The following is a 55,057-nucleotide window of genomic DNA, read 5'->3' as shown; positions in this document are numbered from 1 at the left end:
CTTCACGGTTGTGATGGTGTTAACAATGGGTGGTGGTGGTGGTGGGTACGTAAAAGAAGATGATGATTTGGGGAAGATGAGGGCATTTTGGTCTTTTCAAATTTTAACAAATAGATCAGGGCAATTAGGTCTTTTCAAAATTTAAGAAAGATATAAGAAAGGGTAGTTTGGTAATTTTTTAATATTTAATACCTATTGTGGACTAAAATGGCATTAAGGGGGTAAAACAGGAGTGGTACGTGGAATATTGAGAGGTGGTACATGGACTTATCAAAAGCTTATGGGGTACGAGAAATATTGGGTGCATTACGGGGGTACATGTACTTTACCCTTAACATAAACTGACTCGAACTGAAACAAAAATTGCACTGAAACCGAAAAAACCTTATCGGTGTGTTTTTTGGATTCAATTATTTTCACACCGAAATTGGAAAAGAAAAAATCAAACTAAAACCGATCTGAACCGCCCGTTTGACAACCCTTGGCACAGAATTGTACATTTTCCTAAATAAGGGGCGAGAGAGTAATGATGGCACAGGACTTCAATCATCAAGTCAAATCACAAGTGAGGGAATAGATAAACTGGTCTTAGCTATGGATCTTCAAGGAAAGGATATTCTCCAACGAATTGGTTCAATTTTTGGTGCTTAGTTCTTCTATGAACAGAGATGATAAACTCAAAGTCTCAATATTCTGCAACACTCTCTGGCATATTTGGACTAGCTATTCGGATCTTATTTTCAGAAGTCTTTCTTTTGATTCTCGAACTATTATTCCCAGAGCAATTGCTGCCTCAAAGAATTACATTAAGGGTACCTGCTCTGGAAACACTCAAGCCACTTGATTAGTAAGATGGATTGCACCTCCCGGCCCTCCCTTGTCTTTCACGAAATTTAATGTGGATGATTCGAGTCATGGCAACCCCAGTCGAGCTGGTATTGGTGGCATTTGTAGGGTGGCAAACTCTAGCTTTATCTGTTATTTTTCAGGAGAAATTGACTGAAATTATGCTCTTGTGGCTGAAGCGCTTGTAGTTAGACATGCTCTTTTGTTGGCATCCATTATGAAAATCCCTAATTTCACTATTGAAAGTGATAACCTTATTATCATCGATATTCTCAATCTGAAGGTTTTTCATGTGCCGTGGAGGATTTCTTCTATCATCAGTGACTGTAGGGTTATGTCTTCTTTTTTTGCCAATCTTTCTTTCTCTCATTTTCTGCATCAGGCAAACTGTGCAGCTGATTGTCTGGCAAATGTTGGAGCTGCCTCGCAAACTTTATGTTTTACGTCTCTTTCTCCCCGTTCATGTATTTCTATTTTGTTGCTTGCTGATTTTGCTGGTACTTTGTTCCAACGTTACTAAACTTTTTTCATCAAAAAAAGGGGAAGAGATTTCTCTTATCGTGGTTGAAGAAATACTTAAAGTCCATGTATTTATTACTTTTTTTTGGTAAATGTCCATATATTTATTTTAAGGTTATGTTTGATTGGCAAGAAATGGGTAGAAAGATAAATATATATATATATATATATATATATATATATAATAAGACAAAAACTATTATGACATAATGGTTGATTTATGTGTCTATCTCTGTCTTCAAATTAAAAAAAAAAATTTAAAAAAATTTGAGTCTTCTCTTTTCTGCATATTGAGTAATAGCTCTCCGCTCCCTGAAATTGAAAGATTCTGTCAACCGTAACCATATTGGCGGACGGTGTTAGAAATGCAATGAATAATACAATATTACCCTCATCTCTTTCCTCATACCCATCGTTCTCTTTCTATGGTTCTCAAGAACAGGGATTTGAGATTTTTAAAAATCCTTCAATGGTGTTCAAATACCAATCCTCAATGATTCCAATGATACCCAAAAAGGGAAAGTAGAACAAAGAATCGTTCCAGAGATCGGAGGATATATCAATGTGTTGATACAAATCTTACCAAATCGGGGAAGAATATGTACAATCTGAATGAGATATATGGAAGAAAGGGGGAATGAAATGAACAGATCTCCTTGGAGTGGTGAAGGAACTCCAGATAGCTATCTTCCCTTAGAAGTGCACAGTCTTTGGGCTCCCTGCAACGAGACATACACTGGCTGAAGTCCGTCCAGAAGTCGTAGCACGTTCCCTTGTTTCGTGTGATCTCCCAACCTAAAGCCATCTCTCTCTCTCTCTCTCTCTCTCTCTCTCTCTCTCTCTCTCTCTCTTTGCAGCTATCTGTAGACACCACATTTTGACACCTTGGAAGTATGTCTTGGCAATGATGGTTAAAGACGTAACTCGTGTGGTGACTGAATGGCAAGAATTACCAAATTACCCCAACCCCACTTTTTGTAACCAAACTGTCCCAAATAGAGCCTAGACCCTTAACATAGCCGTATTTAACCATTTTAAGTTCACATGTGAAGTTTCACCCAAATCCAACACCTTTCATGAAAATGACCGTTTTGCCCCTGGCACGGTTCTCGGTATCTGGACCACCCGATTTAATCCGAAATACTTTGGATGGCCTCATTTGGTCATATTAAGTTTTCACGTAAAGTTTCGGCCAAATCGGGTAACTTTTGTGAAAATGACCGTTTTGTCCCTGGTATGGTTCTTGGTACCCGAGCCACCCGATGTGATCTGAAACCATTTGGATAACTTTATTTAGTCATATTGTGTTTACACGTAAAATTTCATGTAATTTTGGTATCATTTGGACCTTGATCGGTGTGAAACACCATTTATGTATTTTCCTCGATATTCGTGCCATTTTTAGGCAAAATCCAGCCATATCTGCCACACGGATGGAAAGTACGGGTTGAGACCTTCGCGGCAATATGTGGCGCGTCAAAACCGGCCACATGGATTGGGAGATATTAGCATTTGAACGTGGACCTTTAAAATGGAATCTTTAAATGGTTTATTAAAAAATAAATAAATAAAGGTGGGTCAAACTGAGTTGACCCGAACCGAGTCAACCCAGTCTGACCCGGCCCAGCTGGACTGTCGGCAGGGGACAAGCCCCCACCATTTAGGCTGAGCCACACATGGCCCCATGCCCACTTGCCTAAGCCAGGGTAAGGCTGCACCGGCCTAGGCTGCCCAGCAGGCCTGAGCACACGCAAGCCCAGCCAGCCCATCACTCACCTTATCCCCAGCCATTAAGGCCCCAGGGGTCTTTGAGACCTTTCCTCGAACACTATTTTTCCTATAAATAGGAGGTGTTTTAGAGAGGTTAGAGATAGAGGAAAATTATTAAAAAATTACCTTCACGTAGTCCTTGATCCCCTCTTTCCATCCATAGTTTTCTTATCCATAGTTTATGCTCCATTACTGATATAAAATTCCGTAAATACCCCTTCTTCACCACTCTTGCCATTCGGAGCAATCACACTTGGAGCGGCTTTTGGAGGTTTCCGGCGATACTTACGGTCAAAAAAAGGTTACTCAAGCTGATCCCAGGCACTTCCACGCTTCAAGGGTATTTTTCCATATTTATACTTATTTCTAAGTATTTGTTTTGATTTTCTTTACAACAAAGGTTGTTTTTCAGTTATAAAAATGTTAAAAATAATTCAAGAGTGATAAAAATATGAAATTTTCAGTGATGATGCTTGTCACTATGTTTGACATTCATTAATTTTCTCAAGATCCAAATCATTTTTTTTGTGATATTTTTACCCCTGTAAAGGATTTCGTATTATGTAAAATCTGAACATGTGGGTGGGTATTTGGACAAAAGTGTTATGACCATGTTAAAGATCATGTTTTGATTAGTGGGAATGGGCTCTGGTTTGATCCAATTCGGATCTGTGATGGGGATTTTGTATTTTTCTTTGTTTTCCCTTCTTTTTTAGCATTTCAGAAAATATTAAAAATAATTTAAATACATAAAAATTCACAAAAAAATTATGGAATGCATATTTCATCATGCTTGATTTTATGGAATCATTATCCACTGACATGCATGTTTGATAGTTTTTATACATTTCCCACCTCATTTAGGGGTATAAATGTCATTTTTCTAATTATAATGAAAAATTCTGGAAAAATAGGAAAACATGTTTTTATGCATGACATGCTGTTTTAGAATGGTTTAGGATGTTTTCATATGCATACGTGACCATCATGCTTGATAGATATGCATACAAAGTCATTTGCGCCCTCTAGGGGCATTTTGGTAATTTACCAAACGTGGGCCTAGGCTATCATTCTGGAAATATCATTTGGTGTGTTCAGTCATTTTAGGATGTTTAACATCACTTTTGATGCCTACAATGATTCTAAGTGTCTTTTGACACTTTTGCCATTTTACCCTTAGGGGCATTTTGGTCATTTTGTGACCAAACCTTGCTTAGGACCCCGGAAAGGCTCCTGTTACTTTTGCCGCATGTTTTAACATTTAATAAACATGTTTTAAGCATAAGTCAGCATTTTCATGAATTATCATGCATTTTCTACATGTTTGCCATAACAGGGGCATTTTGGTAATTTTTACCACCCCACATTTCCTTGCCATTTCATGTGCTCTTGATGATCCAAATGCATGATGTTAATGTTAATTAATCATGTTTTGCTTATTTACAACATTTAAATATGATTTCATGCCTTTGTACATATTTTGGCCCTTTAGTGGCATTTTTGTAATTTTGGCTATTTTGGCCTATAAGCTGTTTTGCTTATCAATATAATTGTCCTTCTCCATGATATAATTAGACTTGATTTTCTTTTTTACAGTCAACCATGTTTTAGACCATAGAGTTAGGCTTTCTAATTTAGGTAAAATCCATTAATTAGCTTAACTAGGATGCATAATGTACATAACCATCTAGCCTAGTGATAGTAATCAGGATTAAAACATTAATCTTAATTAGCCTAACTAGGTTCATAAATTTCAATTAAGATAATCAAAAATCTTCAAAAAAAAATAGTTTGATTAGGTACATAATATGTATAAAACAACAGTACACAACAGAGTTTGGTCTAGGAAGATCGGCCGTCGGCCAGGCGGTTGCTGGGTGCCTAACACCTTCCCAGCCCGTAACTTGACACTTACCCAGAGATCTGGGGCAGACCATCCATTGAGTCATTGGAGTTATTGGGTCCTAGACCCTAAATCTAGGTGGCGACTCCCATTTTCCCATTTTCCATTTTCTTTCTTTCCCCCCGGGTGCAAGCCAGCGACCCTCCGTCCGCTGCACCTACACTATCCAGTGATTTCCAACCTGTCATTTCAACCGATCAATCACACTTTCACTGTCAATGGTTCCATCCAAAGATTCAAACCCAGATTTATTTCTTTCAAGTGAGATCAGAAGTCTTTGGGTTCTGATCTCAAACACTCCCCGACATATGGGTTGTGTTCCAGCAAGGGTTGGGGGCAAATGGCGTTGTAGGTAGAAGAAGAAGAAGGGCATTAGGGAGGGTAATCTTGGGATATCACAAATATAAGGGTATTTTTGGGTTTAAATGAATATATTTAGGAAGATGTCATCACTTAACAACGATTTTTCACTAAATAGGGATGGGGCTTACCATTCGGGCTTAATCGAGGGGAGGGAGGAGTAATTTACCTTTTTTTGTTTGTTTTGACTAATTACTTATTATGGTAGACAAATGGACTAGGAATTTTTATCCTGTCCAATTCTCTGCACGGTACGGTTGTCCAATTCCTCTCATAGGGAGGCAGAAATGACGGCTTAACCTAACTCGAGCAGTGTATTTGGATAGGGGGTTAGATTGTCATTTTCGGCCCCTAGGAGAAAAACCGGACAGCTGTTCCGGACATGGACTATACCACTTTTTTTTCCATTTTTAACAGTGCATTGGCTTCCGGAGTAAAATAGCTGAAATCACCTGGGTTTAAAAGACTTCAAAAGTGTTGGTTGGGTTGGGTCAAACTTCGATTCGACCACTGAGACTCTGGTTGACCACAAGATGAGGGTCGAGTCAAGAATAAGTACATGACAAGGGAACTGGGGAGTAGCATATTAAATTAGGCAGCGAAGCAGCAGAGAATTCTCGTTTTTCCACTATAAAATGAAACAACGGATAAGGGTTTTAACTTTCAACAGTTCCTTCCTTAATCAGTTTGGACTGTTTGGATTTGCAATTTCAATTTGTCATTTAAAAATTGAATCTCAACAAACAACGTATTCTCTTCAGGTACCTCTTATATATATACACACGATCTAATAAAAAATCTAGTAAGGCAAATCTTAGTATGTTCTTCCTCTTTCGCTTCGTCCTTGATAAGGATAACTGCTGCTCGGAAGTCATCACGAGGTGAAACGACCACCTTGGAAGAAATCTGGAGAAAGGTGAAATTATTTAATTTCTTTCCCTTGCGATGTTCATCCCCCCAACCTTCCCCATCCTCCCCGCTCTCTCTGTGTGATACAATTAGCCTTGTGTCGTTCAACACACTCCCATACTTCTTTACGGTTCTTGTAATTATTTTCTGCGAAAGATTCGATATTAACTCGCTAAAACATTGTGGAATACACTTGGAAGCCTCGTTTTCGATGTCATTATTACTTTTTTTGATTTCTCCCCCCTCCCCCCTCCCCCCTCCCTTTCCTTTCTTGATATTCATCAATCTAGTTTATGTGCTCAGTTCTTATTGGATAAGTGCCATGGATGCAAACCTGGGCAAAGCACAATTCAAAAACTGGGGACGCACGAAGAAACGAACTCCAAGAGAGGAGGTGATTTTCATGCCTCCAGGGAGAAGGTCTAAAAGACAACGCACTAGTGGCACTGGTGCGATGGTGCTAGGGACTTGGGTCTCATCCTCAAAAGTTAGCTTTTGAAGATGAGACCCAAGTCCCTAGCAAGTGGTATCAGAGCTTGGTTGCTATTTGGAGTATTTGTCTTGGCATGGGTTGAACAGTGGAAACGAATACAAGTAGAATGGTTACTTTGAATGGTTCAAACTATCCTGTTTGAAAAGAAAAAATGGAGGATCTTCTTTATGTGAAAGATTATTATCTACCTGTGTTTCTTTAGTAAACACGAAACAAGAGATGAAGAGTGGAATATATTTCATTGAAGTGGGTGGATGATAATGTGTTGAAATATTAGTGGAGAGGCAATACTTAGTAGTCATGGACGTTATCTGATATCTCAAAAGGCGGGGAACATAAATTATTTTAGTCCACAAGTGGTATCGGGCTTGGTTCTTATTTGGAGTATTTGTCTTGGCATGGGTTGAGCATGGAAGCGAATACAAGTAGAATGGTTCTTTGAATGGTTCATATCCTGTTTGAAAGAAAAAATGGAGGATCTTCTTTATGTGAAAGATTATTATCTACCTGTGTTTGCTAGTAAGAAACCTGAAAACAAGACTGATGAAGAGTGGAATATATTTCATTGGCAAGTGTGTGAGTATATTATGAGACGGTGGGTGGATGATAATGTGTTGAACCATATTAGTGGAGAGACACATACACATAGTCTACATGGACAGCTCGAAGCAATCGTATACTCGAAAGACGGGGAACAATAAATTATTTTAGTCCCTAGTAGTGGTATCGAGCTTGGTTGCTATTTGGAGTATTTGTCTTGGCATGGGTTGAACAGTGGAAACGAATACAAGTAGAATGGTTACTTTGAATGGTTCAAACTATCCTGTTTGAAAAGAAAAAATGGAGGATCTTCTTTATGTGAAAGATTATTATCTACCTGTGTTTGCTAGTAAGAAACCTGAAAACAAGACTGATGAAGAGTGGAATATATTTCATTGGCAAGTGTGTGAGTATATTAGACAGTGGGTGGATGATAATGTGTTGAACCATATTAGTGGAGAGACACATACACATAGTCTATGGACCAAGCTCGAGCAACTGTATACTCGAAAGACGGGGAACAATAAATTATTTTTGATCAAACAGATGATGGCCCTGAGATACCAAAATGGAACTCCGATGACAGATCACTTGAACTCATTTCAAGGAATTATTAATCAGTTGTCCTCAATGGGTATCAAGTTTGATGAAGAAATACAGGGATTATGGCTTCTTGGCACCTTACCGGACTCATGGGAGACGTTTAGAACGTCATTGTCAAACTCAGCTCCAGATGGTACAATCTCGATGGATTTGGCTAAGAGTAGTGTCTTGAATGAAGAGATGAGAAGAAAGTCACAGGGTTCCTCTTCACAATCAGATGCTTTGCTCACCGAGAATACGGGGAGGAGTAAAAGTCGGGGTCCAAAGAATAGAGACAAAAATAGAGGTAAGTCCAACAGGTTTGCAAATGTTGAGTGTTATCACTGTGGCCTAAAGGGACATACCAAGAAGTTTTGTAGGAAGTTAAAGAGATAAAATAAAAAGGAAAAGAGTAAAGAAAAGAAGAAAGATGATGAAGGCAATGATGATCGAGTTGCCGCCACTTTCGAGGATTTTCTCATTGTCTACAATGGTGATGTTGTTAATCTTGCTTGTCATGAGACAAGTTAGGTGATTGACAGTGGTGATTCTATTCATGCTACATCTCGAAGAGACTATTTTACATCTTACACGCCTGGTGACTTTGGGCCTGTAAGGATGGGCAATGATGGTTTGGCTAAAGTTGTTGGCATTGGAGATGTTTGCTTGGAAACTAATATTGACACAAGGTTGGTTTTTAAGGATGTGAAGCATGTTCCTGACATTCGTTTGAATTTAATTTCTACGGGTAGACTTGATGATGAGGGTTTTTGCAATACTTTCAGTGATGGCCAATGGAAGCTCACCAAGGGTGTCATGGTTATGGCAAGAGGCAAAAAGTGTTTAGCATTGTACTTGTTGCAAGCAAAGCTTTCCAAGGGCATTGTAAATGCAATTGAAAATGAAAGTACAACTGAGTTGTGGCACAAGAGACTTGGTCACATGAGTGAGAAGGGAATGATGTTGTTGTCCAAGAAGAAACTCCTATCTGGAATGAAAGATGTACATTTGAAAAAGAGTGCTCTGCTTGGCAGGAAAGCAGAACAGAGTCTCCTTCAAAAGCTCACCTTCTTCAAGGAAATCAGATGTACTTGATTTGGTGCACTCTGATGTGTGTCGTCCTATGAAGACAAAGACACTTGGTGGTTCTCTTTATTTTGTAACCTTCATTGATGATCACTTTAGGAAGCTATGGGTTTACACCCTGAAGACAAAGGATCATGTACTAGATGTATTCAAGCAATTTCAAGGTCTAGTTGAGAGACAAACTAGAAAGAAGTTGAAATGCATCTGTATAGATAATGGGGGAGAGTACATAGGACCATTTGATGATTATTGCAGAGAACAGGGTATTCGACGTCAAAAGACCCCTCCAAAGACTCCTCAGTTGAATGGTCTAGCTGAGAGAATGAATAGGACATTGGTGGAGAGAGTGAGATGTTTACTCTCACAGGCAAGGCTGCCAGGATCTTTTTAAGGTGAGGCATTGAGTACAGTTGTACATTTGTTGAATTTGTCACCATGTGTTCCATTACAATTTGATATGCCAAATAGAGTTTGGACAGGTAAGGATGTTTCTTATGATCATCTGCGTGTCTTTGGATGCAAAGCATTTATGCACATTCACAAAGATGAGAGCTCTAAACTTGATGACAAGACACGACAATGTGTGTTTGTGGGGTATGGTCAGGATGAGTTTGGCTACAAGTTCTATGACCCGATTGGGAATAAAATTATTAGAAGTCGGGATGTTGTATTTATGGAAGATCAGACCATACAAAATATTGAGAAGGCAGTGCCTCAACATAGTGATGATTTGATTAATTTGGATCCAGTTCCTCCAACATCGGTGCCAGAACATGTTGAAGAGGAAATTCATAATGATCAGCAAGGTACAGGTGATGATGAGGTTCCCACACAGGTTAAGACAAATGATGATTCTCATGAGCAGTTGTCAGTACCAGAAATTCCACCACCTGTTCCTATCAAAAGGTCTATCAGAGATAGACAACCTTCCACACGTTATTCTACTGATGAATATGTATTACTAACTGATGGGGGAGAACCAGAGTGTTTTGAAGAAACAATGGATGATGACCACAAGAATGAGTGGGTTGAAGCCATGCAAGATGAGATGAAATTATTGCAGGAGAATCACACCTTTGAGTTGGTGAAGTTGGTGAAGTTGCCTAAGGGCAAAAGAGCTTTGAAGAATAGCTGGGTGATGAGCACATTTATGTGTGAAATCTTAGGGCATAAAGCATACATTTTACCACATTGGACAGAGTTACTCGGTGCTTTCTTGTGCTTTTCAGGTTTTAGGTGAATTCTTGTGAAAATGGAGGAGATGATGTTAAGAAAATGTTTTTAAGCTGTTTAGAGGTGTTAATGACTTGGATGCGTAGCCCATCGAGTCAGCTTCGCAACGGTTCAAACGGCACTTGATTCCAAGTTGAAACGAAGAAGTTACGGCCGTTTCCATAACGAAGCGCGAAAATGGTCTATAGGGGTTTATTTGTAATTATTGATAGTCGGCCGGGGACAAAGTGAAGCAAAAGTTCAGATTCTAGGGGCCTTAACGAAATAACCAAAAGTTATATTTCCTGTACCTGAAAGATTCCATTTAGAGGGCTCTGGACAGTCCAACTTCAACTTGAGATATCTTGGGCTCCCGAACTCCAAATTGGACGAAATTTGGGTCTATCTTGGGTGATTTTTCGCAAGGAACACAATGGGGAGGCGTATATAAGCACCCCATGCTTCACGTTTTCTGAAGGACAGAATGGATATTTTATTTATTCTTAAAGGAATCCTAGTCATCACCCTTACTCTCTCTCTCCTCCAACTTTTCAAGGGCACTTCTGAAATTCTACTTGGGATAGATTTATTTTGAAAGATATTTTCTCTTTTATGGAAGGTTGAAAAATCAAAGATGCTTTGATTTTATTGCTTTGAGAAGATATCTACAAAGAAAAGGAAGCACAAGTTAGAATTAGAAATTTATTTTTCTAAAAATAGCAGGTCTATGTAAACAATCTTCTATTCTTCTTCTTTCTATTTTTTTTGTATTTTTTCTTAGGATTCAAGGAGAAGAGAATATTCTATTTTCTTAGGGAATATTTCTCCTACATTTCCTTCTTCTCTCTTCTCCTCTCTTCCCCCTATAAATACCCCTTGCCCTTTGGGTTGTAAGAAGTTAGTTTTTTAGTTTAGTTTTTAGTTAGTTTCTAGTTCAATTTTAATTCAGTTTTTTGTGTAATTTTTAGTTCATTCACTTAGTAAAATTTCTTTTCTTCTTCTCCTTCTAAGTTGTGATTTTTGGCTTTTCTAAGTTCTAGTTTGCTTTTTTATTTTCATTTAATGGTTGTAATATGTTTAGTTTATGCTTTAATTTCAATTTAAGTCTTCAATTGGGTTATAATTTCTTAATTCTAGTTTAGGTTTTAAGCATTCTAGTCTAAGTTCTTAAGTTGATGACAAGACTTGAAGATTTAGAAGAGGAGGCCATGGTAAGTTTATGCAAGTATTCAAGCTTTTCAGTTACATTCATGCAAGCACATCCAGGTTTTACTATCTAAACTCTCAATCTCATTCTCCTTCTCCTCTATCTCTCTCTATCTTCTTCTTCTTCTCCCTCTATTTCTTTTATTTTTTTTTATATGGTTGTGGTATGTGGATGCACTTTTATTCTCTTATTTCTTTTTATGTGATTATGAAGTGTGGCTGCGTTTTTGTTATTCCTTCTAATTTACGTTAGTTTGATAAGTTAGATGCTCATGTGTTACGACGCCAACTTAATCCCTTAATTTTGTTAGATGCTTATGAGTTAGGATGCATTAATTTTCATTAGTTTTATTAGTTTAATTTAACATTTTAATTTGGTTCACTTTGCATTACTTTTAAGTTAGTTAAATAGAGTGGCGTATATCTCCTCGTGTTCGACCCGTAGCTACGATTGATCCGTACGCTTGCGGTATAATTATTTTAACTCAAACACTGGGTGTACAAAGTAAAGCAAGAAGAACACTCCTCACATCCACGATACAAAGCTAGATTGGTTGTCAAGGGATTCCATCAAAGGAAAGGCATTGATTTTGATGAGATATTCTCTCCAGTTGTTAAGATGTCATTTATCCGTGTGGCTCTTGGTCTAGCAGCTAGCCTTGACTTAGAGGTTGAGCAGATGGATGTGAAGACTGTTTTCCTTCATGATGATTTGGAGGAAGAGATTTACATAGAGCAACCAGAAGATTTCAAGGTCGAAGAAAAAGAGGATTATGTGTGCAGAATGAAGAAAAATCTTTATGGCTTGAAACAGGCACCAAGACAATGGTATAAGAAGTTTGAGTCAATCATGGGGGAGCAAGGCTACAAGAAAACTACTTCTGACCATTGTGTTTTTGTTCAAAAATTCTCTGATGATGACTTTATTATTCTTTTATTATATGTAGATGACATGTTGATTGTTGGCAGGAATACTTCAAGAATTGACAGTTTGAAGAAACAGTTGAGTAAGTCTTTTACCATGAAAGACTTGGGGCCAGCAAAACAGATTATTGGCATAAGAATCAGTCGGGATAGGAATGCTAAGAAGTTGTGGTTATCACAAGAGAAGTACATTAAAAAGGTGCTTCAAAGATTCAAGATGGAAAAAGCTAAAGTGGTTAGTTCTCCTCTTGCTATTCACTTTAGATTGAGCACCAAACAGAGTCCTACTGTTGAAGAAAAGAAAGACATGGAAAGAGTTCCATATGCCTCCGCAGTGGGAAGCTTGATGTATGCCATGATTTGCACAAGGCCAGACATAGCTCACGCAGTTGGCACAGTTAACCGTTTTCTCTCAAATCCTGGAAGAGAGCATTGGAATGCAGTCAAGTGGATTATGAGATATCTTTGTGGCACTTCAAATTTGAGACTTTGTTTTGGAAGTGAGAAACCTTTGTTGGTTGGTTACACAGATGCAGATATGGCTGGGGATGTTGATTCTCGTAAGTCTACTTCAGGCTACTTGGTCACTTTCTCAGGTGGTGTTGTAGCTTGGCAATCAAGATTACAGAAATGTGTTGCTCTCTCTACCACCGAAGCAGAGTTTATTGCAACAACAGAAGCTTGTAAAGAGTTGCTATGGATGAAGAAGTTTGTGCAGGAGCTTGGCTTCAAGCAAGAGCGGTATGTGTTGTTTTGTGATATTCAAAGTGTTATTCACCTTGGTAAGAATTCTACTTTTCATTCTAGATCAAAACATATTGATGTGAGATATCATTGGAAAAGAGATGCCTTGAATTCCAAGTTGCTAGAGATTGAGAAAATCCATACTGATCACAATGGCTCCGATATGTTGACGAAAGCTTTACCAAGGGAGAAGCTTGAGGTTTTTCATTTGATCGTCGACATGGCAAATCCTTCTACATAGTCAGGAGGGGGAGATTGTTGGGATATCCACGTATAAGGCAAAAAAAAAAAAATAGTCTCACATTGGATATGAAAGGGGATGTGGGTGGGTTAATAGGTACTTGGACACCTTCTCCTTAACAGTTAGCTTTTGAGGATGAGACCCAAGTCCCTAGGACAAGGCACCAGAAGAAGCAAATCTGCAGATAGGAAAGACGAGGAGGTAAGTTAATCCAAGAAACAACGGAACATGCGGAGCTATTGGATAGTGTTGTTGACCTTATTAACTACTATCACTGTTATATCTGCAAATGTTGTGACTATTTTCAATGTGTTACTTTAATAGGCAATAATGCAATGTTTCTCCATCTCTGTATCTTTGTTTCTCTGTGAATGTTTCTTGTAGTGAGCCATCTCAGCTGCGGATTTCTGAGATCCCCTGGCCTGGGAAGTGTGAGAAAGGGCCATCGTCCATTACTTTGATTTCTGCTTGAGGTTGGTGATTGATGCATGGACTTGTCTCATGTATATTATTCAGAGAGAGAGAGAGAGTTATTTCAAGCACCATTTTGAACTTTCTTCCTTAGTCTTATGGTTGTTCATTGTCTATGGCTTCGATTTTTTGAATACCTACTAACTTCTTGATAAAATGCAAAACACATTATTTCACTGCTATGCATGTGTGTATATTGATGAATATCCCCATTGAAGCATAAGCGCAAGATTTTTGCATCCCATTTCTACCTTCAATACAGATACTGATTTTAGCCCTTTCTGCCCTTTTTGGGTTAAATAAGTAGTGATTTTGACTTTCCTAGCACTGTGGCAGTTTATGAGGAGGTCATTTGGATGGTAAGAGTTTTGAGAGTATAATTGCTTACAATGTTAACTTTTCTTTTTCTTTTCTATTTAGTCTTATGCATGCTAATGAAACTACTTTAATAGGCATATGACAAGGATACCGTATTTTCCTATGTACTTATGTATGGTTACTGGGTTTTTTTTTTTTTTTTTTTTTTTTTTTTAAATAATAGAAACATTCTTGGACTTACACTTGGAAAATTCAATTCAGGTGTAATCCATTTTGGACTAGTACTTGTACACTATTTATTTGTGTTCTGCTAATGATTTTCATTTTAATCATCTCTGACAAATGAATACGACTGTGTTCCTGCAGCAGATACTGTTGAGCACTGTCAATGTGCCTAGACATTGATTGAACCTAGATATTAATTTCAAGTTTTTATTTAAAACTACATATTTAGTTGATATTAAAATTCTCTCTCTCTCTCGAGTCCTTCTCATCTCTGGTTCTCTTTGTCGTCTTCGACGAGGTTGGGGGCGACCTTTTATGGTAAGGTTGTATGTTCGTGTGACTGAGGTAGGAGAGAGAAAAAACATGGTAAAAGAAGAGTATTCGGGTTTTTAATTTTGAATTTTGACTTAACCATGGGTTTAGGGTTGATTGGGTTACATTGATCCGGGTTAGGTTTGTAGTTGGTATAACCAAAGTTAAGTGTCAATTAAAATAGAGAGAGTGATTTATAACCATTAGATTGAAGGTCACCACGTGTCGCATTCTGGAAAGCAAAATAACAAGAAATAATGAATCTAGAATGGAGAGGATTAAAATCCAGAAAATACCCATTTTTTTTCAAACTTTTTCATAACTTTTAATATCCTTGATGTGCATCACAAATTAAGCTGTCAGTTTTTCTTTTTTTTAGGGTTTTTGTAGAAACATTCTGTGACTTTTGGATATCTTCATTTGTGCTAAGTTTACTATGCAGACTTAAGAGCTTATCTATTGGCTCCTAACCAATAGTTTTATGATTTATCTAAACAGTTATACACAACGCAAAAGGGAACTTGCGGATCTACTGGACAGGATGGCAGTAAATGGCTGTCCCGTTCTTAAGTCAACCCTGAAGAAGGGGATTATCACCTCCAGTTGGCTGTCCGGCCCAATTCCCAGTTCCTCTAACAAAGGGGGGCTGAAATGACATCTCTACCTATGCCCAAACACTCTGCTCGGGTGGGATCCACCATCCCCCTATTAGAGGAACTGGGGAACTGGACCGGTCAGCAAACTGGAAGAGATAATTTTCCTGAAGAAGGCGGCACCAGAGTATACCGGATTCAGAGACATTTGATCAGCTACTGTTGGATAATGGTCAATTTTGATCATCATACGTACATCACATGGCGCGAGAATGAGGATACAAAGCCGAAGAAACCCTGGAGGAGAAGTCGAACACTTTGGCTGCAGGATTATCCGGACCAGGGATCCACCTCAGGGTTGAAGCCCAAGCTGGTTTGCACCTGCGGCTGCAGGTACCGAAGAAAGAAGTGGCGACCCTCAAAAGGTATAAGAGTATGGGTTATGCAATTATATTTAAAATATATATTAACATTATTATATAATTACATTAATGGTTGGTTTCATTTCCACAAAGTTAGGACAAGTATATCAGGGGTTACAAGGAACAAAAGAATACGGGTGGGTGCATGTTGTAATTTTGATAGATTATTAAAATGTTGTGGAATGTTGCACCCCTAGTCTCAGTCTCACGTCTCCCACGAAGGAACTCAGAAGTTGTAAAATTACAAAAAGCGACCGCACCGCAAGGGCCAAGGGGTCCTTCGAAGAATTTGGAATTCATGTTCGACAATAATAAGAGTAGGGAAATTTTCAGCGCCACCTCCTCAAATGGACCAATATTTTAATGTCAGTCCACTAAGAACCATTATATCACTTTGGGCCCAAAAAGTAACGAGGTTAGCATTTATTCTGTTAATTAGTGATATCAACAAGTTGGTTTTTTCTTAAAGATAAATTTGCCCTTATTTTTATATCTTTATTTTTTTTTATTCCTTTTTCTTCCTTCTTCTTCTTCTCCTTCTGCCGTCTTTTGCCAAGCCGCCGCCGCCACCACCCTCTCCAATCTCCTCCACCCCACCATGAATAACGAATTCCTAACGGTACCACCACATTCCCGCAGTTCAAAAAAATTCAAAAAAAAATCCCTCTCCTCAGTTCCATCTCCCCGAGTCTTTGGTTCGATGGCTTCCCCTGCAATCGCTAACCACAGTTAAACCAACACCTCGAGAAAACCATAGAAAGAAAAAGACAGAAACCAAACACAGCGAGAAGGATTGAGAGCAAGAGACACAGACACTTTGCTGCCTCTGAAACTTTTTTTTATTTAAAGTCAAACAAACAAATGGCTACTTCAATTTCCCCAAAAAATTGCAGGTAGATCGAACCCTATAAATTGCCAGTTCTTGACTAAACAAGGAATTGGATGCACAAGGAAAAATTGAAAAAAAATAATAAAAATGAAATCTACCATAATCTATCGATTATTCATCATCTAATCTCCAGTTCTCGAGTACAGCAAGGTAAAGGTCGATCTCAGGTAGCAGGGGAAAGGGAATGCATTTGCTCATGTAGCAGGGGAAGGGAGGAGTAGAGAGAATAGATAGAATGGAGAGTAGACTTCACTTTGGAGTATTTTTCTCAGGTACCCACTTAGTTTTCTTCGGGGTTTCTTCGAGGCCAACGTCGCCCTCTTTTGGGATCAAAATAGCAGCCCTATCATCTTCTCTGAGGAGCTGGAGCAACGAATCCAGAGCCTTCATCTTCTATTTGTCTTCTGGAACCTCCTCGGCGATCGTCTCTAAATTTGGGGAATTAGACGATTTCTGGGGAGAGATGAAGACAGGTGGTGCAACTTCCATCCATGGCTGCAAACATCTGCTCCTTCTCGCGATTGTTTGTTTTTTTTTGCTAGGGTAAAGATTGATTTAGATTGAGAATTTGATTCTCACTTCCTCCGGCCAATCAGATGTTTTCTGAAAATGTTGTGGGTTCCTTCTGGAGGAAATGAGAGATGAAATGTGTAGATGAGAGAAGTGGGCTTGACTACTGCTTTACTCCTGAGAGTGAGAGAGGTTGTTCTTGGTGAATGGCTTTTTATAGAGAGAAAAAAAGAGAATGGTTAGCAGGAGGAGCTTGCCGCCAGTGTATGAGGAAGGGTCATGGCAGAGGTTGGAGAGGGAGTTTTGGGCCAGTTTTGGAGGGGAGAGGGATGTAGCCGGAGCCGGCGAGGGAGTGGAGAGGGAGAAGTAGAGTTGGAGGGAGACGGATGCATGGTAGCCGGAGCCGGAGAAGACAGGGAGTGGAAGAGGGAGAAGGCTGGGGTTTTTTTTTATGTTTTTAGCATGAAGGGTAATTTAGTTATTTTACTTCCACTCAGTTACTTCTCAGTTATTTCCATTAGTTTTTGGATCCAAAATGATATATTAATCCTTAATGGGCTGATATTAAAATATTGGTCCATTTGAGGCGGTGGCACTGAAAATTTCCCATAAGAGTAATGGACGCCAACGGCGAAGTTTTCAGTTTTTATTTCTTCATGGACTCTATTCTCTTACGTTGCTGAGAAAAATCAATAAAATAGAGGGAAGGGAAGGAACATGTGTTGGTGTAACATTTAAAAAGTCAAAACGATTAGGGGTATTATCGTAAATTAAAGCTTCCACCATTCTAAGTTTTAACATCTGTCTTCTCACCCAACCCCCCAAATTAATGTCATTCGTCCTTTTTTTGCGATCCTCTGCACGCCTCTCTTTTCTCCCTTCTCTGATTTCGCCCTTTCTTTAGATTTCGTGTTTCAAATTTTTTTTTTTCATTTAAATTTCTCTCTCTCTCCTCCGAATCAATCTTCATCCTTTTCCGGCGAAGATAGTAGCTTTCTCTTCGAATTGGCGCCGGAGAATCGGAGGAGTCTGTCATCATCGTCGGTATTCGTAGTTTAGTCCTTCTCAGCGGCATACAGTCATGAATCAGGAATAGTAAGTTCCAGTAATCCGATTCCCGTCATCGCCCAACTATTTAATTCCGAAACCGCTAATGCTTAATAAAAATCTCGTCTTTGTTAACTTATTGTTCAGTTTGTGAGGGATTTGGTTTAATTTTGTGAGATCTGTGATGGTTTTTTTCCAGGGGAAGCTAGATTTATATTTTTTTTTGTCTTTTCTTGTAGATCTTCACTTTCCCCCGCCTTTAATAGTTTGTTGGTTTTTTGTAATTGAACTTTTTCTTATTTTGGGATAGCAGGAAGCGATCTGACAGTAAAACCAAAATCGTGGTACTGTGGTTTTAGATCCAATGTTTAATTTTTGTTGCTTCTGTTTGGAATTGTTATTAAGGTTATCTTTGAGTAATCGAATTTTATTCTGTGCATCATTTTCTGTAATTCTTTCTTTTCCGCCGCCTTGATTATATTTGAGTCCGAAGAATGGTTAGTGTGTACGCTTTCAGGTTTCCTGAGTTTCAATTACAATTGAAAAATGTGAGAAGATCCACGGTTACTAATTAGTGGATATTGTTACGTTACAAGATCATATTTTTGTTTTCTTCATATCTTATGGTTGTTTTGTGTTTATCAGTTTTACATTTACCAGCTAGATTAAGGATTCGGCCGGGGAAAAAATTGGATTTTTTGGAGTCGTGTGGTCAGAGTACAACTTGCATGATATATCACATATGTATAGATCGAAGTGCGTGCATGACGGTGCACATGTGTGCAGTCATTTCCAGATGGTTTCCTCGGCATGCTTATTTGGTTTTGGAAACTCCCTTCATATTTTATGCCTGAGCCAGCCAAGAGCTTGGGCTACTCTGTTTTGGCACTTAGGGAGTGAGGTTCCCTGCTCCTTTTCTTATTCAATGACTTGGTTATTGTATGCGTGTTCCTCTATATTCATAATGGTCAAACAAGATATTGGTACTGAGTGTCGGTTTTACCAAGATGTTGGATTGGAGCCTGTTAACTATGGCCATGTATGCTCTAGGGTCTTTAATGATTGCTACATTAAGTGACGAAGGTTGTAGTAACTTTCATCAAAATATGAACTTTCCAACTGCTTGAATCTATAACAACTTTACTTGCTGCCTCTCACATTGAGATCCATCTAACTGAATATTGTTGAAACCTTCATTAACTATCATACACTACAAAAGATTTTTTTTAGTCAACGACCATATTGGGGAATAACAGAAAGAGAGAAGCTTCAACATCAAAATTATCTAAGTCTTTTTAATTCACCAAGGTGAAAAGAGTTTTAGTTCATTAGGGATGTTTTCATGTCCTGCAAGTTTTTGTTATTGAAGAGAAGGAAATATTTTATCTTTTCTAACTCATTTTTGAAGAAGGTATCTTATATCATCTGTGTTTTCTCTCATGCAGTGATTATCTGTTCAAGCTGTTGCTTATTGGAGATTCTGGTGTTGGCAAGTCATGCCTCCTTTTGAGATTTGCTGTGAGTTCAAAAAATGACATTATAATTTATTTCTTCCTTCTTGTTATTATTTGTGTTTGGTAGTTTGGAAATTGTGTGGATTTATTTTCTAATACCACAAGTTGATTATAATCTACTTGAAGGATTAAGAGTTTTCATTCTGAATACTTTATTTATTAGGAAATCATGAAAGATTATTTGCATTTAATGTTATCAAATCAACTTTAATGAACATTGTCCCCTGGGGTGTGTTTGGTAAAGATTTGTATTTTCCCATCTCGAGTATAAATCATTAATATTGGTTAAATCCATGTACCTTCTTCTGGCAACACTGGAGTCAATTTTGTACAGAAAAATGCTATGTCCCTCTTGAAATACTTATTGATCAATTATGAAACATATGTAATTCACTCGAGTTCAAATATGTTGAGCGCAATGTAAATGCAATTTAGTTTTAGCTCAGATCTGAATTTTAATTTTTGTTTACAAATACCCCAGCAATCTAAAATCAACAAAATAAATTAAATATTAATTACAATTTCAGCATACAGTAGTACCATAGTCTGCCGGGTTTTGTAAATCGAAATCATATGCTGTCTTGAGCATTATGTTAATGCTTGATGCATTTCTGCGTATGTTATTGCTCTTGTTTTGGCTACTCAATTTAAAGTAGCACTGATATTTTTACATCAAAACTGAGTGCCTGAGCTTTCACTTAATATGATCATATCTTGTTCTATGCTTTGCTTTTGAATGTTGGAATGTTTCTAATATGCCAATTTAGATGTGTTTTTTCCATATGCTAATTTTACTTTAGTGACCCATGTTAAGTGCAAATTATTGAACTTAATTTCTGCATATATTTTGTTTCAGTTGTTTTTGTTAATGCTAGATCTATGCTTGAGACTGGTTGATTGTTTTATACTTTTCTTTACATTTTGATGTACAGGTGCAGGCATTGATAGTACACTAACATCTTTTCATCTCTTAACTGCAGGATGATTCATATCTAGAGAGTTACATCAGCACTATCGGAGTTGATTTTGTTAGTAACTGCGACCTAATCGTTTAACTCTTTTCTCTCACATGAACTGATGGTTCTAATGGTATTTTTTACCTTTTTGTAGAAAATACGTACTGTGGAGCAGGATGGGAAAACCATTAAACTTCAGATTGTGAGTTTTTCATTGCTGTTGTCCTCTTCTTTAACCCTTGACCTTTCTTGCACTATCATTATTTTAGTATGCATCAGATAATGGCAAACCCCTTGAAGGGATCCAAGTTTTGTAGTAGAACAAGCTTTGTAAGGCACTCATGCAGTGTGTGATGTATTCAACCAAAGGATTCCTACTGGTGGTTAAAATTATAACGCCTAATGAATCTCATGACTGTACAACCTTGACTCTTCCAACTCCCTCCCTCCCTCCCCACCCCACCCCCAGCCGTTTTTTTTTTTTTTTTTTTTGTCTCATCTTCCCACTTTCTGTTTCCCTTTCCTTTTGACTGTCCAAAGTTTTTGTGAGATTTCAAGTCATCCAGTTTGGGTTTGGAAAGGTGATAACCTTGTGCCTTTGCCATACAAGTATTATTCCTCTGGCAGTTTTTTTTCCTCCTTGCACTTGTATCGTCTTGGCATAATGGTGCACTTCACCAAGAATGTTGTTAGGTCCCTGGCTATTATCATCCTAATTCTCTGTTGCAAAGTATTATCAGTTTGTGCTGACTATTTAAGCAATCCTTTGGCTTTTCTGGGTCATGCAGTGGGACACTGCTGGGCAAGAACGTTTTAGGACAATTACTAGCAGCTACTACCGTGGTGCACATGGGATTATAGTAAGCCATTTCTTGTTCTTGTTTTTTGTATGCTGTGCTTTATGTTTCTCATCATTGAAGTCATCTCATATGGTTTATTTTTCTGGCAGGTGGTGTACGATGTGACAGACCAGGAGAGTTTCAACAATGTCAAGCAATGGTTGAATGAAATTGACCGCTACGCAAGTGAGAACGTCAATAAGCTTCTAGTTGGAAATAAGTCTGATCTCACTGCTAACAAAGTGGTGTCGTATGAGACGGCTAAGGTAAAACCAGTCATTCCTCCATTCTTTTTTCTGGGTGGCATGCTTCTCTTTCAAAAATATAATGATTGATCGACTCTCTGTCTCCTTTTCCTATTCTAAAGGCATTTGCTGATGAAATTGGGATCCCCTTCATGGAAACAAGTGCGAAAAATGCTACTAATGTGGAACAGGCTTTCATGGCTATGGCTGCTGAGATTAAGAATAGGTATATCCTTTCATCCTTGCAAATCAATTGTGATTGTGTTTTGAAGGTTATGGTATTAAGGAAATAAGGACAAGCTTAGTCATTGTTTGTTACCCATTGAACTGATTCTTTCATCCTCCACCCCCCCCCCCTTCCTTTCGGGAAGGTGGGTTTAAATAGGGATTTGATTACTTGACCCAAGAATTATGCTATTTTATTGTGCAATCCTTTTTAGATTATCCATTCACTTTACTGATAATCAGTTTACTGTTATTCATTTCTATTCCTTGCCTTGACTGCAGGATGGCAAGCCAACCTGCTATGAACAATGCCAGGCCTCCCACTGTGCAGTTCCAGGGACAACCTGTTTCCCAGAAGGGTGGCTGCTGCTCCTCTTAGAGAAGAAGCATTAGTTGGCACACGTAGGTCTGTCAGTTCCTCTTATGGAATGTAAAACTAGCGTTCTTCTCCCGTCCTCCTGGAATTGAAGACACCTCACCCTCCCAACTTTGTGACGTTTGCCTTTTTCAGTTGTTTCAGATTTGTTGCTTAAATTCCATTCTTTTCTAATATTTGATTTGTAAGGCCTGTACAAATCAGGATGTTAGTCAATGTTAGTATTTGATTGCTCTATTTCATCCCCCATTGCCATTTATTGTCGCAGTACTCTTGATATCACTAGATAAGCTTGTGAACATTTGTTCTCTGAAGTCAATTCCAAGCAACATTTCGAAAACCGAAGCTGTTTAATTTGTCTAAAAAATAGAGGGGTATCTGTTGCGTATGGTCCTTGGACAGAAGGACCATAACTTTTGGCTATTTATCTTGGATTGAATTAGCTCGAACCCTACTGCCCTCTCCCTACAAATCATCGTTAAAAGAGTAAAATGCAGTGGAAGCATGTTCTATTTTAAAAGCATGACTGACTAAGAAAGGTGAGACAGAAATTTTAGCCAGAAAAGGATAGATCTTGACCTCACGTTTTGTCTGGGTCGATGATCTGGTTGGTACAACATAAATATCGTGTTAAATTACTGATACAATGACGGATATGAGAGAAGGAAATCTTTTTGCAGATGCTGCACTTCTAAAGGTAAAACCAGTAGATGACAAGCCTGACCCTATATTTTTTTATAGGGATCTGTTATGAATGTGCAAGATCTTCCAAACTACTCAAGAGGCATGATCCATATTCAGGTTGCGTCGGATTGTAACGATATTATCCGACTCATAAATGATCTGCCGAGCTTCATTTCCTATGAAGTGGAATCTGTTATATAAGACAGACCAAGACATCAATCACCAAATACCACTCTTATCAATACATTCTTTTTACCCAAAAAAAAAAAGTGTCATGGTTTCAAGGATTAAGATTAGGATCAGATCAAATCAATTGTATCTCTCTCATCCTTGCATCATTTAGACATTTACTCATATGGTACTCTATACAATCAGTTGACCCTTTATTGAATTTATGCACCACACCACATAGAGAAACAATGGAGTGAGAAGGCCTGATTCAATTGGATGGGTACTTAATACCATAACCTTTTTTATTGGAATTTGATGGTATCACAATATTAATTTTTACCTTAATCACCAAAAGATAGCAGTGGAACAAACGAAATCAACCTACACCTTTAATATACATTGTAGCACACAAATTTCCATGAGAATTGTTGGTCAAGAGATGGATGATAGTAGACAGTAAATTATGCTATAGCAATTAAGTATTGTCACCTTCAAAAAACATATGAGGATGAAAAATCTTTATGGAGCGCCTAGGATGCATTTTTTTAATATAAAAAAATTTGTTACGTTTTTTTTTTTTGGGCAAAACTAAAATAAATGAACAATATTTTGCCCATTGGCTGAGCAGACAGATTATTTTATGACTACAATATATGCCAGCATATACAGACCTAAAAGATCAAAGGTCTCCCTCCTGTCAGTCTCACAAAAATCCCTCGCACCAGGAATAATTATCACCTTCAATTTGTGGGCACCTCCAATTTCTCCAATTCCTCTAATAGGGGGGGTGGACCCCATGGGTGGTCATTTCCAACCCCATGTGAGGAATTGGAAGGGACAACGAATTGGAAGACACAACAATTCCTCGCACCAGCCAGCATGTGTCTTGGGGCTTACAAGTGGGGAAGGAAAACCTTCAATAGGTATACCATTTGGGGTGTGGATATCCCACAACCCCAGCCTTGAGGAAAAGGTGCATCATTCTATCTAAAATGAAATGTACGTTTTGCACAATTTATACCCCTAAGGTTACATGAACCATTCGTATCAGTTTTAATGTTGAAGGAACTTCACTAGGGTTATCATGCTCATGGTAAGGTGTCATAATGTGTCTAAAGTAAATTTTGGATTGTGTATATGAGGGACTTGGAATTCCATCTGATTTCTAGTTGCATAGAATTCAGAATCCAATGTTTGGACAAATTAAAAAAAAAATCCAGAGACTTTAAGAATAACCAATTACATTGTCTAAGATGGGGAACATAAAGACCAGTCTCAATTCCTCCATGTTAAGTTTCTATCCAAATAGAGGACCAAGTACAGTGGTCCATTGGCTGCAAAATTATGGTAACACATGGACTTAGGCAAGTAAGAAAGTCTAGAAAGAACCAGGATACACGCTCCTATACTCTAAACAAGCAGCAAATTATTGCCAATCTTTGACCTTCGTAGGATATATATAAGTATATTGATAGCTCCTCCTGTCCTAATATTTCTCAAACATGTAGGCATTTAAAGAAATCAAGACGGGAAATTAAAGAAACAATAGTGAACAAATCCATGAAAAAAAAACCTAAACTTTACACTTTTAAGAACATTTAAATACGTTCAAGAGACCTATTGATACAGGAAAACCTCATATCATTCCTGCTCATATCCTGCCGCTGGCGTACTATTCAAGATCAAATGTAAATGGCGAAGAACCCAAAACAAGGGAAAACCAAAGATGTCTGGACGATGAATGGTAAAAATCTCACTTGACACCCAAGGTTGGGAACTGCCCAGGATCTTCAATGGAAGGGGCCGCAGCATTGTTCGTCATGCTGCCTCCACTGTAACCCCCCCTACCACGACCTCCACGGCCACCCCTCCGTCCTCCAGGACTATAGTACCTCTCACCTTCAGTAGGCTTTAGGAACTCATTGATGCTGACAGACTACATTCACACATTATTTAATGGCAGTCAGTCCAATATGAAAGATATTAACAGGCTCACAATAGCTTGGAATTAACAGGGGTCAACTGGCCAAAGACACATGTATCCAGTAGTCAGCAACAAGAGTTGATCAGAAGAGAAAAGAACTGTACTTGGGCACCGCCATATAAGATGTAACATGGGATGTGCAGCTAATGATCTAATTAACCAATTTAGACAGGGGATAAGAACCAATAAGCCAATGCCCAAGGGCATGCTAACCAATCCAAGGTCAACTTTGAAGTTAACCTTGTGCAATTTCATGAGATCACCCAGCAATCAACGGGGAACCATGTCCATATCATACCACTAATAAAAATTGTTTCCCAAATTAATCTCTGAACAAAAACCAAAATTCAAGCTAAACCATTCAAAACAGCCAATGTAAGCATAGAGGCAGATAGCATTATTAAAAAATGAGGGAGCATTTTCTGGAAGGAGCATGGTCCCACACACACACAGGTGCCAATGAGAGCTCGCACGGAAGCATCATGGGGTGAGATTTCCACCAATCATAACAGTAGGGGTGGTCAGTCCCCCGCCCCAACTGTGTCTGGGTGAGGGCAGTACACACTCCCACAGAGAACTTTTCTCCTTAAAATATGTTAACAAATAGATGCTCCATACTACATTTACTGTATTACAATGATCCAATTGAGCTACTTCCAAATTAGAAAGCAATTCCAAGCACATCCAAAAGCCACATTTTAAGTTGCAGGATAAATACATGATAAACTTCAGACTTATGTTACATACCTTCTTAGCTCTGTCTTCCTTTTCAGCAATCTCTTTCCGCTTATCCTTGTCAGAACCCTAAAAGGAAATCAAGTAATCAAAGTAAAGACATTTGCCTTCCAACTTGATTAGTACAAGAATTTCTAGGAGGTTAAGTTAGCTTCACCAGTTTAATAAAGATATCATTATTGTCTTTTTTGTTGGAAAGCGGTTGCATAGCTTCAAACTCTTTGTCCACTTCAACCTTCCTTTCCTCAGTCTTCAGTGCTTGCAAAGCCTTCCTTTTTTCTTCCAGCAGCTTCTCATACTCATCAAGAGTCATCTCCTATGTAATAGAAAAAATAAAAGGGAAAGAAAAGGCATGATCAGTACTACAATAAAAACTTATCAAGACATGGTCAGGAGATGCATAGTGTTTTCACAACCAATTTTTCAACAAATTCTGCATTCAACTGTAGTCAATCAGAATTCTATATGCCTACTTCCACTAGCATACAAGATGGTCAAAATTTTGAAAACCACAACCGTGGAAACAGACTTTGGTCCCTAAAATCTGAATTTAGTGAAGTACACCAGTGGCCCATACGGATGACTATACTGAGTCATTGCACAAAAGATTTATATCTAAAAAAATCTCACACAAAAACCAAGAAGACCAAATGACTTTGAAATAGTTATTTTGAACTGAGATAAAAAGCTATAGATAAGAAACTACAACAGTGCTTTCAAAGGGAACTCCACTTCCTGCCCTGTCTTCACGTTCCACACCCCCCCCCCTCTTCTCCTCGCAACTTTTGTTTCTTTCCTCTTTTGGAACAAGACATTCTTCAAGGTATCTACAACTGCATGGTTAAAACTTTCAACAAAACCAGCTCCCAAAAGGTACTGGGATGCAGAAACCACAACGCCTCATGGTCCCTATTAGCAACCTGTTAGTCACTTCCTAAAGGAATATGTAAGGTCGATCTACATTGTCATAGGAACTACTCTCAAAAGTAGTGTGTCCTTGAAATCTGTTGGTTGACTTAAAAAATAAGCAAAAAGGAAAAACAGAACTTTCACTTCAGGCTAGCGAGTTTAGGCATTATCACCACCCATAACAATTCTGTGCATAATTCAACATAAATTATCATGTCCAATTATTTTGTATTAGGATTTAAATCCTCAACAAGTGTCGTACAAACACCACTTACTCTTCAAAATGATTTCACTTAGACCATGCTAATCTGGAAAAAAAGGATATGTAAATTTGTTACAAGAAAATAACCCTTTTATTTGGACTAATAGATGCAACTATGTCAACTCAATAAAGGATGACCTTTGAGGCTTTCTTGTGATAAATATTTAATTCTTTTCATTCAAAGGATATAAAACGACCGCTGTGGATTTCAAACCAAATGAAAAAATCAAATTAAATCATATTTCAAACCAAATGAAAAAATCAAATTAAATCATAAATCCAGTCACCTTCTCTTCAGGTTCCTTCTCTTCTGGCTCATTCACAGGATTCTCCTTGCTGGCATCTGCCTCCTCCTCTCCTGGTTTCTCACTGCTCACATTCTTTTCATTAGTGTTGGCAACTTCCTCAGTGTCCCTAGCAGAACGGAAGGGGGAAAAAAGAGGGAAAATAAACAAATAAAAGAAATATTTGTAAAAATAAGCATAGCACAACATAGGCAACAGAGAAGGCTATCCCAATGACATGGCTACAAATGTCTGAAATTTTGGACAGCAATGGAAAATGAATTCAAGTTGCAACGAGGTACTCACTGATTAAGTTCGTCAGTGGAAGTTCCCCAATTCCCACGACCAGCTCCTTCACGTTTGAATTCATTTCTACACACAACATAAATCAAGGTTTAAAAGTACCCGTGTTAACTATAAATAACTGTTGGTACTCAGTTGTCACAGAAAAGAAATAGTAAAACAGAATTAAAGAGCACTCACCCACGTCCAGTACCGCTACGTCGTTCAAAAACCCTTCTAGGACGCTCCCCATCGACCGGCTCTTCATTGCTGAAACCACCTCTGCGGCCACCTCGGTAAGCACCACCACCACCACGAGGTCCACCGTAGCTACGCCTTTCAGTGGGTTTCCCAGCATCTCCATCTTCAGGGGCATTGTACCCTCCAGAGACTCCATTGTTGCTATACGCATTTTCATTGTCGACCACTTCTCGATCTCGACTAAATCCACCACCGCGTCCACGCCCATAACCGCGTCCACCACGGCTCCCTCCACGAGCAGCTTCATTCTTAGCGTCCCTCACTATGAAAGAGCAATAATGAACATTAACAGACAATCCATAAAACAATAAGTGAAAATGATCAACTTAAGGGAAGTGATAGATTCTCTCACACGAGATGGCATATCACTAATCTTGACAAGGCAACCAAACAGGAGAGAGGGAAACAATAATACATCATGCACCACAGATGAGCAAAGTCCCCACAACATCTAAAACTCAAAATCTTCGAAAGAAAAGGAAGGAAACAGGTTGATAATCGCCGACTTCCCTATTCGATTGATTAACAAACAAATCTATTAAGAAACCTCAACAGTACTCCGAATCAATAAAAAGAAGGAATTTAGAAAATCAAAGAGAATAACCTTTTACTCTTAAGTACATTAATAAACAAATCAATTCATATAAAAACAGCAGAAAACCTCTAGAAACTACATCAATTAACAAATCAATTAACCCATATCCAGCATGTAATGTAAAAGCAGTTCTAAACTCACAATCAAACGAATACAACAGAAATGAATACTTCAACAACAAATTCTAAGATTTCGACACACAAAATATAAGTAAGCAAATGATCAGTAATTACGAACCACATCAGTATTAAACATAAGCCAACCATTTCTATCCCACTCCAATCCAAATATAAACAACACAAACAGATATCACATAGAAAACTATGATAAAGCAAGCAGAGCTAATTTAAAAGAATCAGCTCAAACACGATAAAACAGAGATGGGCAGACGGATAATAAAGCTCACCAGCCTGAGTAGGTGGGAGAAGCTTGGATGGAAGCTTAGCCTGCTTGGGCTGCTGATTTTGAGCAGAAGCCTGGGTGGGAGCTAAGGCTTTCTTCGGGGCAACGACCTTCTGCTGCTGAGCAGCGATCAGCTGCGATGGGTCATCGTTGTCATCGTCACCCAACAGGTCAAAAGGGTTCGCGCTTGCCATTTCCGTTCGGGACCGTGAAAACCCCTAAGCAATTCAATAGTAATAGCAACAAGGAACCCCTAGCTCTCCATGAATTCCATCGATGCAGATCTATAAGTTACAACCCTCCTACAACCCCTTTCAGGTTCCTTTCTTTCACCTCAGAAATGAAGAAAAGGATAGACAAACCCTAGCCGCAATGACAGATCCACAGAGGAAGAGTTAGAGAGGTGATAAGTACCAGAGCAAGCAAAGAACATATAGGAGATACCTAATCTCAAAAACCCTATTTATCTCTCAATGACACTTGGCGATTGTTATTATTATATCATTTCATTGTCTTATAAAGTTAAGTTAAAAACCGAAAATGCCACTCCTCCTGCAGAAGATTACGAAAGTGCCACTTGAACGTTGCCTGCCGTCGGCCATTTCATACATCAGACCGTCCATCATGTGCACCTAAACAGAAATGTTTTTGGATGTGTGGGGCTGCTTTCTCAACCCCTCTTACAAATTAATCATTAAACGGTTTGATTTCGTTGTAAATGGTTCGGTTCGATTTGATTCAGTGTAAGATTTTTTAGGTGAAAATAGAATTGAACGGTTTAGCAAACAGTTTCAACGTTTTCGATTTTAAATGGCTTTAAACGGTTTATTAGACTTTTTAATATTTTATTCAAAACCATTTCTTTCTTTCTTTCTTTCTTTTTTTTATTTTTATGAAAATATATGCAAACTTAACATTGAATTGAATTGATTATTGTTGTATTTTATATATTTTAATTTTTCATTCAAACTGATTGAATGTCTCTTAAAATTTTAGTCAAATTTATTTATTCACCATAATTGCTTATTCTAATAATGAATGACTTAACTTCCTATGTATATATTAATCGGTTAAAAAAGTTTATCGTAGGTTTAAATGGTTAAGTTCGGTTTAAATCGTGTAATTAGATGGTCTCAATTTTGAAACAAAAATCAAACCATTTATTAAATGATTTCACGATTTCGGTGTAAACGGTTTGTCGATTCGATTTCGATTTGGTTTTGACACCCTTATGTAGGAGCATCCAAATCTGGGTCAATCCTAGCAAAAACAAAAAAAGTTGACAATGTGGGTCCCCCTATTAATGAAATCGTTTAACATGTTGTGACTGGTGTGGTGGGAAATTCTTCACATTTCACATTAATCTGGACTATGTCGCGTGGTTTTTCTTTTTTCACTTTAAAAAAAAAAAGTTTTCTATTGCGTGTGTGTGTGTGTGTGTGTGGTTGGCTTGATTTGTTTATTTTTGTTATTGGTTTTGTACATACTTCGTCGTTGTATCTCTCCATTAAATTGCACATAGGTGGAAATGATTTTTTTTTTTTTTTTTTCCAACATATGATTTCAAAGTCTAGGCATGACAACTCTGATGTTCCTCTGAGATGGAGAAAATCCTTTAGTGAATATCACAGTTCTCATGTTTGCTCCTACATCTAGTATGCTTCTAAGAATGGATAAAATTTTTCGAGAAAGATCTCAATTCCCACATGTGCTCCTGAATGGGAAAGATTTGTTGGAGTTTCACACGAAAACAATAATCCCACAGGACTTAGGCATCCTCTCCTTCCGGCTCTTAGATGATAGTGTTGCTGCCTCTTCTCACAAGTTTTTATTATTATTATTAATTTTTTTTTCTCTCTCCAAAATTAATAGTGTAAATTACTCCGTCACCCATTGTTTTTCCTCCCCCATCCCCATCTCTGCAGCTACCATCTCAGCTCGGATTAATGCATCCTAAGGGGATTATTTGGCATCTGTAAGATCGAAACAGTAAGGGGGGTAAGAGCACAAGCCTACCCAAGCCAATCTCCCCCCATACAACTTCTCCAAACACCTACTTATTTGGGAACAGAACACATATGACAGCTCTCTAGTATTTGTACAATGGATCGACGAAAAACTATACAAAGACATGGCAGTGTGAGCTCTTAGATGTCATTGTTGTGCCAAGTAAGAAGCATATCTTCAAGCTCCACTTTTTGTTGGATATTTGACATGTGATATGTCCATCAAATCTAGTTTAATTTGATTAAATTACTTAATTTTAATTTATTATTATGTGCTTATTATAATTATTTTTCTATGTGCAACAAATGTACGGATCCGGCTCCTCTCCAGGGAGTCCAACGCCTAGGGAGTGCCCAGGGGGCATTCAAGGGTTGGGTTGTGCCGCACACATCTCGGTGCATGCATAGGATTGTGTGCAGAACAGCCCAATGGCTGAATGCCCCCTGGGTGTGCTGGGCTCCCTGGAGAGGAGCTCAATCCCAAATGTACCGTTTACTTGTTGACAATTATGGACAAATTTGATCAGTCTGGCAGTCTGTTATAAGGTTACCAAATTGTATAATTTTGCTAATATGAATTTGCATGAAAATATATATGTGGGTACACATGTATGTTCAACATTGATTTGTTGAGGTTCCTAAATGGCTCATCGCCAGTTGTACATGGCAACAGGAATCTCTGATAGTTGTTTTTTCTTTTACTTGAGAGACACTGTTGTATTTATACATTTTACGTTTATGATGTGCCAATGGTTGATACCTACCAACAAGTGTACCTCACATTTGAAATATTGTGCTTGAGATACTTCACGTTACACAAATATCATGTTTGAGATACTTCTTGTTTTATAGATGTTATCGTTGAGGTGCCTTTTCTTTTTATATTTTTAGGCTTACCCATATGTTTGACCTCTTCTCGTGTCGATCTACCGCAACACTCACTCGTGACAGAGATAAACGGAGAGGCCCAATGGTGCTCTGTTTTTTGGCGATGGCTAAATCTGACCCTCTTCGATTGAAAGACCATATCTGTTCCATCAAATAAGGTGGTGATGGGGTGAGGAGTTTTGAAAGTAGTAGTATGGGCAAAATTGAAAATATGAAAAGAAATCTTCTAAATATAATATTTCAAACGTGAGTACCCCAGGCATAGCTTCTTTAAACATTAGATACCCTAGGTGTGATTTACCCAAAAAAATATCCAAGTATGTCCATAAATGCATGTGGTTATCCACATAAAAGGATTTTAATTATCTTTAAAGAATTAATTATGCATAAGGTTAAATTTAATTAGACGAAAAGGCCTAAATGACCCATCATGTGCCTACACTCATCCTTAGCTTATTTTATAAATGATTTGGGTGTGGGTCTCTATAACATGGACCACATCAAAAGCTAACGTCCCCTTCACAGTCCAGTAAGGGAAGGCTCCATACACAACCTTCAATTGTATCATAATCACAATTCGTCCATCACCATCCATCCATGTTGTGAGTTTCAACCCAATTACAATCTCCCAGATGGAAATGTAAATTCTTTGGATTACCAACAAAAGATGCAAAGGTTTGAAGTTCAATTCATGTTGGTTTATATGGTTGTGTCGATCCAAGGAGTGGACTTCCTATCTATTGCCAGTTTGAAGGCCTCTCTAAGTCTCAACATGTGGAATTGAGCTCCTCTTCAAGGAGCCCAGCACGCCCAGGGAGCATCCAGCCATTGGGTTGGGCTGTGCTGCACACATCCCTAGGTGTATGTCAAGATATGTGCGACACAGCCCAACCCTTGAATGCCCCCTAGGCATTCCTTGGGTGCTGAGCTCCCTGGACAGGAATTGGATCCCAACATATGAGGGAATACTTATGAGATCCCAATATAGGTGGATAAAGAGAAACTTTCTCCATAAGGGTCTCTATAACATGGACCACATCAAAAGCTAATGTCCCCTTCACAGTCCAGTAAGGGAAGGCTCCATACCCAACCTTCAATTGTATCATAATCACAATTCATCCATCACCATCCATTCATGTTGTGAGTTTCAACCCAATTACAATCTCCCACATGGAAATGTAAACTCTTTGGATTACCAACAAAAGATGCAAAGGTTTGAAGTTCAATTCATGTTGGTTTATATGGTTGTGTTGATCCAAGGAGTGGACTTCCTATCTATTGCCAATTTGAAGGCCTCTCTAAGCCTCAACATATGAAATTGAGTTCCTCTTCAGGGAGCCCAGCACGCCCAGGGAGCACCCAGCCATTGGGTTGGGCTATGCTGCACACATCCCTGGGCGTGTGCCGAGATGTGTTCGACACAGCCCAACCCTTGAATGCCCCCTAGGCACTCCCTGGGTGCTGAGCTCCCTGGACAGGAATCGGATCCCAACATATGAGGGAATACTTATGAGATCCTAATATAGGTGGATAAAGAGAAACTTTCTCCCAGGTTTTATAACTAACCAATGACTAAACAAATGAAGTCTTACGTATAAAAAAAGTTATATCATGTATGCGTTAGAATTTAAATACGCAATCAACATGATGAATTCATTGAATATGAAAGCATAACAATCACAGATTCGATAAGGAATTCGTACATGGATCTATTCTCAAGCACTCTGATCTTTCCAGTTGATTTTGTCTACTCTTTTTTATATAACAGATAGGGTTAGCAACTAATAGACATTGCAACCATTTATAAACTGAGAGCAAACCAAGCTTCTACCATAATTAAGCATAATTGCAAATAGCCCACACAAAAAAATATCACTTTACATTTTAAGTGGTGTGGGGAAACCTTGCCCAAAATGAAATTATCAAAAAATTAAGGGAGAGGGTTCTCTAAAAGGGAGTGTGGCTGGCACATAATCCAGAAAGCCATTCTTCTAACCGTTGGATTGGGATAGTTAAATATGGACTCTTGTTATAATTAGGGCAAAAAAAAACCCCCAACTGTATTAAAGTTGTATTTCAAATCGTATTATTTTCATATATAAAAATTACTTTTACAAGTAACTAAACTCCTGACCAATTTCTTAGAATCTCTCTCCCAATAAATACATGCACTTGCTCTTCTTTCTCTCTTCCTGGTCATCTTCTTCATCTTTGGGTCAATGAGTCAATCCCACTCCTTCCATTCCAATTATATTTATTTGGACAAAGATATCCACTGGATATACAATCATTGAATAGGGAACTGCATAGACGGTGAGGGGACGGAGGGAACTGCAACGGAGCTTGGAAGGGGGCAACAAATCGAGGTTGGATCACATATGTGAAATTACACTATTAGACCATTCAATAATAGTTCCACACTTCCACGTCGTCATTGTATAAAGGAGTAAAGAAAGTGAGATTACCAACAACTGCCTAGCTCAGTTAGTAAGCCGTGGTACACTTCATGCCCATGCTTACCAGGAGGTCTCGAGTTCGAATCTCCTGCCTGATACCTTATCCCCTCCTCGGTTCGACCACCTCCCCCCCCCCCCCCCTTTCTATACAAAATATATGTATAAAGCTACCAATCTGTTTGTAACGTTCTTGGTTACAAACATACGATCCCATCTCTATACATGGATTCGGCTCTTCTGTAACGCGGCCTGCTTCATCGATACGTGGACAACTTCAAATCTGAGGAACATGAGTGATTTGCCTAGACGTGCGATGTACCTAAAATAATGTGAATTTTGAAGGCCAAATAGAATAACCTTTCTTTTTTCTCCTTCGTTCACGAGTCTGCTCTTTTCTGCAAATTTCTTTTTTGCACTAATGATATTCTGATTCTCCTTCGTCCTCGAGTCTTATCCCTTTGAATTTTCGTTTGTGGATTCAGCTTCTCTGCAATAACGGTGACCTCTTTTTCTCCTTCGTTTCAGAATCGAAAAAACCATTGAACATGCCCCCAAACTGTTAACAAAAAAAAAAAAAAATTCGAAGACTGTGATTCTGAAATTCTGAATTCTGGATTTTGAGATTGCGATTGATATTCTCTCCTTCGTACTCGAGTCTTTCACCATTCTGAATTTCGTTTCAGACTGTGGATTCGGCTTCTCAGCAACAACAACGGTGACCTCTTTTTCTCCTTGGTTCCAGAATCGAAAGTACCCTTCTCCATGCTTTCTAGCACTGTCTTGAATGAAGAATGATTCAGCAGCACCCTGAAAAAAGACAACATTAGCCATCAAAAAGCATAGCAACTCAACCGAAGGGAATAACATGAATAACAACAAAGGCTAGATGATTTGGGAAAGACAGGCCCACTTATGTTGACAAGCTGCAGCCAATGCAAAATAAATAAATAAACCACTTGGAGCTCCTTCGTTCCATTCGTCCAGGTTCAATGCATAAGCAGCACAATGAGGAAGCTTGGGAGAGCATAAAAAGAAAGCACGGGACAAATACTGGGTTCAAAGGGATCTCTGCTCGCCGTGTTACAAAATTTCTCTTTATTTTGTCAGTGGATGGAATCCTCAACCTGAACATTTCAGCATACAGAGCCCAAGCCGTGTCTATCTTATTCAATTTCAAAAGCAAACTCAATAACTCATTACAAGATTCAATCTTGGGAAGAATTCCCAGAGCTTTCATCAAGTAGAAGCATTCGAGAGCTTGCTCTGCTCTGCTCTCTTTAATCCACAACAAGCCCTAATCGACAGATCTAGAACAATTGAACTCGACAAGTCCAAACTCTTGTGAGCTAGCACTTACTCGTCGAAAAGCTCCTGGTTCGTTGCAACACCACCACTCAAAGCTCTCTTCAAGAGCTGCCAAGCAGGTTGCGGCGATGGAATCCAGAATTCCAGAATCGCAATCTCAAAATAACATTAGTGCAAAAAAATAAATAAATAAATAAATAAATTTTTTTATTTTGCAGAAGAGAGAGCACAGTCGAAGGAAAAGAAGAAAGGTTTCTCTATTTGGCGTTCAAAATTCACATTATCTTCGGTCTCATTACATTAGTGCAAAAAAAAATTAAAAAAAAAGCTGAAGAAAGCAGAGTCATGAACGAAGGAGAAGAAGAAAAGTTTCTCTTGGTTTTGTTAGTTGCCGATATCGTATCGGTGGCATGATACGGACAAGAGGTAAAATGGTCAAAAAATATATTTTTATGGAAATTCAAGGGCATTTGTATCCGATACAGTCGACCCAGATTGATACCACATCGATATCATATCAATTTTACTGGTCGCCGATAACCATTTCGATATCGTGCGCTAAAACCATAGGTTTCTCTATTTGGTGTTAGGTTTGCTTCAAAATTCACATTAACTTCGGTATATCTCACATCTAAATTATTCATGTTCCTCAGATTTAAATTTGTCCACGTGTCAAAGAAGCAGGCTCCGCTACGAGATCTGTAGCGCACCCCGCCCTACAGAGGAGCCGAATCCCTCCATACATAGGCAACCATATAATTAAAAGTAGTAATATGCTTCATAAAGTGTACTTCATAGTAACTTAAAGAACTACTTTTTTTTGGTAGAAAAAGAAGTAAAGAACTACTTTTTCCTACCGAAAAAACAAAAGGAGAAAGAAAAAAAGAACTACTTTTCACTATGACAGTTTATATTTATTCATTTCCTACTTAAACAAACAAAAAAAACGTTTACCTTTATTCATGACTTGTTCTTCAACTTCAGTGTCTCGATGAACCTCCCCTTCGCAATACCATTCACAGAGAGGAAATCAAGGAATTCCTGAAAGCTGCAACCCCTATAAGCCATTGGGTGTTCTTCATCCACGAGCTCTGCTGCAGGGCTAACCACTTTCTCTATAGCTACGCTGTGAAGGCTAGCCAAAGAGAGCCTCCTTTTGTTCGAGTTCACCACAACCCTGTGCACAACACTCTTGTACCTGCCATTGCTCAATATCTCCATCTGATCTCCTAACTGTACTACTAGTGGTCCTTCGATCAATGGCACTGAAATCCACCTTTCTTCTTTATCCCTCACTTCAAGTCCTTCACCACTTTGTAGCAAAATCGCTATGGTTCCGTAATCAGAATGATATGGCATGCCTAATGTGAGATTAGGTTCTGTACATGTTGGATAGCAGTTCACTACCATGACTTGAGAACCTTCTGCTATGTCTTCCTTCAAGTAATTAGGGTTTAGCCCTAAGCTCTCAAGAATGGCTTCCATAAGTTCAATATGCAGCGTGTGTGCTGCTTCGGTATAACTTCCCATCTTCTCCCTATTTGCCAAGTAATTAATTTGATCATTCAATCACCATGAGTAGTACTTAAATATATATGGGCTGCAATAGGGTCAGGTTGGGCCGGGTTTTTTAATATCCCAACCCAATCTTGATCCACATAGCTGGGCCCAGGCCTGGTCTAGCCATGACTCAAGGTTAATTACGAAGAAAAAGAAGAAGGCCGAGCTCAATCCAAGGCCTCAAGCCTGGCCCGGCCCAGATTAAGGGTCAGAAATTCCCAGCCTTGATTCGCCCTCAGGGCTAGGGTATCTCAGCCCAAGCGCTATTTGGGCTTAGGACGGGCTCGGGCCGACATGGCCAAACTTGCACCCTTACGTATTATTAAGGAAGAAAGACTAAAAGAGGGTTACTCATTTGTATCTTGGGGGATTTGATGGCCAAAGATCTATCCATTTTGAGAGTGGATGAGAGTAATGCTTGATGAATTCTCTCCAATAATGTACTTCATCTATGGAATGGTTCATACTCGTGCCATACCTCACCGGCTTCTTCACATCGTCCGATAAGAGAACCATCTTATCCTCTATAGGCAAGTTGAAGAACTCAGAAGCAGTATCCAATGCACCTCCCAACATAGAATAGTAATGGCGGTTTATCACTTCATGTCTATGTCTAAGAGAAATGCATCTTTAACTCTGTGATATCGCCAGGTTAAAGGTGCAGGTGGAAGAAGATGGGCAAGCAACAAAAACTAGAATTGTTATAACTTTATGTATTTTAATAGTTTTGGATGATCAAAGTTCTGAGCAGATTTTGGATTGGACCGGCTTTCCGTTGGTTCTAATATAAATAGGGTGACTGAAGGTCCAAAATGGGTTACAGGATTGAGACCTTGGGATTACGTAGGGAAGAGAAAACCAAGGTAATGGACAATTTTAGGGTTACAGACTTCCACAAAGTCTGTTTTTTTCTCTCTCAAGTGATTTACTCACAATAAAGTAAAGCTTAATTTACTCTCTCTCTCTCACACACACACTCACACACAAATAGTACTTATTGAATGCCCTGTTTTTATTCTACTCCCTCTCTCTTCCTTAAGTTGATGGTTTTATTATCAATTATGAAATATGATTCAAAAGTAATAAATAAGTAGAAAAGAACACTACTTGATGGTGTGCATTGTACAACTCTTGCATCTAGACACAGGTTTGCATGAAATGACAGTTGCACTCCATAAAAAGGCAAAAATTATTGAGGGCACAATCATTTCATGCGGCATTGTATCTAGGGACAAGAAATGTGCACTACACTTGGGTGCATGTGGTGCGCTGACCTTGCACCTAGACATGGATGCAAGATGATCACTGTGCCCCCGAGATTTCCTTCTTTCCATGGAGGCACGTCGATCATGTCATGTGCCCCTATGTCTGAGCATAGGAACAGTGCAGTACTGCACACCCCCACAGGTAGCATTCTTACTCCCATAAATATAATAATATATCATATTTATTGATAACAACAAATCAATTTAATTGCAAAAGTATTCTCATTAAAGAGTTGTTTCAGACACACACCACATGCATCCCTGCCGTTTCCAAACTCGAAGAGAAATCTAACATGAAAAACAGAAAGCCAGCTTTGGTACGTTCTAGACTTGTAGCACCAAATGTCAAACCCCAAAAGAAACTCACAGAACAAACCCATCTCCTCTTGCATATCATCCAGCCTTCCTATCTTCCAAAAGGAAAAAAAAGGAATGTATCATTTTGTACTTATCTTATACTAAGGATGTCAGGCCCTAAACCGAATCAACCCAATTAGACCCGATCCAAACCGAATCAAGACCTTATTGGGTCGGTCTCAGTTTATGATTAAGGGTAACTATTTGGTTTCGTCTCGGTTCGAGGTAAACAACAGACCAACGATTATCCCAACCGATAGACCTGAACGCAAACCGAATCAAAACTTGAGATCGATCAACCCTCAAACGTAGAAAATCTACCTAATCCCTATCGAAAACCGGTCCATACTCCATATTGGGTTCCAAACTGAGCTGACTCAACCCAACCTGATAACCGAAACCAAAAAGTCAATGGTTTGGGCCCGATTTCCCTAAAAATCACATCGAACAAAGTTGAACTGCCGGATTGACACCCTTATCTTATACCAATACCTTATATATTTATTGAACCAGAGAGAGAAAGAGAAACAAGTACTTGAAGAACTCAATCTTGCAATATAAATACATACCCTCTTCAACGCTAGTGACGTTGCAACTAGTGGGTGGGTGTTTCATGTTTGACCCCTAAAGGCTTATCCAAACAACAGAGCTAACCGACCGCTTATGTATTCTAACAGTTTCATCAGCTGGTTTTGGATTGGAATCGGTTTTGCAGGCCATGTTCAAAATTTTTTTGATAATCTCATTCGCATTTTGGGGAAGAGAAACATGAGGTAATGGATGGTTTTATATGTAGTACGTTAATCTTCATTATCTCTTGACTGGGCAACGCACTCTGTTGTGGATGACATTCATCGCTTACCTTCATGTTTCTCTCAAGTTTTGTTTAATTTCATTCCTAGAACTCTAAATATGGAGGCTCATGTCATAGCTTCAGGTGCTTCAAGATTTAAATTGTCTACAACTTGATGGTCTCTGCTGTGCTGCCGAATGTGCACCGCCACCTTGCTGGATACTACAGAGGATTTTAATTGTTTGATATTTTGTCCACAAATATATATATATATATATTCTTCCTATATCAAATTAATTAATTTGATCAATAAAGGTTCGACTTTGGGGAAACAGTAAAAGTTGCTCCATTGTGACCAAGTGGTCACGGGTTCGAGTCTGGAAACAGCCTCTTTGCGAAAATCAGGGGTAAGACTACATTCGTGTATATTATGACCCTCCCTAGACCCCACAATAGCGAGAGCTTTGTGCACTGGGTATTGGGTACACCCTTGTTAATAATGCTTTGTTAAACTCTTTAATCATCAAAATTTGCATTTAAATTTTTAATAATTGATAGAGTGATAATAATTGAAATTTGTATTTAAACTACTTCAAAGTTTTAAATAACTTTTTAGAATAAGGAAAAGGGCAATCAAGAGAAATTTATAACTTCTCACTTCAATTTTGATGACAATAAGAAGTACCCTTTAATCAATTATTGGGATTGTCTGAACGGCACCTCCATTGGTGTATTTATTTGAACATGGATCATGTCCTTGTACAGGTACTATTCAAGGTCCTCTAGTGGATTCCATGTGAGTGTCTCTGGAGGGCTTTGGACGATACGTGTACAAGGACATGATCTGATCTCTTTTTAGAACTTGTAATCTTCTTTTGATTGTCATTTGTCTTATTCTGTAGAATTTTTAAGGATAAAAAAATTTATTCATGATATTATGAAAATATCTTTACCATTAATATCATTGTCAAAAATTTAAGAGTCAAACAATTCAAAGGTTTTACCAAAAAACAAAAAAAAAAAACAACTCAAAGGTTTTGTCTATTATGTAGTAAACTTAGTTAGGTTATAAATTGGAACTTGTAATCTTCTAAATATAAGGGATCAGGGTTCTTAAAGGGAAGTATTCCTCTGCCCATGTGTCGGGTGGGTCCGAGATATTTTTTCACACACAAGCGCATGTCGAGTCAAGCCACACCGGGTTGTGGTGTGAAAGTCCCAACCTTATATATTCCAATTGGCTCACTGTTGGACCGGCTTTGAGCTTGGTCACTTATTTAATCCATTAGGCTTAAGTGATTTCAATCGTTTGGGTTTGAACTCGAGCCCATGTAGCTAAGTGTGGACATATCCATTTGTAAGGGTGCAATCCTAGCATGCTGAGCTGAGCCGGGTCAGGTTGAGTCGTGGTGTGTAAAGCCCAACTCATATATATTCTTTTGGCTAACTGTTGGGCCGGGTTTGGAGTTGGTCACTTATTTAATCCATTGAGTTTAAGTGGTGACAATCATTGGACTTGGGTCTATCAGTCTATGTGGCCAAGTGTCTTTACGTAATGGCCATATCTCTATTTGTAGTCGAATAGGGGATACAATCCTAACCCCTTGTGCCGAGCCGGGCCAGGTCATGGTTAGCAAGGCCATGGTTTCAACCCAAATATATCCTTTTTGGTTCACTATTGGGCTGGTTTTGGACTTGGTCCCAATTTAACCATTTGGCTTAAGTAGTGACAATCGTTTGGGCTTGGGCTCGGGCTCGGGCTCAGGCTCATGTGGTTAAGTTTCTTTACGTAATGAATATATCTCTTTACAGAGACATATCCATTTGTAAAGGTGCAGTCCTAGCAGTCAGAATGGGATATTTTAATCCCATCCATTGGAACCAATAGCCACACACACACCTTGACATACTCTTGATGACTTTAAGAGAGTGTCAAGTGGGACGCCTTAGCCTTCCATCGACAACTTGGAACACCAACTATGTTCGATACACTCTCTTAATTACCACATCAACATAACATATAAATGCTTCTCATATCAAATTTTACTCTTACATTAGTACAAGTCTTTTTGTAATGGCATTAGTACAAGTCTTTTATTTTGCGACCCAAGGATGGCAAATACCATTGTGCCTGGAATGCAGATCTCAAGCTCTTGTCAGAACTTTATGGAGTCATGCTTCTTTTGATTATGCATCAACTATTTGGAATGCATTAGAACAGGAAGTATATTGTGGCAACTTTCTTGAATTTGCAATAAGAAGAATTTTCATTTTGGAGGTCGATTCACTAGAATACATATTGCACCATAAGAGGTGATTATGATCTTAAGGAGAGTGATCGATGGCACGACTCAGCCCCACCAAGTGTTCATGAATTATGTTCAATTTCAAATTCTCTTATTATACGTGGTTGCTTCATCATGGGTTAACTGGTTGAGAAAAATTCTATATTCTCATTTTACTTCTAACACTTTTACCGTTGTGTTTTTTGTTTAAATTTTTTAGAAGACAAAAGAACGTTGTTTGGTTGTGTGGCCCCATGCCCAGACATAAGAGCATACAAAATTACCGCCACACCACTATGAAATAAAAAAATAAATCTCATCCATATTGATGTTGCGCTCATATATTAACTCCCATTCCGGTAAAATGGCCACACGACCGGACAGTGATCTCTTGCCTTTTTTTAATCTATTTTAAGAGGTCTTACAATAATACAAACCCCATGGTAGGGTACTATTATAGAGGACAGAGAGAAAGTGCCTATTTGTCACAACACGTAGGTCAAAGAACTTTTTTTTTTTCCAACAAAAGATTTTATTGAAGGGAAAACTAGTCACTTTCGCTTAAACCAAGTGAACAAGCCAAAGAGTGGATGAATGCCAAATTGTCCTACATCGGAAGGACAGGCTTCTCCTTGGAAGAGAGTCAATAATGCTTTTAATTACCCTTGGAACATGAGTAAAAGATCACTTAATAAGGGGAGCAAAGATGGCCCTAATATAATCAATGAGGGATTATAAATCGGGTTTATGTTAAACGCGTTATAATTGGTATTTAAACAAGTTGATCGGACTATAAACAGGCGATACTTGGGTTGATCAAGGCATAAACGGGCTAATCGACCTATAAAAAGTGTATAAATGATCGGTCCCAATTGGTAATCGGTGTCGGTCAGCGCCCGTTGAGAGTTGAGACTACGACCAAGCAATGACCGAATAATAATCCGTCTAGCCCAGGGGGGATTTAGTCGGCCTAAAGTCGGATACCCTCTTGTCTCCTAAAAAAAATAAATAAATAAAAAATCCATCTAGACCAGCACCGAGCCGTTTACTAACCGGTTGGTCTGGTTTTGGTCAGGTATGGGCCAGTTTTTGACACCCAATCATGCACATGCCACATGGATTGCCACGAGGCAGGTTCAGCCGCCCGGTTTTAGTTTTAGGCTTGGTAAGGGGTCGTCCGGGTTGAGGAAGACCAGGCAGGTTCAGCCATTCAGCGGTTGGAACTTGGAATGCCGTAATTCCTCTTTGTGAAAGGACAGACTCCATAGTCTCCGGTGTTACTGTGCTTCAGCTTAGCTGCGGGAAGAGAGAGAGAGAGGCTGAGACAAGCTTTGTGGATGGAGAAAAGTAAAATTGGTGGTGGTCCGCCCGGGAAGCTTGCAATTCAAATAGAGAATCCGTTTGCTTTGAAGGTGGGTCAAGTCTTCACTGGCTTTGGCATCGGTTGTGGTATTGGGATCGGCGTCGGCCGCCCTTTAAACTTTGGTAATTCTCTCCTCCAAAACTAAATCTGAAGTGTTTCTCAACATGAATTTCGGAGGATTTTTCAGAGACCCAGTTGGGGAAAATCAACATAAATCAAATGGTTGCAGCCCATGTGAACTCTTCTTGTTCTATCTTTTAATATTCTTTCTTTTGATTTCTTGTACACAGAATGTATGGGTTAACTGATTAATCTGAAGATGAGCAAAAATGTAGTGGGTAGTACATAATGTACCATTAATTCGTCATGTGTTCATTCAAGTAACTCATAGACGCATTTATACAAACATATTGTATGCGGCTAGGAGCACCACCTCTGTAGAAGGGATGTTGATATCTGAATTCATTTCTCAACAGCATCACCTCCCTCTCTGTCTATCGTTTGGTTGGTCGCAAGGAATTTATTTCTAACTTTAACCGGAAAGTTTTCTTTGTATAAAAATTAAAGATCAGCTGCATGTAGCCCTTCAAGCGATCAAAACTGGGAACATGTTCAACTAGTAATTATTTATAATTCTCTGATGTTATTGACACCTGCATTGTTTCTCTGAACGCTACATTGGACCTTTTAACCCAGAGTTCTGATACCAGGCAGATGCTGCCCCTATAATTTTATTTATAGTAATGGCTAATTTGTGGTCATTTCTTTTTTAATTATTAGCTGTTGATAGCTCAATACTTTAAAGAGTTAAGAGCAATATTGGATATTTGAATGTGTGACTTATGAATATAAAATCTCTATTTTTTTTTGTTCTTAAAACTAGATATTGTGGTTACAACCATGAGCATCATTTATAAATTGTGGCAATAGTATGTTATGCCTCATTTTGAAATTGAGCATGAATGATGAGGAGTTAATATAGTTTCCACTAAATAGAACAATCCTGAATGCATGCTTGACATGACTGTTTAGGCAACATCTATGGCAGCAAGTGATATTCACTTAATGTTTCATATTAGACACTACCTACTGTTCACTGAATTACCATAGCAACCAACTCTAATGATTGACTGACATGATTCATTTTTGTCAAATATATACATATATATATTTTAAATTTCTCTGGCCTTAAAACACAGCTGGGTGTTTTACAGACGAGTTGAGTATCTAAGAGATACCTAGATTGGCTTTCTGATTCATATTCCTTTTATTTTTTAGTATTCAAGTTCTATCTCCATCATTCATTTATATGACTTATTCTTATGATCATGAATCTATTATTCTAGTTCGTACTAAAAAAAATTTTTTTGGGGCGGGGGGGGGGTTGCAAAATTTTTTCTACTCTAGTAGAACTAGAGGATATCAGTAGTCTAGGACTAAGTGTTGCCACGTGAAAGGGTGATGTGGTAATGCAAACCGTATGGGCATCTAGGGAATGGCCTAGATTGGCCTCATGTCAAATTTTAGATTCAAATTCAATTTATACTCCTTCTCATGTATGGGCATCTTCTCTTGTATGGACATCTTCTCTTGTATTTAGCACTTTCTATTTCTTTTTAGAAATGTTTAAGACTTTTCACTGGATTTTCAAATCTTTATTTTGCTACTTGGCCAAATCTATTTTGGCTTAAACTTGACATGTGAACAGAGGTCCTTGGGTGTACCTGTCCACAAAATTTCAGCTTTATCCAATCTGCCATATGGCAGGTATTTGTGTACCACCCTAGACTAGAAAAACTATTCCCCTTTTTTTGGAAAGGTTGTAATATGTAGTTACTGCTCTCTAGACTGCTATTAGGTTTCTAAATTTTCCATTGCACAACGTTATGGAAGGATGAGAGACTTAAGAATAAAACATCTCTTTTATGTACCTCATTATAACCCAAGAATTTCTTTATCTGGTTGGATGAAATTGGTTAAATGAGTAGCCTTAATTGATGCTAGACATTTTCCATAGTTACTTATGTTACAGGCAAAATTTGAAATCAATCTGATGCAGGTGCAATACCTGCACTGCAGCAAGTTATGAGTGCCACCAGAGGTGCAACGGATGCTTTGTCTGGTGTCGGGGGACATGTCAATACAACAGTGAGTCATTTTTTTTCTTCTGTTTCACAGTTTTTTGAGTCTTGAATAAATAATTATTCTAATGATTATCCTCCTATCTTATTAGTTGAGAAGGTTGGGAGCAAAGAATATTGAAGCTGGTATTGGATGTGGAGTTGGTTTTGGTCATGGTTTTGGAGTCGGTATGTTCTGTTTATTACTTCTGAAGAGAGAATTAAAACTAAATACTGCAGTGTTGAAAAGAAAAGAAAACATTTTTATTTTGTTGTAGAAAATATAAAATTTAGGAAATCCATATAACTTTGGTTAGAAATTAGAGATGATCTAGCAAGAGCAGACCAGTGAACTCCACGCTTGGAAGCAGGTGCACCTTTTTATGTGTGTTTGAAGTTGAAGATGTATGCAGGCTCACCTGATAACATCCTTTTGCAATGCCAGATGAGAAAATAGCTGTTTCGTTTGTTTTCAACTATTTTGCAAGTAATAGTTAAAGCAGTAAGGGTTTGTAAGGTTTTCCCATATAGAATGACTATGTTGTGTGACCTGTATTATACATAGAATGACTATGTTGTATAACACTATAACCAAAGGCATGCTTTCTAGAGGGCAGACTTGGGATTTAGTCTTGCTTGGTCCCTGTAAAAGGTTATAGTCTGACCTTACTATCTGAGACCAAAAAAAAAAAAGAATTTCTACGGTATGAGTGTAAATATCTGCTCTAAACAACACTTCGTTATTTTATACTGTGGTATCATACGTCATGAAAAGCATTTTCCCATTTTGTATACCTTTACCTTTTTGACATATATCAATACACCTCTTTTTTTATATATAATTGATCAAAAGTAATTATGTACCTTTTCCTGACATTCATTGATTTATACTGTAAGTTACTTTTGCAGTATACTCCAATATACTGAATATATATGTAGTGCTGACTTTTTAAATGTATAGAACTCATTTTTTTTTTAAATGGCAGGCCTTGCTTTAAAGCCTGGTGTGATTCATCGTGTTCAATCTTGTCTTGGAGTATGTGACTCTCTCTCATATTGTTTCACACCCTGCTTCACTTTTCCATTCATCTATCTTAAAGTTAATTTCTTCTTTTTCTAGCAAGCAATGGCAAGTTTGATGATGAAGTTTGGAATTGTTCCTGGCTTACAAGTTGGTCAGAAATTCCTCCCAGGGTCCTTGCAAAGCAGCTTGAGCATGATAAATGAGACCTCAATGCAAAATCCAATTGGAAATATCATGCAATCAGCATCAAAAACCCTGGAACACACTTCTCAAGGATTATCAAGGGAGGGAACATTGAATATGGGATCCAAATATGAAGCTTTTACATCTAAAGAAGCTTCAGTGGATACATTCCTTGGTACTCGGTCAGAAAAAGTTGTCAGCAGTTTCTTGCAGAATCCAATTTTGAAAAAGGAGGATGTTGAACTTAATGAATTGGTATGTGAGACAAATAATATGGTACTTTCTGCTTTCATCTGTACTTATTGTTCACTACATTCCTTTTATAGGGAATTATGCTGCAAGTTATCATCATATAGGGATGCTTCTGTCACTTCAGATTACCCCTCCCTCATCAACCATGGGCCTCGGGTATACATGCTTACATGTCAGATACCTGAAATGGTTCAACATTTTTTCCCCTTTCTCCTACTTTTTGGAGACAGCTAGCTGACATTCTTAGACACTTTGCACTGGCCACTTTGGCTGATGCTAGTAGTAACATGATTTTTATTGTTGAAGAGCATATCGAGATTTTCTTGCTATTTCAAAGCTAGACTGTAGAGTATACTTTTATTGGATCAGAAATAGTTCTGATGAAAAAAACCTTATCTACCTTGTATGTGTTTTTTCAAATGGATCAAGCTGGGTTGGATTTTTCATTCCCTGTTTTACATTTGACGTATCTTCTTCATTTATTTTTGAAAGCACTGATTCTTGTTAACTGCCTGAGGAAGTGTTGCATTATTCATCAGTTGATATAGCAAAGACTCTTAAGCGTGTGAGTCTCCTTTTCTCATTTCTGAGGGGAAACTGTTTAAACGGAATACAGATCTCTATAAGCTTTGTTAGGATGGAATATTTTTCTCTAATCATGCAAGCTGGGAGTGAGAAGTTTTGAGAGAAAAAGGTTATAAAATAGAAAGCTAAATCTCTGGCAGAGATGATGTACTTTATTTTTTGAACCAGTTACCTAACTGACATTTACTCTGTTTTTTATAATCTAATTTTTCTGACATGGAAATAATCTTTGAACTTATTTTTCTCGTTTTTTTTTTCTTTCTTTCAAAGACATCCTTGAGCATGTCTTAGGACATTCCAAAATACTTAAATCACCTCTTGAAATCTGTCTCAGTTTGAAAATTTCACTAAATCTGCAAACAAACTAATTTATCAAAAGATTCTGAGATCTCTTTAATGTCTTGTTCCACTTTAGTCAGGATATAGCCTATAGGCATCATAATATTGTAAATTACCAAATGAAACAAACTTTATTCAAAGCTTTTGGATAGTTGACTGTTATTCAAATCTGTTGGATAGTTGAAATGAGGTGTACAATTGCTATACGAAGATGATATTCTCATGCCTGGATTTTTTTTTTTAAATCTTATTGTGTAGGCTGGACGCTTGCGATCAGAAAACAATGTTCTTCAAATGGTGAGCTTTTGTTGGCTGGTATCCTGTTTTCAATATTCAAAGTCTATGGTAATCAATAGTACTTCACATTTGCATATAACCCTTTGAATAATGTGGGGATTTTGTAACCTATTCTTGAAACTTGGCAAGTTAGATGAACATCAATTGTGTAGCCCTCAGTTGCTTAGATAACATCAATCGAGTAGCATTCAGTTGCAAAAAGTAAAAATGAAATAGAACAAAATACTTTTTTTTTTGGTTTTAAATTCTTTGTATTTCTTCTGGGGCACTTGTGCCTAACACTTTTGAAACACAATATGACTTCCAAACTACTGTGGGAAATTGGCAAATTAGATGCCTATTTCTCAAGCAACTGCTTGTCGAACAGAAAGTAGAAATCATTCTTCGCGCAAAAGAGGTTGAAGTCCAAAGCATTGTATCGAATCGACACAAGATTCGGGGATATGTGCTTTACCCCGACGGCTCCCCCGTGAACATAAAAACGTTGAATTGTTATTTGAGTGATGAACATTATAGTACATTCAGTTTTCAATGGTAAAAACAAACACATAGTACTTGTCTTAGAGATAGAACAGGTAGTTTCTTACATTCAATCAGAATGAAAATTTACACTTGTAGAGTACACAAATTTAGATCACAACACACTGAGAGTAACCCAGAAAAAAAATAAGTTTGTTAGATCCTTGCTGTGTCCCCTTGAATCCATCACCCCACCAGTCAGGGAAGTTTCCATACACCTCATGGTAGAACATGGATTCCTTCCTTCCCACCCTTTCCCCCCTTGGATGGGGTTGCTTGTGAGACATGATTGACTACTTTTTATAGTATTAGTGAACTGAGACATGATGGCTGTTGTTTTCAGGTATTGAAACACCAACAAGTCATTGAAGAGCTAATGGAGGAAAATGAAAAGCTTCGTCTAATACTGGTGGAAGAACTGAAAGTTCCACCCAGCAAGCTCCAACTCAGCAGCTCGAAAACTAAATTTCTCAGTCCATGTTCTGATTGTTTTGAATGCCGCAGAAGACAAAGAAAACTGAAATGAAGATATTTAAACCCCGTGTGGTTTGAAATCCATCAAATACTAATCAGATTTACAGCAAAGTTAGAATAAAGTAAAATGGGTACATTGTCCTAAACTCATTCCAACATGAGAGTAGATTCTACTTCAGCTAGAAGCCTAGAGCTTGCCACACATGACTAGGTGGTGGCATGGACAACTTGTCCACCAAAATTGGTACTGAACAAAAGAGTGGAGAAAACCTAAATTTCCCCCATTTGGTTGCAGAAGAGAGAGAAATAAATAAAAAATAAAAAAAACAAAGAAATAAGAGAGAAAAATTAGGGAGAAATTCTTAATAGAGAAAAAGAAGACAAATTTCCTGAAGGCTCCTTCTAGGCGTCATTATACCTAGTGAAGTAGAACGTTTCACTATTTGCCATTTGGTGGTACATTGTTTAGTCCATGTGAGGGCCGGGTCCCCACAAATATCTCAATACTCAAATTTAGTCCAAAGCAAGCAAGGAAAGATGCTCAAAATCTGTTCAAAGTTTTAGTAAAATTAGCAAAATGACATCTTGGCGCTATACTGATTAGTCCATGTGAGAGCGGGGACCCCACAGATATCTCAATAGTCAAATTTAGTTCAAAATAAACAAGGAAAGATGTTCAAACTATGTTCAAAGTTTTAGTAAGATTAGCAAAATGACATCTTTTATAATTTTAGCTGCTTTCTCAAAACATTTTAAGCTCAAATTTTTCCAATGAGATTCTTGTCTGGTTCTATAGTATATCTTATGCTATACCATGTGATGTTATGTGGCAAATAGTGAGGCGTGAAGTGTTAAACTTCACTAGGCATAATATGAAGGGAAAGAAACTCATTTTCCAAAAACATAAATTAAAATATATATATATGGAATAATGTTCTTTGTGGGGGAAGGGGGGGGGGGGGGGCGGAGAACACAACTCCAAAAAATATCTGGAGTTGTTCCATACTGTAACATCTGAAAACCAAACACAACGAAATTCTGTATCTTTCTTGAAGATGAAAAAAGGGGGAAACACATTGGTATATCTATCTTCTTGTGTATTAGTTATTTGTAATTTAATTGGGTTCTTGTTTAGCCCTAGGCCTGCTGCTCTTGCCTTCCTCTTCCTCCTCTTCTTCTTTCCTAAAAGATTTGAGAAATTAAAAATTGGCTGCCTAACAGCGCTTTGCAGAGGGAAAGAATTATTTAAAAAGAAAAGGGGAATGTTTTTCTTCACCTGTATAGAAGGTTTCCATTGGTGAAGTGATCATGTGATTGGACTCTTGGATCATCGTCGCACTCCCACCCCTTATTTACAAGATCGAAACATCCATGAAGGAAAACTCAGTCTGAAAGAAAAATTTATAATAATGGCCATTGGTTGGTTGGATGGTGTTCTAACTGCCTTACCAAGTACCAACGAATTCTAATTAAACATTTCCTACCAACTATCAAATCTTAAGTTACAATTAAAATCCAATAATCATACCAGTATTTCCTTTCATTTAATAAAATCATACCCTAATGGACAACAATCTTCATCCTACAATCTTAATTGAACAACCAAAGACTAACTATTGATGAAATGAAAGAAGAAATACACTCTGAAACACACAAAGGAAAGACATGTGAAATTAGGTTATCTACTAATTTATCCATCCCTGGTAATAAGTGTCTCATAATTCATAATCATGGACCACATCTCCCTCCATTCTTTCATTGTGAAATCCTCCATTAATGGCTAAGTTTATTCTCTTCTTCTATGTTGTTTCCTTTCTCTGCCTTGTACTAACATGTAGTGCTACATTGTATATAGTGGGAGATACCTCTGGTTGGGATGTAAGTACTAACCTCAACTCATGGGTCAAGAACAAAACCTTCAATGTTGGAGATGTTCTTTGTAAGTGAATCTTTCTTATCTTCTCTCATCTCGAATCAATCAATCGCCAACATCATTATATTGGTATCTGTTTATTTTACTATCTCAATTCTGATCAAACTGATTTTTTTACATGTAATTGTTCTTATCAGTGTTTCAGTACGTATCTTCTACCTACACTGTTAATGAGGTAACAAGAAACAACTTCAATGGATGCGATGTGACCCGGGCTTTCAAAATATATACCGGAGGTAACTCGACGATTACTTTGACGAAACCCGGCGATAGATTCTTCATCTGTGGTACTAAATTATATTGCCTTACTGGGATGAAGCTCCAAGTTCATGTTAATGGAATTCAAGGGGCTGGTGCTCCGGCTGGTGCTCCGGCTAGTGCACCAGGGTTAGCACCACAAGCTTCCACAGCTCTTACTCACGCTTCACCTCATTTGTCTACTTCAGATGGGTCTCTTCATGGTGGAAGGGATTCTCTATTTGCAGTTTGTCTTGGTGTAGTACTAATCACTCTTCTATCAGTTGCTATTGTTTGATTTGAGACCATTTTGAATATGAGTCTCTAATACATACTATTATTGATTTCATCATACATTATTTAACGTGGTTCACACACTAGTTTGATGTGCTACATCCATAGGCGAAACTGAAAATGATTCACTATGTGAAGGGACTCACAAAAACACCCAAAACTCGTAGCAAAAAATCTCCCTTAAAACCCTAACACAAAAGATGTCAAAATCCACTTCTTACTAGTTATCATTACAGACCTCACAAAATTTCTTGTTCGAGCCGCCACCAAAAAATATCGCAGTAAGAAAAACAGAAACAAGTACAAAAATTCGAGACGCACATAACAACCATCAATTTGGAATTATGGATAGATCTTTTAGATCACATGACCTTTCCAACTCTTTGGACATTGTTGAAATTTCTGTCTACCACATGAAAAGGGTGGACAGAGACTCCTCAAGAGATGGAATTGATTCCAACTAGTCTGCCAGATTTCTTAAGTATGAAGCTCTCTCCAATAGACTTTTAGGAATTTTTTTGTTTAAATTTCTTGATTTGGAATTATACCAAAGGCTATTATGGAATATGGGACAATGGACCTTGCTACTTAGCAGCTGGCAAGGGTGTCAAAAAGTGAGACCGGATTTGATTGAATCGATTGAAATTGATCAATCGAACATCTAATTGGTATTTCAAAACCATTAAATTACCGAAACCAACCATTTGGCCAAAAAAAGAAAAATCAATACAAATCATTTTTTTAAATATTTTTTAATACATAAAAATTTGAGATCTGACCAATAAAAGAAATCGATAACGAGTCGAAACTAATCGAGACGATAATTATTAGTTTCGTTTTTTTAATAAATCGAACCCGATTACACTCTGACCTGATTTTAAAATTTTTTTTATAATAGCGATGGTTTTTTTATTTATAAAAAAAAAAAAAAACACTTGCATATAATTAATGGGGTTTGATCTAATGTATGGATACTAGATTGAGCCAACCTAGTATATGATAGGTTAAAAGTTAGATTTAACACGTTCCATCAACTCTGAAGCTTTCAACATATACCATGTCATGGGTTCGAGTCATGGGAAAGACCTACGGAGGAGACGACTAATTGGAGTAAAGTGAAAGCCATCAAGAAAATGGCTATTTGTTACTAGGTAGAAACCTAGGGTAGACCTACCGTCAGAGTGAGGTCTGTTATGTGCCTAATGGAACTCGATTTATATATGGATGCTAGATTGGACCAACTTCATATATAATTAATTAGGAAGCAGTTTTCTATCCGTGAGTGTGACCTATATTAGCGCTACCATGTGTCTATCTTTCTTCTCCTCAAAACAAGAGAATATAGAATCATGAGAATGTTGGTGTAAGCCACACTCCCAAACAAAGATTTTTTTTTCTAATAAATTAAAAGAATTATTTTAACAAGTTTCATCAACTCTGGAGATTTTGATATATTGATCAAATACCTAACAACACCCCACTATTAAGTGGTGGAAATCATGGGTTTGTCATTGTAGCATTAGAAGTAATATTCCAATTCCAAGTATTCAGGCTTGGTATTAATCAGGCTGGATCATGGTTTGGGGTATCGGATTGGATTGATCGATTTTATTTGAATTGGATTGGTATTGGCCAAGATTGATCCCGATTTGATCCAACTGTGCAAACAGGAGTAAAATATAAAAAAATATTTTTTTTTATAAGAAAATAGAGACAAAAGTGTCATATTTACCTGAATTTGGGCGATCTTGATCTGTATCGATCGATCCGAGCCCACTTGATTCAATCCAATCGATACCGAGATCACGAACCATGGGCTGAATAGCGACCACGCAATTACTACCCGAAAGGAGCATGAAAGGTTAGCTGGTGGTTCACACTTCACACTTCAGAGTGTTAAATCAATGGGTTGTTGGGGAAAGAGACACATCCAATGCATGTGCCCATTTGTCGAATCAATTGGGTACACATTTGTGGGCCCATCTAATATAGACTGGACACGTTCACAAAGAGAAAAAGAGGTGAAGTCTTGAAGAGCCATCTAACCACAAGTAATGAATCAGTGGGACCCTTCTTTAATGACATAATCGTACGGTTAGATGTTGACTGAACTTTCATACAACACCAGTGCTTTGGTACCCTCTTATTGCATTATTGTACTTTTTGGCAGTATAGGCTGTATAATATCAATTTGAGACCTTTTTGTTCAATCAAGGTAGGCCCAACAAATTAGGTCCTTAGCCCAAAAGGCTCATTTCTATTTTTCTTTCTTTCTTTCCCCGATTAAGCTAAAAGTAACCTTGTCGCCCAAAAAATGTAATTGGATTTTAACCCATATATATAATTTTGGAAAAAGATCTTGTCCGGAAGTGTGGTCTATGCCAGCATTCTCATGGGTTTATCTCTCTCTTTTCAATGTAAAAAGACATCCCTACCTCCTTATTTTAAAAGAAAGAGAGATACACAATCTCTTCTAAGAACCCTAACTTCTCTTGATCATTGGAATATCTTCTGGATCAACCCATCCTTGTAAATGTACACGATTGGATTAGGCACTGTTGGTCTAGTGTACCCTAGTTAGTATTTATCCATGGACTGAGTTTTCCTTCACCACGGTTAAGGGAGAATCAAAATCCCTTGACCAAGGTTTTCGGATGGCACTGAAAAGGTGTCGCCGCATAGGGGGTGAGAATATTATCAACCATTTGTAAATAGGGAGAGTAGAGTAGTACAACCATCAATTTGGATCCTCTACAGTCAGGCAGATAATGGCCTTGGTGCGGCCCACACCTAGACAGGGGCATGGACCCCACCCAGATAGGATGCTCGGACAATGGGTAGGGCGATCATTTTGCACCTGTCTGAGTGTAGGCAGTACCAAGGCTGCTACCTGCCCTGCCGTAGAGGACCTACGACCATTGATGGTTCTGTCACCATTCAACTCATGGTGGAGGAAAACTTTTCCGTTAATTAATTGATCAATGTATTAATTTGGGATGCAATTTATTGTCACCAAAGTGGTAAGCTAAGAAATTGTAAATTTCTTTTAGGGAAAAAGATCTCTGTCCGGGAGTGTGGCCTATGCCTGCACTCCGATGAGTCTATCTCTCTCTACCACATGTGAAAAGACACCTCTGCCACCTTGTTTTAAGGAGGAGAGAGATAGACTAATGGGAGTGCTGGCGTAGGCTACACTCCTTTACAGAAAACTGTTTCCCTTTCTTTTAACAGGCCCTAGTCTAATTCTTGAAAGTAATTTTTTAATATTTAATGGAAGGTTAAAAATAAGGGGTTTTTTAAAAGTTAAAATTTATTTGTAGTATTTATACGAAATGACATGATTTACCCTAATTAGTAAAAATTGCGTTACACTAGAAGAGGAAAAGAGTAAAGTTACGATTTTTTTTTCACCAACTTTGGATACAACAAGCTTTTCCCATTAATTTTAGGGAGAAAGAACGCTAACTGGGTGCGTGCGGTGCGCTACCCCTGTGCCTAGACATAGAGGCGTGCAAAATGATTGCCGCATCCCCATAATTTTATGCCTTTCCTTGGGGATGCGACGATCATTTTATATGCCCCTGTATTTGGGCGCAGGTAGCGTTCTCTTCCCCCTTTTAATAAGGGAAAACATTCTCCAAACCACTGGTAGGATACAGTGGCACATCTGTGTCAA

The 55,057-nt window shown here is 38.1% G+C and overlaps 4 protein-coding genes and 1 pseudogene across 7 annotated transcripts; 3 read left to right on the top strand and 2 right to left on the bottom strand.

Moving 5' to 3' along the window:
• Positions 1-17,948: 17,948 nt before the first annotated feature.
• On the top strand, positions 17,949-22,524 carry LOC122663626 (GTP-binding protein YPTM2). The gene is made up of 8 exons (XM_043859229.1): positions 17,949-18,170; positions 19,568-19,640; positions 20,617-20,664; positions 20,747-20,794; positions 21,381-21,452; positions 21,542-21,697; positions 21,799-21,902; positions 22,184-22,524. The coding sequence occupies exons 1-8, from the start codon at positions 18,157-18,159 to the stop codon at positions 22,278-22,280; spliced, it is 612 nt and encodes a 203-aa protein (XP_043715164.1). The 5' UTR covers positions 17,949-18,156; the 3' UTR covers positions 22,281-22,524.
• A 2,172-nt stretch (positions 22,525-24,696) lies between these two features.
• On the bottom strand, positions 24,697-29,310 carry LOC122663625 (RGG repeats nuclear RNA binding protein A-like). Of its 2 annotated transcripts, XM_043859228.1 has the most exons (8): positions 28,851-29,310; positions 27,790-28,111; positions 27,613-27,678; positions 27,310-27,436; positions 26,009-26,167; positions 25,864-25,920; positions 24,878-25,068; positions 24,697-24,846 (listed from the first exon to the last, which is right to left on the bottom strand). In XM_043859228.1, the coding sequence occupies exons 1-7, from the start codon at positions 29,038-29,040 to the stop codon at positions 24,886-24,888; spliced, it is 1,104 nt and encodes a 367-aa protein (XP_043715163.1). In that variant the 5' UTR covers positions 29,041-29,310; the 3' UTR covers positions 24,697-24,846; positions 24,878-24,885. The 2 variants fall into 2 exon arrangements, with proteins under 2 accessions (XP_043715163.1, XP_043715162.1); XM_043859227.1 differs by having other exon boundaries at positions 24,697-25,068.
• A 7,151-nt stretch (positions 29,311-36,461) lies between these two features.
• Positions 36,462-37,637, bottom strand: LOC122665955 (annotated as a pseudogene).
• A 5,428-nt stretch (positions 37,638-43,065) lies between these two features.
• LOC122663718 lies at positions 43,066-49,095 on the top strand. 3 transcript variants are annotated; one of them, XM_043859349.1, is made up of 7 exons: positions 43,066-43,246; positions 45,184-45,272; positions 45,358-45,433; positions 46,231-46,280; positions 46,365-46,706; positions 47,886-47,924; positions 48,787-49,095. In XM_043859349.1, the coding sequence occupies exons 1-7, from the start codon at positions 43,099-43,101 to the stop codon at positions 48,967-48,969; spliced, it is 927 nt and encodes a 308-aa protein (XP_043715284.1). In that variant the 5' UTR covers positions 43,066-43,098; the 3' UTR covers positions 48,970-49,095. The 3 variants fall into 3 exon arrangements, with proteins under 3 accessions (XP_043715284.1, XP_043715286.1, XP_043715285.1); XM_043859351.1 differs by having other exon boundaries at positions 47,886-47,938; positions 48,787-48,949; XM_043859350.1 differs by having other exon boundaries at positions 43,227-43,358.
• A 1,434-nt stretch (positions 49,096-50,529) lies between these two features.
• On the top strand, positions 50,530-51,434 carry LOC122665197 (basic blue protein-like). The gene is made up of 2 exons (XM_043861284.1): positions 50,530-50,856; positions 50,988-51,434. Exons 1-2 carry the CDS (start codon positions 50,694-50,696, stop codon positions 51,383-51,385), a joined length of 561 nt encoding a protein of 186 aa, XP_043717219.1. The 5' UTR covers positions 50,530-50,693; the 3' UTR covers positions 51,386-51,434.
• Positions 51,435-55,057: the final 3,623 nt, after the last annotated feature.

Source organism: Telopea speciosissima, chromosome 6 (genome assembly GCF_018873765.1).
Source record: "Telopea speciosissima isolate NSW1024214 ecotype Mountain lineage chromosome 6, Tspe_v1, whole genome shotgun sequence".
NCBI lineage: Eukaryota > Viridiplantae > Streptophyta > Magnoliopsida > Proteales > Proteaceae > Telopea > Telopea speciosissima.
Note: the sequence above shows the minus strand (reverse complement) of the source record. Positions and strands in the feature narration are given on the sequence as shown.

Coding starts and splice junctions, on each gene's coding strand:
- LOC122665197 (XM_043861284.1), top strand. CDS start 50,694: ATGGCTAAGTTTATTCTCTTCTTCTATGTTGTTTCCTTTCTCTGCCTT. Junction 50,857..50,987: donor CAATGTTGGAGATGTTCTTT/GTAAGTGAATCT, acceptor TGTTCTTATCAG/TGTTTCAGTACGTATCTTCT.
- LOC122663718 (XM_043859349.1), top strand. CDS start 43,099: ATGGAGAAAAGTAAAATTGGTGGTGGTCCGCCCGGGAAGCTTGCAATT. Junction 43,247..45,183: donor CGGCCGCCCTTTAAACTTTG/GTAATTCTCTCC, acceptor AATCTGATGCAG/GTGCAATACCTGCACTGCAG. Junction 46,281..46,364: donor GTGTTCAATCTTGTCTTGGA/GTATGTGACTCT, acceptor TTCTTTTTCTAG/CAAGCAATGGCAAGTTTGAT.
- LOC122663625 (XM_043859227.1), bottom strand. CDS start 29,040: ATGGCAAGCGCGAACCCTTTTGACCTGTTGGGTGACGATGACAACGAT. Junction 27,437..27,612: donor TCCACTGACGAACTTAATCA/GTGAGTACCTCG, acceptor CCGTTCTGCTAG/GGACACTGAGGAAGTTGCCA. Junction 26,168..27,309: donor AGAAGGAACCTGAAGAGAAG/GTGACTGGATTT, acceptor TCTATTACATAG/GAGATGACTCTTGATGAGTA.
- LOC122663626 (XM_043859229.1), top strand. Junction 20,795..21,380: donor AAACCATTAAACTTCAGATT/GTGAGTTTTTCA, acceptor TGGGTCATGCAG/TGGGACACTGCTGGGCAAGA. Junction 21,903..22,183: donor GCTGCTGAGATTAAGAATAG/GTATATCCTTTC, acceptor CCTTGACTGCAG/GATGGCAAGCCAACCTGCTA.